Source organism: Monodelphis domestica, chromosome 1 (assembly GCF_027887165.1).
Source record: "Monodelphis domestica isolate mMonDom1 chromosome 1, mMonDom1.pri, whole genome shotgun sequence".
Taxonomy (NCBI): domain Eukaryota; kingdom Metazoa; phylum Chordata; class Mammalia; order Didelphimorphia; family Didelphidae; genus Monodelphis; species Monodelphis domestica.
The window spans coordinates 218603316-218675404 of NC_077227.1; the positions used below are offsets into that span (position 1 = coordinate 218603316).

A 72089-nucleotide genomic window follows, 5' to 3' on the forward strand; every position below is an offset into this window, starting at 1 on the left:
ATTATGAGTAATGATAAATGCAAAATAGCGAGTGAACCCTACATAGACTTGTTACTGCAAGAGGGGAAGAGAGAATATCCACAGATACAGCAAAATGCATTTGAATGCATTTGACCCACAAGACTAGATATTTAATTTTAGATTTATTTATAAAACATATCTCATAACCATACATAAATGGCAAAGGCTAATTTGTTCTGTTCCCTTTGACAGCAGTATCAATTTATATTAAGAAAATCAAGATAAAAAAAAAGGTTTCTTGAAAATAGCAGATTTCTTTTCTTTCTAGTCCTACCTTTTCTTCTGTCCTGTCCTATCCTGTGTACTTCTCTCCTCTCTTCTATTCTTCCTCTCCTCTCTTCTCCCATCCTCTTAACTCATCAGAGTGGGGTTTTACCTTATTCAATGAATAAAATTATGTAGATTGATGTTTCTAAATGACACGTTGGGCTGCAGAGGGACAAAGACTTCTCCAAAATGGTAAACTCAATCTGCATCAAGTATGGGCTAAGAAAGTAGCCATCTAAGTAAAATTTGGTCTATAGATGGGTACAGGATTAAAATATACAAGACAGTAATTCCCATCTGGACAAGTTGCAGGATAGAATACTTCTAATCACACAAACACTTCTATTTTTTTTTTCTATATTTTTCTTTGGCTTCCCTTTCTTTCCTATATCGTTTCCACTAATAGAGGAAACATTTTGTTGGAATCATTCCTTTTCAAGAATAAGTAGGTGGCTAAGTGGTTTGAGATCTAGGCTTAGAGATAGGAAGTCTTGGGTTCAAATTTGACCTCAGACACTTTTTAGTTGTTTGACCTTGGGCAAGTCACTTAACCCCCATAGCCTAGCTCTTACCATTCTTCTGCCTTGGAACCAATAGACAATATTGATTCTTAGATAGAAGGTAAGGGTTTAAAAAATGATTCCTTTTGCTAAGAGATAAATATACCATAAAAGGGACATTTAATTATTTTATCATAAATTAAGTTTATTGAAAGTTCCAAATAAGAATGAACCATATATGGTCCCAGGTATTTATCCTAAGGTTAACGTGTTAGGTAGTCTCACTTGGAATATTTATGTCATGATGTGCTAACTTTTATGACTTTTGTTAATGTATCATATTGATTAAAAACAGGCAATTAATAAAACAAAATAATTGACAAGAAAGTTTTCCCATGCAAACAGGGTTCTACCCTTACACATATTTACCATAATACTAGTGGGAATAAGAGATCATATTTAGAAAATATGAGCAGAAAACAACCATGTAGGGACACTTCTGTTTCCTGAAATTAACATTTCTGGTGATTTCTGTCTCTCTTATAAACAGATTCTTATTCTTCTCAATCATGCTTGATTGATTTATTTCTTTAGTGACACTCTCCATATTTTTTTTCAGGCCTTGTAGCTCTAGAGTTTGGAGATAACTTTTTTTGGAGTGTTATGCCTGTGACAACCTCCAGATTATCCATCTGGTTATTTGGTTCTAATATTCATGGGCAAATTGGAATATTTTACTCTGCCAAATACCCACTTGCTCTCTGTAAAGGCATTTAGGAATTGTTCCACCTAATGGAACTTCCAAATTCCCCTTCATTATGAAATAGATTCTAGACCATATAGAGCCTGCAGCATATGAAATAGAGTAAGGATAGGACAAAAGAACCCAAAAGTGCAACCCCTTACTTGTTTTTATATTAAATTAAATTTAGTACATAATATGTTAATATTTATTTAACATAGGAAATGTATTTTCTTTCTCTTTTTTAATTGACATTTTTTAATTGTTTAGAAATAGTTCCTTTTGTTTTTGAGAAGGAAGGGAGACCTGAATTTATATGGACTCTTACATTCCATCAATATGCCCAAAGATATTTTTAACCATTTTTAGACTTTAAAGAGAATTATAAATATTGCCTATAAATTTTGTAATATTCTTTCACCTTTGAATATTTCTTTAAAGATATGTGAAGTGCCTTTCTCACAATAACTTTTTGAGAGACAAAGGTTATTTTAATGCCCATTGTACAAAAGAGCAATCTGAGTGTCCTAAAGGCTAAGTTATTCATTTCTGGTACTATTTCTGTTGAACCAAATGTCTGATGTGGGATTCAAATCCAGAAGTCCACATTCCAAGCCAGTGATTCTTTCATTATGTCATTCTACCTTACCTTTGAGTAAAAATTTATTCCATTTTTGGAAAATAATATTTATTGAATGTCAATAAATGCTAATTAAGGATAATTGAATTTTTAAAATTGTGACCCTACATTTTCATTTACATACATTAGCAGAAACAAAGGTTCTGTTCTGGGAATTTTTCTTTCCCTCTCCAATTGTGATATCACCCACCATAAATATATCTTCATCCATTCTTTATATATTTCACATGAAATTATACGTATTCACTCTCCTTTTAGGATATACATTTCTAGAAGGCAAGGATTTGCCATTTTGTTTGCTTGTCTTTTCCTTCTTTGTATCCCCAGTGTTTAGCAGTGTCTGGTACAGAATAAACACTTAAAGAATACTTGTTAAATAATACTTTGGAAAAAATAATGACAAGAGAAAAGTTGTAAGGAGACTTGAACCTATGTTCCAGATTGTTTTTATTCAGTCATATTTCAGTCTTGTCTGACTCTTCATGACCTTGTTCAGGTTTTCTTGGAAAAGATTTTGGAGTGGTTTGCCATTTCCTTCTTCAACTCATTTTACAGATGAAGAAATTGAGATGAACAGGGTTAAGTGACTTGTCAGGCACATAGCACTCAGGAAGAGGAGTCTTCCTAACCCTTAGTCTGGTACTCTGTCCTCTGTTTCATTCAACTTCATTTAAGTACCCCATGATGATACTGGTATATTCATTTGCCATAATGAAGAGAAAGTTTAGTGGCAACATAATGCCTGTCTCTGGTAATATGATGGAATTTCATTTTAGAAAAAACATGGAAGATATTATTTTCAATGGCACAAGGGACAATATTTGGAATAATGGCTAAGAATTACAGACAGATTTCTTCCTTTTTTTAAAAAAAATATTTATTTGGAATATTTTCCATGGTTACATGATGCATGATTTTTCTATACCTCCTCCCTCCAATTTCCCAGAGCTGACAAGCAATTCAATTGGATTGTATATGTATCATTGTTCAAAACCTATTTTCATATAATTCATATTTTCAATAAGTGTTCTTCTAAAGTAAAACTCCCCCATCATATCCCCATCAAACTATGTGATCAAACATATATTTTTTCTTCTGCATTCCTACTGTCAAAGTTCTTTCTCTGGATGTGAATAGTGTTCCTTCTCATAACTTCCTCGGTATTATCCTGGGTCATTGCATTGCTGCTAGTAGAGGAGTCCATTACATTTGATTGTGCCACAGTGTAACAGTCTCTGTTTCTGCTGGTTCTGATTATTTTGCTTTGCATCAATTCCTGGAGGTCATTAGAGTTCACATGGAATTCCTCCAGTTCATTATTCCTTTCAGCACAATAATATTCCATCACCATCAGATACCACAATTTGTTGAGCCATTACCCAATTGATGAATACCCTGTCATTTTCCAATTTTTGCCTCCACAAAGAACACAGTTATAAATATTTTTGTACAAGTATTTTTCCTTATCTCTTTGGGGAAAACCACAGCAGTGGTATGGCTGGTTGAAAGGGTATGTATTCTTTTAAAGCCCTTTGGGCATAATTCTAAATTACCTTCCAGAATGGTTGGATCAATTCACAACTTCCCAGCAATGCATTAAAGTCCCAATTTTGCAACATCCTCTCCAACATTTATCATTTTCCTTTGCTGCCATATTGACCATTCTGCTAGGTGTGAGGTGGTACCTAAAAGTTGTTTTTATTTGCATTTCTCTTAACAGGAGGGATTTAGAACACCATTTCATGTGCTTATGGATAGTTTAAATTTCATTGTGTGAAAACTGCCTATTCATGTCCCTTGACCATTTGTCATTTGGGGAATGGCTTGATTTTTTTTTTTTGCAAAGTTGATTAGTTCTTTATATATTTGGGAAATTAAACCTTTATGAAAGAGAATGTTCTCCCAGTTTGTTGCTTTCCTTCTAATTTTTGTTGAATTGGTTTTGGCTTTACACAATCTTTTTAATTTGATATAATTAAAGTTGTTCATTTTATATTTTGCAATGTTCTCTATCCTTTGCTTGGAATGATTGAATTTCTTACATTGCCTTTTGATTCTCCTTTTTCTTCTGGTTCATTCTTCCTTTCAAATCATTCTTCTCTTCTGATTTTTTTTTTTGCATCATTTTCCCACAGGAGAATTCTGGCTTTCAATGTCTGTGTCTTGGTTCCCAGATGACTTTTTTTGCTTTTCAGGCTACTATTTTCCTTTTTCCATTTTTCTTCACCCTCTCTTACTTGATTTTTAAATTCCATTTTGAGATTCTCCATAGCCTATCCAGTTCCCTGTTTGTTTCTTTGAGGCTTTGTTTGATGTTTCCTGGATCATGTCCTCATCTACTGGTTCTGTTCTTTTGTCCTTACCCTCATACAAACTTCCATTTGTAGCTTTTTTTCTCTCTTGTTTACACATCTTATTTACATTTTTTTCTTCTACCCTAAGGGTTATATAGACTTGCCCCACAGTTGGTTTACTGAACCAGAGTGTTTAAACTGTTCTGCCCTAAGGTAAAATCCTCCCTTTTCTCTACACTTTGCTGATATACTGGATTCAAGCAGTTGAGCTAACCTATTGAGCTAGCCTGCTCTGGGGAAAATTTTTCACTGTAGCCAGTGGGCTGAGGGAGTCCAGTCAAGTTTCCCCCCTTGTAGTTCCTCCCTATTAGTTCTTGTTAAAGCCCTAGACCATGTTTGGTGGGGCAGGGACAAACCCCTGTGGCTTCAGTTTCTGCCTTGTGCTCCCAGGTCTTATTGCAGGACTCAAAGCTGAGTATGGGAGATGGCCTCTCCCTTTTTACCTTGAAAATAGACAGATTGTGCCTACATTTCAAGTTGTTTTCTGCAGGAGAGTTCCTTGATTTCTTCTTGTTGACTTTGGATTTTTTTCTTTGAAGTGTGAAATAAATATTGGTTTGTAAGGATTGTCAGAGAGATTATGATTTTAGGTGCTCCTGAGCAGTCATCTTAGCTCTTCCCCTAGATTTCTTCTTGACACATGGAAAAACAACAACATCTTCATAACTGGTGTACTTATCCAAAGATGGAATGAGTGGTATCAGAAAACAGATAATCCCCCTCCATTAGAGGTCTTTAACTGAAAACTATATAACTATTTGTCTGTTGTGACATAGGTGGTATTAGGCTTAGGTAACTGCTAACTAACAGATTGAACTAGATAACCAATTAGATCAACTTCAACCTCAAAATTCTATAATTCCTCCCAGACAGAATTTTTTTCAATATTCTTTCCCTTGATCCTTCCTTTCCTGTATTCCTTCCTTCCTTCCTTCCTTCTCTCCCCCTCCTTTCTTCCTTCTCTTTCTCCTTTCTCCTTTCCTTCCTTCTTATCTTCAGTTTGAGCCCTTTGAAAAGAAGATATAAAATAGATGGAAAAACTGATCACAGACTGCTTAACATAATTGTTTTCTTAATATTCCTACTTTACAATATATGTGCTTTTCTTTTGTGTGTACTATTTTCTTTCTCTGTATACTTTAAAGCAAAATGAATACTGTAGCTAGAATATAGAAGGTGCTATATTTTCAAAAATCTGAGTCAACTTTAACTAGTTTTTGTAGCATGGAAAGAATAAACAATAGAGTAAAATCAGAATTACTCTATCCCAATGAATTATTATTCTGTTCCCTAAAATATATGAGTGGCAATTGACAATTATTTTAATGAAAACCATAAACTTCTTTAATGGTTACAATAAAAAATACAAAACAATTGGTTTGTTTTATTCTCTTCACTTGGTGATCAGTTCATGCCATGAAGCTTATATCTTATAATTTTAATCTGGTAAGTATAACTGTAGAGCAGAATGAGAAGCAAGCCAATTGATGTCTAATCCTTATATAACTAACTTTCAGCACCACTCATATAAAGACCTATTTCTATCCTGCTCCAAATCCTACAGAGTCAATATCAGTGAGGAATTTCCAGTTCCTTCAAAGCCAAGTTCTAATTTAGATCAGTTCTATATATTTTAACTTGAGAAAGGGGGGCACTAAAATTGCACTCAGCTTTTATATGACTTTTTCTTTACCTGAAATCTTCATTCATCATTGCAATTATAGACATTTACTCCATTCTACTTTTGACAAATTTGTTTCCTATCAGTTATGTTGCATAATATATAATACCAATAACATTATTTACACTACCAATCCTGTCTCACTGATGGTCTGAATCAGAAACAAAAAGACAGATCAGTGTGGCAATCAATCAACATGAATAGAAACAAATAAGAGAAAAATATTCAGTAAGTGATGCATGTGAATTTTTTCAAAAGAATTGTCTGGGGTCTATTTTGCATTTGCAGCTTGTACCTCTTAGGTAATTGTCTAATGTAGTTAAGAAGATACCTAGCTGATAATACTAGTAAGATCATAGTGGTAACTGTCGTTGTTTTTCTTAAATGAGCAAGCTAGCATAAGGTCTGGGAGTCTGCAAAATAACAGCCCAGTATTCCCCACAGATTTAGCAGTTCATAAGTGAAGCAAATGGGAACTTTGTTTCCAAGCAAAGTTCTATTTGAGAAAAAGGAAGTATAGAAACCATGAGAGCCAGTCCAGTGATCAGCACTGTTTTCAGTTTATAGTTTTCAGTTTCAGTAGAAGTAGTTAAAATGCATGTGTGCATGTGTGTAGTTGTATGTAGTGACAGGGGTGCAAAATGTGAGCTATTTTTATTGCTTGAGAACTGGAAAGAGTTTGGGGATCTATCTCTCCATACTTTTACTAGAGAAAAGGAAGAATCCCTTGAAAGGACAGAACTCTTTCATGCAGAAAACAATGAAACAGACAGCTTATGTAAGCAATGAAGTTATTTGAAACCAGGGTCAAGAGAGTGATTATTAGGTTTTGACAAAAAGGATAAAGGATAAACTGTGAAGCACATGAACTAGAGGGAAAAGGTATGACACTTTCCCTATATATAATTTATCCAGAATTTCTGAAGAAGCAACTATGCAGCAAAGGGAAAAATTGAAGAACCACAGTTTATAATAAAGTTTATTAAAATTATAAAATGTCCAATGAAGTAGATGCATCTAAACCATAATTTGTGGGATTTAGAGATACATTGATCTCAGGTAACCATGTTTAAGGTAACTTCTCTTTCTAGATCTTGTATCTGAGATATAATTTTGAGGCTGTTAAAGTTATCAGATCTCTAGCTGTTATCCATCCTTGTTGAACTGAAATTGATAAAAAGCAATCTAAAATGATCTTAGAAATTCTGAACAGAAAATTAAAAGTTGTAGGGATAAAAACTAATCTTTTTAAGTTTGGATTCTTAAAAAGGAAGGATATCATGAAGAGTAAATAGAATATATAGATGAAATCAAAGAACAGGATCTATTTTTATGAATCATGACAACGTATTAGAAAAAAGTTTGAAAAATGATACTAGTTGTGGGTAGAAGATAACTCAAAATGCCTGAAAATGTATTTGGACCAAAGATTTTACAAAATGATCAAAGAACTATTGAGTAGAAAATAGAGGGAATAAGACCTCACCTCATTGGAGTGCTCATGCCACACAACCCAAGGCAGCTAAGCTTCAAATAGTTCAAGCTTAGGATAAACTACTCCTGACAGGAGTGGACTTGAGTTTCAACATAAAGAGAGAGCCATGAAAATAGCTCTTCTAAATTAACCAAAATATGTGTTCCTGGAAAACGTTTCAGTAATGGGGAGGACTAAGTTGTATGCTTAGAAGAGGACAGCAATATCAAAATGGAAATGTATGAAGGCTCAAAGGAAAACCTGAAAGGATTTCAAATTCAAAATAAGCTCCAAAAGGTGGTCAAAACCAAATAAGAGAGGTATAAGAAAGATTGTGAAAGAAAGTGAATGTTTAATGAAACAAGAGTACTTTAAAGTATTTCTAATGAAAAAAAGTTAAATAGAAAATTTGACTTTCAAAAATAAGACTAAAGAGAAACTTAAAAGGCTAAACATGAAAGAGAAATCATAAAGGATTCAATAATGTTAAACTATTTACCTTTCTATATGGGAAGATAATGGATTCTACAGGTGGATTTGATTATATTTGGATAATGTAAAATTGCATATTCAAGAAAAATGCTCTGGGAGAAGAGCAGAGGAAAAATGGGGGAAAATCCAGGAAAACTTTATAAATCTTGCTAGATGAGGTGAACAGAAAAAGGAAAATTTCATACACAAAAATAAGAAATTTATGAGATGATCAATGTGAAAGATTTAGTTACTCTGATGAAGAAAAGAGCTATGATGAAAAACATTATTCACCTCCAGAGAGAGAACTCTTGAACTATGAAATCTTCTTATAGCAATCTTAGTTTACTTTATTTTTCTTATATTATCCCTGTTTTCCTTCATAGGTCTTTCATATGACCTTATGTTTATAACTGATATCAAATTACCTTCTCAAGAGGGTTAAGAATGGTAAGGATGGAGAGAATATGAAACTCAAAATTTCAAAAAAGTAATGTCAATTTTCACATGTAATTGGGAAATGTTGAAGAAATTAATAAAAATAGTAAAGAATTACATTGGAGAGAAGACAAGGTAATTCAGATGGAACCTAAGATAAACAGAATAACTTCAAGAATATATGTAAAATTTATTATCTATCTAAAATGAATAAAGGTGTTAAATGGAAATGCATGGTTTCACACAGAATTTTATTAGTGTATGGAAATATATTTTTGGTTTTCAAATTCAGAATAAAACTATTTAAAAATTAAAAAAAAATTAAACCATTTAATTGGATACAGCATAGAACAAGCAGTAACATCAAAATAATGAAGAGTAGGTGCTTAGCAATTTGAAGGAAGAAATGACTAGTTAGAAAAAAATACCTGGGGGCTTTAGTGAGCTTTATGTCACTACACAGAATATTGATCCTTGAGTGAAATTGTATTTTTTATTCTAAGTGAATGCAACCCCGTGAGAATATTTATCATAGGGAGGCATAGATTTGTGTTATGCATTACTTGTTTATAGACATAGAAGAGTTCACCTTTTTCAAAAGAATCTAGGGATAGTATTTTCTGTGTGTACTGAAAATCTAGATATGTAAGTTAGATTAAAAAGTGATAGATGCATGGTCACTGTTTCATGATGTTTCCCTTGAAAATAAGCTGGAAAACATTTAGATAAAAGTAGGAGAGAAACAAAGGATAATGCTATGAAGAGTATTTTACTAATTGCCTGATCATTTCAAAGGCATGAGTGTTTTCAAAAGTATATGATTTAGCTGCCACAAAGGCAAAGCATAATAGTTCTAAGATACTTCTTAGCTTTCTAGAAAAAATGTTGAAAGATCCATTCTTCTAAAAGCAGAGCATCTGTTTTAAAAAAATTATTATTGATGATCCAATTTCTAAGAAGGTAGACTAAATGAAGAGGAGAGCCACTTCTCTCACCTTAGTTCTAAGTAACAAAAGAGAACTCATTTTTTAAATGAAAGCTCTGGATTCTTAGAGAGAATAAATATATTAACTGAAGTTTTGAGGAAGATAAAGAAAGAAACACTGTCTATTCAGGGATGCAGAGTAGAAATTAGGAAGATAAATTGAAAGTTCAGATAAAGAAACACAATATTATCATTTGGGATTCTAATAAAACCAGTATGTGTTAAGAGGAATGATAGCCTCTCCAAAATGCAATTCTGCTATTGTAATTGCAAATGATCACAAAATCATAGATGTAGAATAGTGATAAAGTTGATTGATTTGGAACTATTATCATTAATTAGGATTCATTATTTGTATATAAATAGAAATGTTAATTTGTAACTGTTGATTTAATGGTAGTTAGTTCTAGTCAGTTGATTAAACATATGAATATAAGACATCTTCAATCTATAATCTGTATTAATATAGTAGTAGTAGTAGTAGTAGTTAGTAGTGGTGATGGTGATGGTAAAGTAATATTTATAATCACACAGATCCCAATGATCACAAAGACCTTTAGAAGTAAGGATTTTCCTTTTTTTGTGCTCCCTAACTTTGTAGTTGACTTACCCAATATAGAAGCTTGGTTGTGAAATGACTATACCAAAAGACTATTGAGATTAAGATGACCACAGATCATTCTCAAATCCTTCCCTGAGGACACAGACATTTGACCAGTGTCACCCTCTGGAAACTCTCCCCCCCCATCTATCCTTGCTCCTTGAGCCCTCTCCAAAGGGATGAGTTGTTGCCTTTGTTGTTAACCCTAAATACAGGACCCTATTATTGGACCCTACAATAGATAAGCATGTAAGTTCCTTTTCCTGTCCCTAAAGAGCTGTCACATCTGATGCTCTGAGTCTCAGACTAAGCTGGTAAAATCTACGCTCTCTGTTGACTCTGTATGTCTTATCAACATATTAATGTCAGTGTAGTTGGCTTTGTGTGATATACTATCACTGTTAAAGTGAATTTGCTCAGAAGCCTTGCTCCTAGACATTTTTCTTTACAAGAAGGGTTCTTAATGGATCATCAAAAGATAGGATGATCTAAAAGACTCATAACAATGAGTTTAGCTTTAAAAGATAAATTCATCAAGAAAAATACATTTGAAGATAGCTATGAATGAAGAGTACATATGATAGAATTAGAAAGGCTAAACCTCAGTGAGCTGAGGCTAAGAAAAATAACGGCCATATAAAGGACTTTTAAAAATATTTTAATACAAAAGAAGAGTTGGCCTAAAGCTTAGTTGGTTCCTGTCAAATCTTAATTCACTGAGCATTCATTAAGTATTCACTATGTTTAAGGCACAATACTGGGGTATAAGAAAAGAACATTCCCTGCTTTCAAGAAGGTGACAGTCTATAACAAAGTATAAAAAGTCCACAAATACATAATGATAATGGAGGAGGGAAAAAGCAACAAGTACTGCACAATGTGGATCAGGGAGCTCACTGTGACAATGATCAATAGATTTAAAGTAGGGAGAGGAAGATGAATGATAAGTTGTTCTTTAGAAAGAAAATAAGAGCTAAAATAATTAAAATAAAATCTTTCTTTTTTAAATTGTAAAACTTTAATTGAAAGAAAACTGGAGCTCCAGCAGGTTGAAACTGACTTGACTAGCCTTTCTCAAACTTTGAATCTAACTAAACTAAATCTAACTAAACTAACTTCAAAGTCTGAATTTAGTTAGATTCAAAGTCCCCTCCTAGGCATGGGATTGGTCCTCATATTGAACAATCCTGTATCCAGAAGTAGGGGGTGGGGCATGGCCCTCCCTAGCATGGGATTGATCCAATTCAAGACCAATCCCATGTCAGAAAGTATGGGATGTGGTTCCTCCCCCAGCACAGGATTGGTTCATTCAAGACCAATCCCATCAAAGGAAGTAAGGGGGAGGGACCCCTAGAGCATGCTGAGGGATACAGTTCCCCAGGCCACAACATTTTAAAACCCACAGAGCTCTGAATCAAGGTACATAATTGGAAGTTTGTAGATAGCTGAGAAAATGATTTTGATTTGATGATAAATGCTAATGAAATGAACTTTAAAAGGAAAAGTTTTATTGGTTTGAACCCTATAAAATGGCCTTATTTTATGGATAATCAAAACCTAAAAAACAATAATGAAGGTAGGGAAAGGGAATGAACCTGTGATTTTATAGAATCAAAGAATTTGAGAGCTGGAAAGTACCATAGTAGCCATCTATTCCAGCTCATATGTGAAAGTAATACATACTATAACAAATCTAATAAGTTATTCATTCCATTCTTGAAGAGCTCCAGAGATGATGAAATAGATATATCTCAAGAAAGTCTTTTCCACATTGGACAGTCCCAATTGTCAGGAAGTTTGTTTTCTTTTTATGTTTATGTTCTTTTTTTTTCCTTTGCTGACATCAAAACTTACTCTTCCTTTCTGCAACTCTACACAAAGTATAAATTCTGCCATCTTGAGACCAAATGCTTCTTCTGTATGAGAGCCCTTAATATAATGAATAGCTATTAAATTCTCCATGAGTATTTCTTTCTTCAGGTTCAAAATGCCTAATTCCTTCAACGCATCATTATATATCATAGTGTCAAGGTTTCATTATTCTGGTTGTCCTCCTCTATATACTCTCCAGCCTATCAATATCCTTCATAAATCATGATGCCTGGAACTGAACAAACATAATGCTCCAGATAAAATCTGATGAGTGAAGAATGTAATGGGATTGTGACTTCTATATTTCTGGAAACTAAATTCCTTTTAATACAAATCAAAGTACATTAGTTTTTAAAGAAATTTTTGGTGACTGAATCAGACATTTAACTCACATTGAGCCTGTTGTCCACAATCTATTTTGGAATGAATGTTGTTTAATCATTTCTTCTCCATCTTATGCTTATGAAGTTGATATTTCTATATCCAAATGCAAGTATTTGTATTTTTCCTATTGATTTACATCATGTTAGACACAAACCAATTCTCTAGAATGTCAAGATCTTTTAGATCCTGTCATCCAGCATATAACTATCCCTCCTAGCTTTGTGCCATCTGCAAATTTGATGAACATATCATCTATTTCTTTTTCTAAGTCATTAATAAATTTTGTAATACTAAAATAGACTTCCAGCCATGTTGATATTGATTAATTTACAATTATAAATAACTCATACATTAAGAATTCCTTTCTACTAATGCAGGCCTTCATCTTCAATGCAACTTATGGTCTTAGAGAGTTGCATTTAGAAAGTGAACCTCCCAGGGTCAAAAATCCAACATGTATTTGAGGTAGGACTCAAACCTGGGTCTCTGAATTGAGAATGGATTTATATCCACTAAACCACACTATCTTAAAAATAAATATGATGATAGAGTTAAAACAATCTTATTAAAAATTCTTCTGGTAATAAGAATATTGTTAAAGAGAACAAGATTTATAGCATAATTTGGAATTATCCCATTGAGGAAAAAAACCAATAGGATGTGAAAAGTCAAACAAAAGAATGAAATGGGGAAGCAAGGACTATTCATTTTTTTCTTTTAGGATACTGATGTTTTCAGTATTTTACCTTGTGTCATGTGAAGGGAGATCTTATATAACAACAAACAAATATTTCTAGGAGATATATTTGTGAATGTTAAATGTTATAGAGTAAAACATAGTGATATACTCACCTATCCTCATTCCATTTTAGTGAAGGAAAATAAATGGAAATGAGGAACTTGCTTCATCATTTGTTATCTCCCAAATAACTCCCTGGATATATGACATTTTGCTACATATTATGATATATTCAACTTCTTACTTCATTATAGCAATCCCTAAAATTTGTCTTTCTATTACTACTTAAAAAACCTGCCTTATTATCAAAAGAACAAAAAATGAAATGAAATACTAAGAAACTAACAGATTTGAAATCATTTATTTGATGTTACAGCTGCCCTTTTAGAAATTCATTTTCCAAGTGAGAAAGTCATTCCCATTACATGCTGCTGTTCCTATAGTGCTAATTTCCACAAAACTTCTTGGCAGTTATTACCTCCTCAGCCTGATAGAAGAAATCTTTCATCATTATCAATTATGGTACATAGATTTGTATTTATTGTTGCAATGTATTTTTCATTGCAAAGTGAATCTATCAGTTTACTTTTAAAGTAAAATCTCATAGAATTAGATACTGACAAGGTAAAATAGCCCTTACTGTATAATGGTATAGTTTAGCTTTTTGAATAAGTACAAAAGCATTTATTACTGTACAGAGCTTCTTTTCCCTCAAACCAGTTCTTTCTCTTTCACAGATATAGCCTGCTAGTAAAATGAATAAAGTTAGCATATTTAAAACTACTTTTAGAATGTATCATTAAGAATATTGGTCAAATCTCTATTTTTAAGATTTAAATTTCTTCATATACCAGCTAGCTTAAGAGCCTATAAACCAAAGTTTCAAAAACAGATGGAGCGAATTAATTTAGTTTCTCTGTTTCAAGTCATGCTAGTTTTATTCTTAGTATTTTTTCTTAAATTTGCTGACTTACTCATTCTTTTTTTTTACCATAAGCAATCTTTCTTTCAAGAAGCCCTGAAAACAGTTCTGGTTGGCTTACTGACTGAAAGTAAATTCTAGGCTTATAACAGAAAAGAATTTTAGAGCTGGAAGGAAGTTTAGAGAGAACCTAGTAGAACCAGTTTATTTTTATGGATGAAGGAACTAAATTTCACAGTTATGACTTGTACAAGTCACAAGGATTGTTAGTAACTAAGCCAGAAGTAGAACTGAAGTTTTCTGCCTACTGTTTCAAGATATTGTTTATTAGCATGAGGAATCTTTTAACATTCATCCAAGGTGCACCTGCAACATCTTCTATGTGAGTTTTGAGTTTTGAGATATAAGCATTAACAATTCCACAGATCATTCTCCTTGATTTAACGTTATAATGACTTTCTAGACCTGAAATTGCAATATATATTATATATGTCAACTTAAAGGGGATACTGAGATAAGGTCTCCTCCAGGTTAAGAAGATAAAGGATCCATACTGTTCAGCAGAGTCATATGTATATGTATGTAAAAACACACACATATATTATATAGGAGACACTAGATAGTTTGTGTGACTTGGTTGTGATTTTGTGGGCTCAGCAACCTAGTAAAAGCACTCTTTAGTCTCCACACTTGGAGAGGTTTGAATCCCTTCAGCAGCTCATTGGCATAATTTATAGTGGTATTTATATTCTCCATGAAAACCCTGGGGAAGAACACAATTTGAAGGAGCTTGTCAGCAGAGTTTGAGACTCTGATGAATGCTTCACCATAGCTCCAAATAAAAAGGCAAAACGCTCCTATAATCTTTGCCAGATGACTGGTAATTATTTTATTTATTTAAATATTTCTTCTTCTTAAAGATTTATTTAGATCACAAATATTTTTACCAAGCTAAAAAAGAAAAGAAAGGGACAGTAGAAAGAAAGTGACAAATGAGTATTTAAACTCAACATTTCTTGGGATGGGAAAGCAAAATTTTAGATCAAAGAAATGATTATTCCAGGAGTAAAAAGGTCATAAAAAAGTACTCAATCAAAGTCAGAGCCAAAGGCATATACAAAGTGGCAGCTGCAGGATCTGGGGGGTAAAACATGCCAAAAAAACAAGTGAATATGAAAGCCTTCCTGGAAGAAAAGATGGTTTCCATAGCAACAGAGCATAACGATCTTTCAATGTAAAAGATCCTATTTTAAATGTGATATTGGCAATTCAGAGGAAAAGATGCACTATAAAGGTGGCATAGCAATCACTGAACCACTGACCTGATATTATACAAGCATGGAAATATAATTTAAGGACTTCAAGTGTAATTGTGTTCCTATTTATCTCCCTACATAATTACTTTTTGTTGAGTTTACATATAACATACCTAGTGAATCAAAATGTCTATAAAAGATAAAAGGTATATAATACTTTTTATAGAAACCAAATTTACAATGATATTCAGAAACAAAGAGTTGGATATTACCAGGCATTATATTTTCTAACCACTCTCAAAAGACAATCCAAATCAACCTTTATTAATATTTTTCTGTATGAAAAGCATTTTACTAGAAGCTGGGGATGCAGAGATATGAGGAGAAATTTGGCCTCAAGGAGCTTCCATTCCATTGAGAGAATTAGGCTAAGAATGAAACCTCTAATTTCACTAACACTTTCTCCCCAATTTAGTATTATTTATTTAAATACCTTTTATTGATGTCTTTTAGCTTTCCTTCATTCATTTCAACCTTCCTCCCATCTATGCCAAACCCTTTCTGGCAATATACATAAAAACTTAAGCAAAAAAAAAATCTTACCCAGTGTCTATATATAACAATAAAATATTCACTTCCAGTAATTCTATGCCTCTATAACCCAAAGATTAGATTATATTATAATTTGAGGAAAAGAGAGAGACTAATATTAATGGGTTTCATCAGGAAAAGCTTAAAGGAGACTTGAAAAAAGGGTGGGTAGAGTGATTTCCTTGGTGATTTAAAAATATATATATATATAATTGAAGATTAATCTCAGTAGATGTTTAATATGCTAAAACATCTTGTTTACTCCTAAAGTATATCTCTATTCTTTTTTAGAAATCATTTCAATTCTTTTACTCAGAATGTAGTTATTTTAGCTAACCATTTTAACATGGAATTTCTGAGTTCTTTTACATAATAGATATTAAAATATGAATTGCTAACATGCTGATATTATTTAAATATCATATGGTAAATAATATGTGATATTTATGTGGTAAATAATATATTATATTTACCAATGTGACATTGGTAAATATATGATTCACTAGGGTGTTCTTTAGGCAGAGTAATCTTACCATATAAAATGGAAGTACATTGTCCTATATTAGGCATTAGACGAAGCATAATTCTAAAACTCATTTATTCTTAATTTTTGAAGAAGACCATGGACAACAAAGCAGAAAATTTTGATTACAATCAAAATGGTTACACCTTTATAGTTTCATCTGTAACAGGTCAAGACAAATAGAGATATAGCCTGGACCCATGATTTCATAGAATAAGAAACAACTATGTAAAAGAAACTCCTTCCACTTAGGAGGACTATCATATTCTCTGAAACTTTTATATTTAAGAGAGTTCCTGGGGAACTGAAAGGTTAAGTGACTCAAAGTAGAATCACACAAGATAATATGTGTTATAGGCAGGACCTCACCCTACTTCTTCCTGGCTTTGAATTCATCTTTCTATCTGCTAATAGTAGCTTCATAATATTTTACTAATTGCCTGATGAGTCAATACCCTTAAAAATAAAAGTTTTGAAATTTTGTTTAATAATTGTTAATAATTAGAACAAAAACCTCTGACAAAGGTCTAATTTCTCAAATTTATAAGTTAATTCAATTGTACAAAAAAAAATCAAACCGTTCCTCAACTGACAAGTGGTCAAGGGACATGAATAGGCAGTTTTCATATAAAGAAACCAAAATTATCAATGAACACATGAAAAAGAGTTCTTAATCTTTCATAATTAGAGAAATGCAAATCAAAACAACTCTGAGGTACCACCTCACACCAAGAAGATTGGCCAATATGACAATAAAGGAAAATAATAAATTTTAGAGGTGATGGGCAAAATTAGGACACTAATACATTGCTGGTGGAATTGTGAATTGATCCAACCATTCTGGAAGGCAATTTGAAAATATGTCCAAAGGCCTTTAAAAGAATGCATGCCCCTTAATCCAGGAATATCATTATTAGATTTGTACCCTAAAGAGATAATAATGTTTGTACAAGAATATTCATAGCTGCACTCTTTGTGGTGACAAAAAATTGGAAAATGAGGGGGTGTCCCTTGATTGGGGAATTGCTGAACAAATTGTGGTATTAGATGGTGATGTAATACTATTGTGCTATAAGGAATGATGAATTGAAGTATTTCTATGTGAACTGGAAGAACTTCCAGGGCCTGATGCAGAGTGAAATGAGCAGAACCAAGAGAACATTATATACAGAAAGTAAAACATTGTGGAACAATACAATGTAAACATTGTGGAATAACAAATGTAAATGTTGCTAATACAAAACAATCCCAAGGCACTTTTGAGAAAGAATTCTATCCACATAGAGAGAAAGAACTGTGGGAGTAGAAACACAGAAGAAAAAGTAATAACTTATTTGTTTATATGGATATGTGATTTGGGGTTTTGATTTTAAGAGATTGATTTATTCCAAAAATGAGTACTATTGAAATAGGTATAAGTGATTACATTTGTATAAAAATATTTGTTAATGATTTACTAAAATGATATCTTTTAGTATCAATTAACTCTTGTTCTAAATATATTACATAATTTCTTGGCATATAAATTTTATGTAATTTTTTTTCTTTTAAAATATTAAAAACCAAAATGTTTATGTACAACAATTCACATTGGTATATGTTTTATACAGTCCTTTTAATTTAGATTCTATAATCTTTGTTTTCTCCATTTTTAAATGGGGAAATAGAAGCTCTAACACATTAAATGACTACTCCTGGATTTGAGTTTTAGCAGCTTGTGAATCCTTTCCTTCTGGATACCCTTTCCTCCATTAACTTTGTCACACCGCTATGCTGATTCTCCTATTCTCTGAATTAGGATCATAGTGATCTTAATTTTTAAAATATGTGCAATATCCACATGTGCAATAATGGGTGACCAATCAGAATCAAACTGACCAAGGACCCTGGGCAGTCCAAAGCTAAGTTTTAGCAGTAATTGGTAGATGTAAAAGGGGAGGAAGGCACAGGAAGTGATGCAAAAGAGTGTCTTTATTTAAAAAGGATTTACAACTTCCTGTGGGCACTTTGACTTCTGACTTCTTCCGGATCCGAGTTCCTGTGGGAGGCTGTTGAAGAATCTGCTGCCTGGACCTGAGACCTTGTACAAGGTCAGACTGCTCTTGAATCTCTCCCTTTGTACTGACATGTGGTGAGTGAAAAGAACCAATTCCTTTCCTAGATTTCTGAAGAGACTAGCCTCAGGAGAGACCTATCCTTTTGAGAGAGGTTCCTTGTATTTCCAGGTCCTTCACTCAAAAGCCAAGGCCTCTCTAGTTAAGGACTAAACTCCCCTGCCTGGGTTGAACCAGGGGTCAGAGCAAAATACTTAGTGGGTAGACCCTATCCTCTCTCTGATTTTCTGACTTCACTCTTTCTATGTTTTGTAAATAAATTGTAAATACATTTCTTTGGAATTAATTCAATTCCTGGTGACCCTATTCTTAAATAATCCATTTCAACCTTTTATTAAAAAAAAAAAAAAAAACCTTTCCCCCCTTACAGTATACTTTAGAATAGGAATTATCTTTGTTTTTGTATTCATGTCCATAGTGTCTGGCATATAGCAAACATTTAAGGTTTCTCCTTTTCTCCCCCATCTTTATTATTCATTTATTCAAAGTTATTTGTAGTAACTTAGGGCAATCTTCCATTTGGTTGTTAATAATTTACAATTAGTATTATAATCATCATTATCAAACATTAATTTATATACCTTAATTACTTATCTATAGGAAAATAGCTTTGTCATATTTATCCTTATCAATGACTCATGAATATATCTGATTATATATATATGTACATGTATATGTGTATATGTGCATATATTTTTCTGAATCAGCAACTTCCTTTCTTATACAATATACATTATTTTATTTTATGTGATTTAAACTATTTTATCATTTAAATTTCCATCTCTTGTTTTTTCAGGGATTCTCCCTCTAATCATACTTGTTTGATATGTATTTTTTGACTTTCCTTCATTATAGAAAAACAAAGATTTTATCATATCTTTGGAATTTATATTTCTATATAGCAAAAACTTTGTCAAAATGAAAACTCCATGAATAATTTATGTCATTCAGTTAATTGAACATAACTATTGAATTTCACTGTTTTTTATTCTTGCTTTTATAATTGGTTCCATTAATTGCCTTTTTTATTTAACTAGTAATAACATTTTTTGATAATTATTTTTGTAAGCTGATTTTAGATAGGTAAGCACTATCTCTTCCTTTCCTATTTTTCCATTTCCCTCAATATTTCAGAATTGCTTTTTTTTTTAAACCCTTACCTTCTGTCTTGGAGCCAATACTGTGTATTGGCTCCAAGGCAGAAGAGTGGTAAGGGCTAGGCAATGGGGGTCAAGTGACTTGCCCAGGGTCACACAGCTGGGCAGTGTCTGAGGCCAGATTTGAACCTAGGACCTCCCGTCTCTAGGCCTGGATCTCAATCCACTGAGCCACACAGCTGCCCCTAGAATTGCTTTTTTAACCAAACTAATTTTTAATATTTTTCTAATAATATAAAATAGCCTTTTGAAATCTTAATCCGTGTGGTACTAAATCTGCAAATTGATTTGAAAGTTCTCGTAATTTCTATTGTTTTGGTATCACCCAGTCCTGAGGAATGGCTGTCTTCCAATAACTGCAGCCTTTACTGATTTATTTAAGCAGTGCTTTACCATTAATCTTTAGTGAATCTTGGTATACTCACTCCCTAATATTGTATTCATTATTTTTGAATGTGGCTTCTATTCCTATTATTTTCTTCCTGGTTTTGTTATTGCTTTGTTGGAATGATATTGATTTCTCTTAGTTATTATATTCTCTGTGTTACTGAAATATATTGTGTTTAGTTCCCTTGTTGATTCTTTGAGGTTTTATAAAGAAACTATAAAGTTATCCAAAAATAGGAATAAGTGTGTTTTCTCTTTGCCTAGGCTAATACCTTCAAATTATTTCTTGTGTCATTGTTATTGCTGGAATTTATAATAAGGTATCAAATAATAGCAAAAAAGAGGGAAGGGGCATTTTAGAACTGCAATCTTTTGTAATGGGAAAGCTTCCAAAAGGTGGCCAATAAAAATCCAGATTTTGGTTTTGGATTAAAAAAAAAACTATTATTCTAAAATCTGTAATTTTAGAGAAGTCTCTATTGTGACAAAAAGGAGAGAGAAATCGAATTTTTCTTTGAAAAGGGTACCATCAAATGCTCAAATTAAGAGATTAAACTGAGAAAAAAGAAAGGATTTTATTCTGTATGCCTTTGGAGCAAAAAGGAGAGAAGATTTTGACAGAATTCATATTAGAATAGTATACAGAAAGTAAGAAACATTTGTTAATATCTTCTAAGTACATTCAAGGAACTTGGAATTTGAGCACACCTTTCATATGGAACCACTTTTTTCCTCCATTCTCATGATTGCCACCTTACTTTAAACTTTCATCACCTCATCTTGACTTTCAACATCCTGTTAATTGTGCTCCATGCCTCAGCTCTCTCACCACTACAGTCTCTACTATATACTCTTGTATATGTTGTCTTCAAATCTGTGACCATGATTTTTTAATTTTTAAAATTTTCAGTTCCAAATGTTTTTCATTTTCTTAACACTTCATTCAACCAATAAGAAGATAAAGAAATACCCATTCTGTAAGTGAAATCATGCAAAATCTCTTTCCATATTAATCCTGTTGCCAGAAAAATATGTTTCACACAGAAGAAAATCATATAATTGATCACATGATTCTATGGGGATATAATTGGGGATTTCTGACTTTAAATGACTACTCTTTTGCAAATAGCAATATTATGGAAATAAGTTTTGAATGATGATACATGTAAAACCCAGTGGAATTGCTTGTTGGCTCTGGGAGGAGGTAAGGGCAGGGAAGAATATGAATCATGTAACCATGGAAAAATATTTTAAATTAATGAATTAAATAATTTTTAAATTAAAAAAGAGAAATATGTTTCAATATGCATTTAAAGTTCTTCAGTTCTGGCTCTGAAGGAAGATAGCATTTTTCAAAATGTATCCTTTGATATTGTCATGGATCATAATATTGATCATAGTAACAGAGTCTTTCACAGTTTATTCTCATTACAATATTGCTGTTATTGTGTACAATATTCTTATTGTGCTCATTTAACTTGGCATTAGTTCATATCAATTCAGTCTTCCCATATTTTTTCTGAAAATTTCTCTTTAGCATTTCTTAGAGTACAATAGTATTCCATTAAAACCATATACTAAAACTTGTTCAACTATTCCCTAACTGATGGGCTTCTCCTCAAATTCTAAATCTTTACCAGTACAAAAGGAAGTATTATGAATATTTTTGTTCTTTTGGGGCCTTTTCCTTTTCTTTTCATTTCTTTGGGACACAGATGTAATAGCATTATGTACCCACAGCTATATTGGTCTTTGGCACAATTCCAAATTATTCTCCAGAATAATTGGACCAGTTCATAACTCAACCAACAGTACATTAGAGTACATAGTTTTCCATATTACTCCTGTTTTTGTTCCACATTACTGCTGTTCATGATAGTGATACTGATATTAATTAATTTGCTCTGTCCCAAATTAGCAAAATTAATTTGCTAATCTGATAGGTATGAGGTGGTATCTGAGATTTGTTTCAATTTACGTTTCTCTCATTAATAGTGATTTAGAACATTTTATATAACTTTTGATAACTGATTTCTTCTTCTGAAAATTATCTGTTATATTTTTTGACTTCTTATCAATAGATAAATTACCCTTATTTTAAAAAAGTCTCTCTATTTTTTACATATCTATATTTTATTATTTTAAATGTATATAGAGAGGAATTAGACATTTATCAAATAAACATACTGTAATTTCCTCTCCTCCAATTTCCTCTTTTCCTCCTACTTTCATCTCCATTGGTTTCATTTATTGAGAAATTATTTTTAATTTGATGTGATCAAAATTATCAATTTTGCCTGACATGATTCTCCCAGCAATCCATATCTATTGAATTGACAGGTAATTTTTTCTCCCATACCTTCCTGATTTGTTCAGCTTACCACTTTTATATCTAATTCATTTATACATTCTGGCCTTACGTTGGTATATTGTTTGAGATTTTGTTCTATACATAATTTATGACATGGTATTTTCTGTTTTTTCCATAGTTTGGTTGAATAGTGAGTTCTTACCTAAATAGCTTGGCTCTTTGGGTTTATCAAGCACTAGGTGACTTGTTTATTTCTATATGTTGTGTACCTAATCTCTGCTATTTTTTATCCGGTATAAAATTGTTTTGATGATTAACTCTTTGTTGTATAGTTTGAATTCTGTTACAGTTAGAGTTGTTTTTCATAGTTTCCTTTGATATTATTGATCTTTTGTTGCTCCTGATGAAGATTTTTTATTATTTTATCTAGTTTACAAAGTAATTCTCTTCACAATTTGATCGACATTGAATAAGTAAATTAATTTAGTATCATTGCCATTTCATTGTATTGCTTTGAGTTTATTAATAAGAAATTAATAAATCTTATTTCATACATTTTATACAATCTATTCAGTTATTTTTAATAGAATTTTTCTATCTCTTCCTCTTTATTTGCAGCATATAAAATGGTGATGATTTATGAGGACTTATTTTATAATCTGAACCTTTGCTAAAGTTGTTAATGGTTTCAACCAGTTTTTTAATTCTCCTAAATCCTCAAAATATGATATTATATCTTTAATGAATGATAATTTTCTTTCCCCATTATCTTTATTTTATTGTTTCAATTTTGGGTTTTTTGCCTTATTCTTGTTTCTAATAATTCCAGTAAAACTTTAAATAATAATGGTGATAATTTACATCCTTGCTTCATCTCTAATCTTTTTGGGAAGACTTTTTGTTTTATCTCTATTAATTAATATTAGTTATTTCTTTAACTAAGTTATAGAATGATAGTATCTTATCAATTTAATAAAGACTATTTATTCTTATGCTTTTTATATTTAAATAAGAATAGATATTAGATTTTGTAAAGTGTTTTTTCTTTATCTCACTATAATTATTATTTTTGTTTTTTGATTATTTCTATGGTTAATTATTTTTATACTCCTACTCAGGAAGCAGTTCTGCATTCCTAGGATAAATCCCATCTGGCCATAGTGTATAATCTTTGTGATATATTGCTATAGCAGCAAATATTTCCTAATATTTTATTTAATTTTTTTTTGCCTCAATCTTCATTAGGGAAATTTTTCTACAGCTTTCTTTCTGCATTTTTGTCCTCCCTCTTTTATATGCCAAAACCATATTTGTATCATGAAAGTAACTTGGTAGGATTCCTTCTTTACCTATTTTACATAAAGCTTATATAGTATTAGAATTGATTTTCCTTTAAATATTTGGTAGAATTGTTTGTAATTCCATCTAGTCCTAGAAAAATTTTCTTAGGACTATCAATTGTGGCTTGTTCAGTTTCTTTTTCTAAGATAGAGGTATTTGAGTATTTTATTTCCTATTCTTTTAATCTTTTAATGCAATTCATGGTTTTTGTGCATACTCACGAATTTCACTTAGATTGTCAGTGTTATTATCATTCAATTGGGAAAAATTGTTTCTAATAATACGGCCTTTCCCCCCTACAATTCCCATGCTTCTCTGTGTGATATATTTAACCTTATTTTACTTCTATTTTCCCATATCTCTTAGTAATATCCTCTTTTCACCCCTAGTTTTGAATATATATATATATATATATATATATATATTTATGTTTGACATATCATCCTAAAAAGTTTACTACCACATACCTCTATGTATGCATCTTTTAACTACTATGATAATGAAAACAATTTTAAGAATTATTATCTTTCCATATAGGAAAATAAGCCATTTATTGAAGCCATAATGTTTTTCTTTTTTTTTTTCTTTTTCTTCTTATGCTTCTCTTGAATTTTGTATCTGGGCATCACATTTTCCATTTATGTCTGTTTTTTTCTTTAGGAATTTTTGGAAATCTTCTATATCATTAAATGACTATACTTTCCCCTGAATGAATATAGCCAGTTTTGATTGGTAGTTGATTCTTGGTTGTAAATCCAGTTTTCCTACCTTGCAGAATATCATATTCTATGTTTTCTAGTCCTTCAATGTGGAGGCTGTCACATCCTGTGTAATCCTGACTGGGGCTCCATGACATCTGAATTCTTTCTTTATACTGCTTTCTAGTATTTTTCTCCTTAGCCTCAAGAGCCGAGAATCTCTTGAATGTGACTATAATATTCCTGGGAGTTGACATTTGGGAATTTAATGCAGAAAGTGATCTGTGGATTCTTTCAGTCTCTCTTTTATTCTCTTGTTCAAGAATATCAGAGCAGGTATTTTTGGATAATTTTCTGTAAGATGACATCTAGGGTATTATTTATTTTTTTTTGATCATGACTTTCAGATAGTCAAATATTTCTTAAATTGTCTCTTCTGGATCTATTTTCCAGGTCAACTTTTTTTCTATGAGGTATTTCATATTTTCTTCAATTTTTTCTTCGTATTATTTTGTATCATTATTTCTTGATGTCTCATGTAGTCATTAGTTTCTAATTGCCCAGTTCTAATTTTTAAAGACTGAATTTCTTCCATGATCTTTTGTCCTCCTTTTCAAATTGGTTCATTTTTGTTTCAAATCATTCTTTTCATCCTTTGAGATTTTTGCTTCCTTTTCCAATTGGTTAATTCTGGCTTTTAGAATACTATTTTCTTGTTTTAATTCATGTGCTTCTGTTTCCATATGATCAGTTTTGCTTTTTAAGCTGTTGTTTTCCTTTTCCCATTTCTCTTCAACCTGTCTGATTTGATAATTGAATTCCTTTCTGAGCACTTCTAGAACCTGAATCCAATTCCCTGGATTTTATGAGATTTTGATTGAAGTCCTTGGATCCCTTCAACCTCTGTTGGTTCTCTTCTTTGATCTTTATTCCCACTGAACCTCTCAATCATTGTCTCCTTCCTTTTTTTCTTTACTCATTTTCCCTCCTGGGTAATGTAAACTGTTGGTTTGTTGGAATAGGGTGTTTGAGTTGCTCTGCCCTGTTGGGAATCTTCAGTCTTCTATCTCCTCTGCTCATATACTGAATTAGGCTGGTTGAACTGACCTACTGTGCTTCTCTGCCCTGAGACCAAATATTCACCATAGCCTACTGCCATGAAGGTTGAGGATATCCAACTGGTCCACTTCCCCCCCCCCACCCCCCCCCACACACACAAGCTGCTGTCAGAGCCTTGGACATTGTGTGGTGGATGTGAGGTGCTGTATACAGTTAGCCTGCATCTGATTATCTGCTCACAGGTCACAACTCAATTGGTGGGAGAGGGTGTTGGGTTTATACCTTATTCCATGGAAATTGACTCTCTCTGCCTATCTTTCAAGTTGTATTCAGCAGGAGAGTGTTGTGGCTCCATCTTGTTGTTGGGTTTGGATTTCAGTCTTTTGTGAAATGCTTTTTAAAGATTGGTATGGAATGATAGAGAGGTTTAGATTTTTGCTGCTTCTAAGCCCCCATCTTAACTCTATCCGTTCAGAAAAATAATTTGTCAGACTTCCTTCTTGAGCTGTTTTTTCTGAATTCTATGTATAGAATTTGAATGAAATGTTTTTAAAATGTTTGGTAGAATTCACTTTTGAATTCATCTAGCCTTGGAGTTTTTTTTTTTTTTGTAGGGAATTCATTAATAGTTTGTTCAATTTCTTTTTCTGAAATGGAATTGTTTAAGTATCCTATTTCCTCTTTTGTTATTTTGAGCAATTTATATTTCTTTAAATATGTCAGCTATTTTACTTTGATTATCAGATTTACTGGCAAAGAATTAAACAAAATAACTCCTAATAATCACTTTAAATTCCATTTCATTGGTTGTAATCTTACCCTTTTCATTTTTTTTTGCTGGAAATTTGGTTTCATTTATTTTTATCAAAGTAATTATTTATTGATTAAAAAAACAACACTTTGTCTTATTCATTAGTTCAATGGTGTTTTTTTTTAACTTTCAATTTTATTGACCTCCCATTTGATTTTCAGTATTTTGAAAGGTGTTTAATTCATGATTTTCAGTATGTTCTTTTTCTAGTTTTTTAAAAAAAATTTGCATACCAAATTCATTGATCTGCTCTTTCCCTGTTTTCCTATTGTAAGCATTTAAAGACATAAAACTGCCGTGTAAATACTGTTTTGACTGCATACCAAAATTGTCATATATTGTCATCTTTTTTTTTCACTTTAATGAAATCATTGATTATTTGTATGATTTGTTCTTTGATTCACTCTTTCTTTAATATAAGTAAATTATTACATTTCCAATTGATTTTTAGTATTTTTTCTTAAGCCCTTTGTTCTATGTAATTTTATAGAATTATGATCTGGAAAGAATGCCTTTCTGCATTTATTCATGAGGCTTTTGCATTCTATTATATAATCAATTTTTGTGAATGTGCCTGATACTGCTGAGAAAAAAATGTATATTCCTTTTTATTCACATTTAATTTGCTCCAGAGCTCAATCAAGTCTAAATATTATAAAATTCTATTCACTCAGTTAATTTATTTCATGTATATATTTTTGGTTTGATTTATCTAATTCAAAGAGGGGAAGGTTAATATTTTTTATTAATAAGGTTTTATTGACTATTTATTTTTGTAATTCATATAGCTTATCATTCAAGAAATTCATGCTTATGCCATTTGATGTATATATATATATATATATAATATTGATAACACATAGATGATGATCTATGGTTCCTTTTATCAATATACAAAATATTCCTTATCTTTCTTTATGTCAAATTCATTTTTGCTTTGCCTGTAATCATAATTGCTCTCCTTGTATTTTTAAATTAGCTGAAGTATAGCAGATATTGCTCCAATCTTTATAGCATATGTATCTCCCTACTTTAAATAACTTTTTTTGAAAATAAAATATTGTGGGGTTTTGACTCTTAATTCAATCCAATTTGCTATCCTCTTCCATTTTATGGTGAGATCAACTCATTCACAATCAGACTTATGATTTCTAATTGTGTGTTTTCTTTCATATTATGTTTGTGTATATTATGTTATGGTAACCTTCTTAAGTTCCTCATAATTTCTCACTAATATTTAATGTATTATTCATTCATTTCTTAACTTTGAATATCATATTTTGTATTCAGTCCAAGTAATATCATCAGGAATGTCTGGTAGTCCTCTAATTTAATTCAATTACTTTTTTTCGCCCCTGAATATCTTAGCTCCATTTGATTGGGTTCTTGGTTGTAGTCTTAGGTTCTTTACTTCCATTATATCATTGCCCAAGATCTCTCTCCCTTCATCATATTACCTACTTATTCTTGTGTTTTCCTGACTCTGGTTCCACAGTATTTGAATGATTTTCTTCTGACTGCTGGCCTTGGAACTCTCTAATTTGGTTATAATTTTCCTGGGATTTTCATTTTGGAATCTCTTTCAGATGATCAGTATATTCTTTCCATACCTCTTTTTTCCCTCCAGTTCTATGCTATGTTGATAGTTTTCCCTTTTTATTTTTTGAAGTTCAGATTCTTGAAAAAAATATTTTTGAATCATTATATTAATATTGTCCAATACTTATTAAATTTTCTCTTCTCAAAGAACATGAATCATGTAACCATGGAAAAAATTTTTTTCCTTTTTTTTAAAATATATTTTATTTGATCATTTCCAAGCATTATTCGTTAAAGACATAGATCATTTTCTTTTCCTCCCCCCCACCCCCATAGCCGACGCGTAAGTCCACTGGGCATTAGATGTTTTCTTGATTTGAACCCATTGCTTTGTTGATAGTATTTGCATTAGAGTGTTCATTTAGAGTCTATCCTCTGTCATGTCCCCTCAACCTCTGTATTCAGGCAGTTGCTTTTTCTCGGTGTTTCCACTCCCATAGTTTATCCTTTGCTTATGAATGGTGTTTTTTTCTCCTGGATCCCTGCAAGTTGTTCAGGGACATTACACCGCCCCTAATGGAGAAGTCCATTACGTTCGATTATACCACAGTGTATTAGTCTCTGTGTACAATGTTCTCCTGGTTCTGCTCCTCTCGCTCTGCATCACTTCCTGGAGGTTGTTCCAGTCTCCATGGAACTTCTCCACTTTATTATTCCTTTTAGCACAATAGTATTCCATCACCAACATATACCACAATTTGTTCAGCCATTCCCCAATTGATGGGCATCCCCTCGTTTTCCAGTTTTTGGCCACCACAAAGAGCGCAGCTATGAATATTTTTGTACAAGTCTTTTTGTCCATTATCTCTTTGGGGTACAGACCCAGCAGTGCTATGGCTGGGTCAAAGGGTAGATATTCTTTTGTCGCCCTTTGGGCATAGTTCCAAATTGCCCTCCAGAATGGTTGGATCAATTCACAACTCCACCAGCAATGAATTAATGTCCCTACTTTGCCACATCCCCTCCAGCATTCATTACTTTCCTTTGCTGTAATGTTAGCCAATCTGCTAGGTGTGAGGTGATACCTCAGAGTTGTTTTGATTTGCATCTCTCTGATTATAAGAGATGTAGAGCACTTCTTCATGTGCTTGTTAATAGTTTTGATTTCTTTATCTGAGAACTGCCTATCCATGTCCCTTGCCCATTTATCAATTGGAGAATGGCTTGATTTTTTGTACAATTGATTTAGCTCATTATAAATATGAGTAATTAAACCTTTGTCAGAGGTTTCTATGAAGATTTTTTCCCAATTTGTTGTTTCCCTTCTGATTTTAGTTATATTGGTTTTGTTTGTACAAAAGCTTTTTAGTTTGATGTAGTCAAAATTATTTATTTTACATTTTGTGATTCTTTCTATATCTTGCTTGGTTTTAAAGCCTTTCCCCTCCCAAAGGTCTGACATGTATACTATTCTGTGTTTACCCAATTTACTTATGGTTTCCTTCTTTATGTTTAAGTCACTCACCCATTTTGAATTTATCTTGGTGTAGGGTGTGAGGTGTTGATCTATTCCTAGTCTCTCCCACACTGTCTTCCAATTTTCCCAGCAGTTTTTATCGAATAGTGGATTTTTGTCCAAAAGCTGGGATCTTTGGGTTTATCGTATACTGTCTTGCTGAGGTCGCTTTCCCCCAGTCTATTCCACTGATCTTCCTTTCTGTCTCTTAGCCAGTACCAAATTGTTTTGATGACTGCTGCTTTGTAATATAGTTTTAGGTCAGGGACTGCAAGGCCCCCATCGTATGTGTTTTTTTTCATTATTTCCCTGGATATCCTTGATCTTTTGTTCTTCCAAATGAACTTTGTTATGGTTTTTTCTAAATCAGTGAAGAAGTATTTTGGTAGTTCAATGGGTATGGCACTAAATAGATAAATACGTTTGGGTAGGATGGTCATTTTTATTATATTGGCTCGTCCTATCCATGAGCAGTTAATGTTTTTCCATTTGTTCAGGTCTAGTTTTAGTTGTGTGGCGAGTGTTTTGTAGTTGTGTTCATATAGTTCCTGTGTTTGTCTTGGGAGATAGATTCCTAGGTATTTTATTTTGTCTAAGGTGATTTTGAATGGGATTTCTCTTTCTAGTTCTTGCTGCTGAGCTGTGTTGGAGATATATAGAAAAGCTGATGATTTATGTGGGTTTATTTTGTATCCTGCAACTTTGCTAAAGTTGTTGATTATTTCAATTAGCTTTTTGGTTGAATCTCTAGGATTCTTTAAGTAGACCATCATGTCATCCGCAAAGAGTGATAACTTGGTCTCCTCTTTGCCTATTTTGATGCCTTCAATTCCTTTATCTTCTCTAATTGCTACTGCTAGTGTTTCTAGTACAATGTCAAATAGTAGAGGTGATAATGGGCATCCTTGTTTCACTCCTGATCTTATTGGGAATTCATCTAGTTTATCCCCATTGCAAATGATATTAGCTGTTGGTTTTAGATATATACTGTTTATTATTTTTAGGAATGACCCTTCTATTCCTATGCTTTCTAGTGTTTTTAATAGGAATGGGTGTTGTATTTTATCAAAGGCTTTTTCTGCATCTATTGAGATAATCATGTGGTTCTTGCTAGTTTGCTTGTTGATGAAAAATTTTCTTAATTAATCAATTAAATACAATTTAAAAAAAGAAAAAAAAGTTTTACTTGTGAAAAGGTTTGAAACCAATGTGTAAACTATGGGTCACTACTGAATTTCAGAAGATGATTAATTAAAAATATAGTTTTTTAAATGAATGCTGATAACTATAATAAATATCTGTACCACAACTGTCAATTTTTTCTCTCCTCATTCTTTTCACCAGATCTTTTGTTCTATGAGATATTTCATATTTTTTACATTTTCTATTTTTAAAATTTTTATTTTATTATTTGTTGGTATATTATGGAGTGATGCTTCTGAGTGCCAAGTTTCTAATTTTGAAGGAATTATTTTCTTTGATGATAAAATGTGTTTTAACCTCTTTTAACATTTAGCCTTTTAATAGTTATTTTCTTTCATTTTTCCTTTTCCTCATACCAAGATTTTAATTTTTATTTCATGATTTTCTCACATTGTTTTCATTTCTTTTTCTATTTTCTCCTTTAGCACTTATTTGACTTAAAATATTTTTGCTCGTTTCTCTCAGCTCTTCCAGGAATTGTCTTGTTTCTTTCAGATCTGCATTTTCCTTTTAGGTTTTTTATGTTTGTTGTTGTTTTTTATTTTGTTGTGTCCTTCTGAGTTTGAATCTTGAGCTGTATTGTTACCCTACTTGCTTCATATGGTTAGGTTCTCTTTTTCCAGTCTATTTCTTTAATTTGAACTTTATGTTAAAGTTGGCCTCTGCTCATCTCTCGGGTGAGTGGATAAGGATAAAATTATTTTGACTGTTGTTTTCACAGTTAGCTCTGGAAAGTATTAAGTTTATTCTGATGCTTCAAAGGTGGTATGATCCAAGGAGGAAGGTGATCACTGATCTTTTTGTCTGTCTTTTGTTTCTTACCCTTAAAAGACCCAATAATCTTACACCTCAAGTATTTTTCTCAGTCCTGGAACTCCAACCAAAACAGGAAAATGGAGTTGCCAGATGGCTCTCAGTCCTGCACCCTGTGCTAGTATAATCATCCCTTCAAATTTTTTAATGGTTATTTAATCTCCTTGCTGTCTCTGGGTGGCAAGACCTTCTATTACTGCTACTGCTGCTGGCTACTGTTCCCTTTGACACCTCCAAGATCCACAGGTAAAGTAGCTGAATTAGGTTACTGGCCAACCCCAGCACAGGGAAACTGACCTCTCTTTGTGTCTTGCTAAATTGTTCTGGGTTGGAAAAATTTCTCAATACAATCTTTTGTTTGCTATATCTCTTTAGAATTCAACTTGATGCTTAATTTTAATGTTATTTTGAGGGGAATAGTGGAAGTTAATAACTAAAATGCTCCATTTATTCCAAATGAATTCTTATTTTACATCTCTTCTACCAAAAAAGGCCATCCTTCTAATATATTCATTATATCAGAGTTACTAAATGGAATTGTGAGTCAGACATGGGAAGGATGGGGGAGGGGAGAGAGGGAAAGAATATGATTCTTGTAACCAAGGTATAATGTTCTAAATTGACTAAATAAAATTTTAACAATAGAACACTTTTTCATGTACTTATTAATAGCTTCGATTTCTTTATTTGAAAATTGCCTATTCATGTCCATTACCCATTTATCAATTGGAGAATGGCTTGATTTTTTTGTACAATTGATTTAGCTCTTTATAAATTTAAGTAATTAAACCTTTGTCAGAGGTTTTTTGTTATGAAGATTTTTCCCTTGATTTGTTGCTTCCCTTGTAATTTTGGTTGCATTGGTTTAGTTTGAACAAAAACATTTTAATTTAATGTAATCAAAATTATTTATTTTACATTTTTCAATTTTTTCTATCTCTTGCTTGGTCTTAAAATCCTTCCTTCCCCAAAGATCTGACATGTATACTATTCTGTGTTCACCTAATTTACTTAGTTTCCTTCTTTATATTCAAGTAATTCACCCCTTCTGAGTTCATCTTGCTGTAGGGTGTGAGATGTTGATCCAAACCCAATTTCTCCCAAACTGTCTTCCAATTTTCCCAGCAGTTTTTATCAAATAGTGTATTTTTCTCTCAAAAGCTAGGATCTTTGGGTTTATCAGAGACTGCCTTGCTGAGGTCACTTTTCCCAAGTCTATTCCACTGATCCTCCCTTCTGTCTCTTAGCCAGTACCATATTGTTTTGATAACCACTGAAGTATAGTATAGTTTTAGATTTACTGCCACCTTCCATCACATTTTTTTTTCATTATTTCCCTGGATATCCTTGATCTTTTATTCTTCCAAATGAACTTTGTTATGTTTTTTTCAGTAAAGAAGATTTTTGGTAGTTCTATGGGTATGGCTCTAAATAAGTAAATAAGTTTGGGTAGGATTGTCATTTTTATTATGTTAGCTCATCCAACCCATGAGCAATTAATGTTTTTCCAGTTATTTTGATCTAGTTTTAATTGTGTGGAGAGTGTTTTATAGTTGTGTTCATATAGTTTCTATGCTTGTCTTTGCAGATATATTCCTAAATATTTTAAATTGTCTAGGGTGATTTTAAATAAAACGTGTCTTTCTAACTCTTACTGCTGAGATATTTTGGAAATATATAGAAATGCTGATGACTTATGTGGGTTTGTTTTGTAACCTGCAATTTTGCTTAAGCTGTTGATTATTTCTACCAACTTTTTAGTTGACTCTAGGATTTTTTAGGTAGACCATTGTGTCATCTGCAAAGAGTGATAGCTTGGTCTCCTCATTTCCTATTTTAATAAATTCAATTTCTTTTTCTTCTCTAATTGCTACTGCTAGTGTTTCTAGAACAATGTTAAATAATAGAGGTGATAGTGGGCATCCTTGTTTCACTCCTGATTTCATTGGGAATGCTTCTAGTTTATCCCCATTATAGATGATGTTTGCTAATGGCTATAGATATATGCTGTTTATTATTTTTAAAAAATACCAATCTATTCCTGTAATTTTTAGTGTTTTCAATAAGAATGAGTTTTGTATTTTGTCAATGGCTTTTTCTGCATCAATTGAGATAATCATGTGATTTTTGTTGGTCTGCTTGATGATATGGTCAATTATGTGAATGTTTTTCCTAATATTGAACCATCCTTGCATTCCTGGTATAAATCCCACCTGACCATAATGAATAACCCTCATGATCACTTGCTGGAGTCTTTTTGCTAGTATTCTATTTAAGATTTTTGCATCTATGTTCATTAAGTAGATTGATCTATCATTTTTCCTTCTGGTTTTGACCTGCCTAATCAATACTCTATTTGGGTCATAAAGGTAATTTAGTAGAACTCCTTCTTTGAAAATTATGTTTTTATAGTTTTTATAGTATTGGGATTAGTTGTTCTTTGAATATTTGATAGAATTCACTTGTAAATCCATCAGGCCCTGGAGATTTTTCTTAGGGAGTTCTTTGATGGCTAATTGAATTTCTTTTTCTGAAATGGGATTATTTAAGTATTCTATTTCTTCTTTTGTTAATCTAGGCCATTTATATTTTTCTAAATATTTTTCATTATCACCTAGATTGCCATATTTGTTGCCATATAATTGGACAAAATATTTTTTAATGATTGTCTTAATTTCCTCTTCATTAGAGGTGAGGTTTCCCATTTCATCTTGGATACTGTCAATTTGTTTTTATTTCTTTTTTATTAGGTTGATCAGTACTTTGTCTATTTTATTTGTTTTTTTTTCAAAGTACCAGCTTCTAGTCTTATTTATTAATTCAATAATTCTTTCATTTTTGATTTTATTAATTTCTCCTTTAATTTTTAGGAACTCTAATTTAGTTTTCATCTGGGACTTTTAATTTAATCACTGGCAAATTTTTTTTTTGATTTGCATGTCAAATTTGTTGACCTCTGCCCTTCCTAGTTTTGCTTTTTCATACTTGTTTTCCATGTTTTTATGTCCTAGTTTATAGTCAATTTTTGTGAATGTACCATGTGCTGCTGAAAAGAAAGTGTATTCCTGTTGGTACCTATTTATTTTTCTCCATATAATTTTAACTCTATTTTCTCTAAAATTTCATTCACATCCCTTACCTCTTTCTTCTTTATTTTTTGGTTTGATTCATATAGATTTGATTGAGGAAGGTTCAGGTTTCCTACTAGTATAGTTTTACTATCTATTTCCTCCTTTAACTCCATTAGTTTCTCCTTTAGAAGTTTGGATGCTATACCATTTGGCAAATACATGTTGAGTACTATAATATTGGAATTTGATAAGGGAATGAACAAGAACAAAACATATAAAAATCAGGTTTACTTTTTTGGGAATGGAAGTAAGGAAAAGGGGTTAGGAGAATTATTACAATTAATCTTAAACCCTAATTTCTATAAATCTATCTTAACCTATCTTTTCTAAGCTAAAACAAGTAGTTTCCCCAATAACCAAATCTCACAAGTGGAGTCCAATCAAATGTGCCACAATCTTCAGTTGAAAACTGTCCAAAACATGTCCAGTGGAGAAGTGGGTCTTCAGTCTTCTGCTCAAGCTGCCAGCAGACAGTTCAAAAGATTCCTCTCTTCAGCTGGTATCACCAAAAGCCAGAAATCTGTTTCTAAACCTCCAAACCAAGGTTCTTCAGGAGAGAAGTGCCAAGACTGTTTGGACCTTAGAATCTTTAACCAGATTCTGACTCTTAGGCTCCCATGTGACTCTCTGTCACATGCTCCTGTCAATCACTCTAACATTTGCATTACAGTCTTTTTGTAAACCTCCTCTCCCTATCATATTCCCCCCTTTTGTACAACAAAAATCTTGTTGGAAACACTATTTTTGTATTTGTGCACAATCCAAAATACTTACCAATTACCTACACTAAGAAATCTACCCAAAATAACAAACAACCTACACTCAACTATCTTACTCTAATTAATACTAACCTATTCTGGGGAATTTAACAAGGAAAAAAGAAAAGGAAAATGAATTAAATAATGAACAAGTACAAATATCAAACAGAAACAAAAACAAAACAGCAAATAACATCAAATAAAAGATGAATATAACTTCCACATATTAAGGTAGGATTTGGGGTAAGGGAGAAACGAGGAAAAAATATAAATAAATGAGCTTTATTATTTGGGATGGGAAAGGAATAAGGGTTTAGGGATATACTTATTCTTATTTTAAAACTAACTAAACTATATTAAATATGTTACTAAACTAAAACCTTAACTTCCCAAATAACCCAATCTTACAATAGGAGTCCAAATGAAAAAGAGCCAAGATCTTTTGCTGTTAGATGTTCAAGTAAATACAGACTGATGCTGCCAGCAACCAGATCCAAGAAAAACTCCTTCCTCAGTTTGATCACAGGGAAAATGCTCTTCAAGCCTTCATCTCAGCCTCTTCAGGAGACAAGACATCAGTTGGGCATATGGAATGTTTACCTAGATCCTTTAGGCTCAGGCTCCCTTGTGACCCTTGGTCACATGCTACTGTCAATCATTCCTAAGATTTGCATTTCTCAGTTTTTTGCAAGAGTTTAGCAAATTGTAAACCTTTTCATCCTTTATCACACATGCAAAAAAAAAAAAAAAACACCTCAAAATACTCATATAATCAAATACAGAAAATTGTACTACTATTGCCATACATTAACATTAAACTTAGAGAAAATTTTTGACAATTACAATAAATGCAACATTGCATAAGTTTTACACTGAAAATCAAACCAAACATTAAACTCACTTATGCAAATACATGTAACAATAAATATAAGTGAGCTATGTATATAATTTACATATATAGTACATATATATAATATATACATGTATGCTATACATATGCACACATATACACTTATGTACACTTCATATTTACACATATTTTACATATATACATATACTATAATACATTAATTTCAAATCCTATTATACATCCTATTCACATGTATTTACATATTTATTTATAATTTTGTTTGATATGTGATATCATATGTTGTTTGTTTTTATGCATAGAGTATGATATAGTACAAGTCATTATCTAATTTTATCTTGTCTTTCTTAATCCTACCTAACTAATCCATAACTTTAAAATATTTCTAACTAGATTTCTATACTTAAACTAAATCTAAGTATCTAACTACATTTTGTTAGTAACTAACTTATCTATAACTAATTAAAACCCTGTTAGTATACTAACTAGAAATTGTTTTTCTCAATTAAGTAATGATTCAATGTAAGCTTGCCATGTTTGTTTTGTGTTTGTTTCTTATGTTGTTACTTTTCTTATATCATATTGTTTTGCTATTTTAATGTCAGTGTTATGTCAATTTTACATTACTGTTGTATGAAACATACTTCCCCTTACTTTGGATCATTCTTTCTCTTCTCTACTCCTTCATGCTTGAATAATTATTCTTCTGCAATTTCATAGTAGTAAATATATTTGATTTTGTATGTGAATAAATGCTATGTCATTTTGTACTATAATACATTACCCCAAAGTATCAATTCATTAGTTTATTTATTCTGTAATCTTCTTCAATGCAAATTTCTCAGTTTTTAAGTTTATAAATTTTCAGTCTTTTAACAATGTCCATTAATTCCTGAGTTTTCCTGTTCATCTGCATTGTCCTCTTCTACCCTCTTCTGCAGGAATGGTCCTCTCCTTACTGATTTTTTTGACTATAGACTCAATTTGACTGATGATCCTAACTTTCTGTTATCTCTTCTTCATTTTCTTCTTCAATGATTTGTACATTTTCATTATTAATACCATGTGATAATTTTATATGTGAACAATGATACCATGAAACTCAACCCAAAACTTTTACCAAAGATGGAGAGACTAACACAATAGTATAAAGACCTAATCAAATTTCTTGTGTTGCTGATGTTTTAGCAAAATTTTTTACATATACCATATCTCCTGGTTTGTAATTATGAAGAGAATAATCCAAAGGACCAGTTTGAATTAATACTCCCATATCTTGTAATTCTTTTGGTCTTTGTTGTAAAGCACTTAAGTAAGAAGCAAGTTGACAATCTCCTCCTAAGACAGATGTATAAACTGTATTACAAGTTTTTGCCTGTAGTAGAGCATGTCCAAAGAGCATTTCATAGGATGATATATGTAAATCTGCTCTTGGTCTTGTGCATAGGTAAAACAAAGCTTTGGGAAGAATCTATGGCCATCTGAGATGAATTTCAGCACAGATCTTCCCAACCATAGTCTTTAGTCCCTTATTTACTCACTCCACTTACCCTAAACTTTGTGGATGACAAGGAACATGATATTTTGATGTTATTTCTAGATTTTCATAGACTCTTTTCAAGATGTCTTGAGTAAAATGCAATCCTTTATCAGAGTCTATTGTTAGTGGTACTCTAAATCTAGGTATAATTTCCTTTATCAACACTTTCGCCACAAAGCTAGCTGTATTTGTATTTGATGGAAAAGCTTTAGGCCATTTGGTTAATCTATCAACAATTACCAAGCAAAACTTGTATCTTCCAGCTTTTGGCATGCTGATATAATCAATCTGCAGACTCTCAAATGGACAATATGCTAGAGGTCTACCACTTAAACCTTTCTGTCTGAACACCCTTTGATTGACTTTTTGGCAAACAGAAAAGCTTGAGCAGATCTTATTTGCTACAGTACTTATTCCAGGAATTACCCATTGTCTCTTTATGCTGTCAATTACAGCTTGAATAGCAAAATGACCTTTTATGTGAATGGCTTGACACAAATAAGTATTTAGGTTTTTTGGTAACAGCAGCTTTTCAGTATCTATTAATCATATACCGTGTTCTTTTCTTACTCCAAACTTCTTCCATTTTTGTATTTCTGAGTCTATATGAGTTTTTTCTAGATCATCAGATTCTATAGTTGATAAGTTCATAACATACACTGAAGCATTTCTGACTACAAATTTCACAGTTATATCAGCTCTATGATTTCCTTTAGCAACTGATTCTCTGCCATAAATATGACTTCTACAATGGATTACTGCCAGCTGTTTCAGCTTCTGGATAGCATCCAACTCAGTTATTATTTCTGAATGAGCAATTGGTTTTTCCATATGCAGTATTAAAGCCTCATTGTTTCCAGATCTTTCCTGTGGCATGACACAATGAAAAAGCATAATGGGAGTCTGTATACACATTTGCACTTTTGCATTTTTAAGTATGTCAGAAGACATACTTGCTTTAAAGCGAACAACTCTGCACATTGAGCACTAATGTTAGTTACTAAGTAATGATATATACCACAGTGTCTCAAATTCTGTTACAACTGCAACACCTGTACATCAAATTCCATTACACAAATATGAAGAACCATCTGTGAATAAAACCAAATCTGGATTTTTGATTGGAGTGTCTTTTAAATCCATCCTCGGCATATCCACTAGATCTACTACTTCTACACATTCATGCAATGGTTTACTGTTCTTTGGCAAATCGGGAAGAAGTGTAGCTGGAATACACTACACCTTTTTAACTCAATGTTTTCACTATCTAGAAGTATAATTTCATACTTAGATATCCGTTGATCTGAATACGCTTGAGTACGAAATTTCCTCATTAGTGCTTCTATTTGATGTGAACAAAATACCGTCAATGGATATCCCAAAACTAAATCTGATTACATCTGAACTAACACAGCTGTAGCAGCTACACTCCTTAAACAAGGAACTGTACCTGCAGCAATTGGATCTAGTTGACAACTATAGTATCCAATTGGACAATAACTTTGTCCTAAAGTCTTTGTCAGTACCAAAGATGCAATTCCTTTCATCTCATTCACAAATAATTGAAAAGGATTAGTATAGTCTGAGATTCCAAGATATTTGGTACAGATAAAATCACTTCCTTAAGTTTATGTAGGGCTTGCAGATGTTCAGGTTTGAGTTTCAGAGGTCTGGTTCAGTATTCCTAGTTAGATCTCTTAAACATTTAGTAATTTCACTATACTCAGGTATCCATTGTTTACAGAAACCAGTTGTTCCAAGAACAGCTCTGAGATGCTTCTTGGTTTTAGGTGCACTCAGTTTCTGGATATTAGCTATTCTTTTCTGAGTGATACCTCTGGAAGCCTCTGACAACACAAAACCAAGATATTCAACACGAGGCAATAACCACTGAAGTTTTGCCTTAGACATTTTATGTTCACTTTTATATAATTCAATCAAAAGAATCTTGCTGTCTCTTAAACACACTTTAACAGATGGAGATGCTAGGAGGGTATCATCTACAAAATGTTCTATTTTACTCTCTTTGAATATTATTGTTTTAGTGTCTCTTTTCAAAATTTGTGAGAATTGGCTCAGAGAATTGCAATACCCCTGTGGAAGACAAGTCCACATCCAGTGAGTTTTCTCCTATGTGAAAGTAAAGATTTCTTGAGGATCCTTGTGATTTGGAATCGAGAAAAACACTGGATGTAAATCTACCATGGTGAAATATCTTGCTTGACTTGGGATGGATGAGTTTATAGCATCTGGACTTGGTACTATAGGATGAGTCTTTATTACATGACCATTTACAGCTCTCGAATCTTGGATGAATCTGTAGATAATTCTGCCATCTTGATCTAGCTTGTGCTTTTTTATTGGAAGTATGGGTGTATTGTATTCTCAGAAGCATGTTATTATGATCCCTTGTTGAATTAGGGGCTTAGTGATAGGTCTTATCCCTTATATGGCTTCTTTACTTAAAGAGTATTGAGGGACACAAGGAACTGGACCTTCCTTGGTTCTCATGGTTATTGGAGTAGCTGATTTCAATAGGCCTACATCTGTGGAAGACTTTGACCATAAATCTTCTGGTATTTCCTCAGGAATTGGATAGATGAAATCCAACTCATTCTCTGCACTGACTGAATCTAAGAATAGTAATGGAAAAACATTCATACATTCTTCTGAGAATTGTAATAATATATCCCCAGTATCAGTACATTGAATCGTTGCTCATAACTTACAAAGCAAGTCCCTCCTGAGCAGGTTCTTTGGATATTCTAGCATACAAAGAAATCATGTTCCACAGATAAAGGACCTAAAATTATCATTTTAGGTTGTAATTTTGCTACTCTCTCTGGCTTTCCAGTAGTTCCAATCACTTCCATAGTACCAAACACCTTTATAGTCTTTAGGAAGACTTTGAAAAAATGATTTACTGGCTCTGGGATTCACCAAAAGATCCTATATCTCACCCAGACAGTTTGCATTTTTATTTGGGCCACCTTGGAGCCCCTCTTTCCATGAAAATGTTTCCAATCACTTCAACTGAAAGGACCTTTCCTGAACTCTTGTAACACTCATTGAGCCTCTAACAAAATCTGTCTTGTGTCATAATTATTTCTACTTCCCCAACCTGATTGTGTGCTTAGAGTGAGTAGCAATTGTATTTTACACCTTGGAATACATATAACTAGCACAATATCTTCCACAAACTTAACACAACAAGTAGTTGTTGCATGAAATTATAAAACGATATTAATTTATATCATGAGGCTAGCCTGTACATGGAATGGAGAACTTTGCTTCAGGAAGATCCGAGTTTGAATTCTATGACATACTATGACATACTATTGCCCCCTAAGAAATGACAAGCAGGTTAATCAAAAAACAAACCAACCTAGAAAGACGTATATGAAATGAAAAAGAGTGAAGCAAACAGAAACATTATATAGGGCAAAAGAAATATTGTTTCAAGAATGGCGTGTATATGCTCACCTCCAGAGAAATATATGTGTGTGTGTGTGTGTATACATACATGTATAAATAAATATATAATGTTTTTGTTTTGTCACATGATACCTTCTCTAGATTGAGGAGGAGAGGGAAGGAGATATCTGGAAACTTTAATGTAACAAATAAACAAAAAAAATTAAATTAAAAAAAAGATCATATATCTGATCCCCTATAGTTAAAGAAACATAGGATTCAGTGGTATTTGGAGGTTGGAAGGTTTCAAGAATTGGTGCAAACACAGTAACATCAGTACAAAGCTCAGTCATTTCCTGTCCATGCAAGTCTACATTTGCTTGAATGACATGACTTTTCCAGGATTTTGTATCATCAGCTTTTATATTACTCTCATTGGTCCTTAAATTCTTTATCTTAGTATCATTGTCCTCATTTACAATTTCATTATTATTATTTAGTTTATATTCTTCATTAATTTCTCATATTCTATATTAATTAGTATTTTCTATTAAATTTATATAACAATGTTCTTTCTCTGTACAATTATTTACACTAATTATATCCTTCTTTGATTAAATTAATTCATTTGTATCAACATCTATTTTATTTTCATTACTCTCAGTTTCATTTATACTGAACTCATTTTCATTTATGCCATAATCATTTCTTCATTTATTTTCATATGTTCCTATGGGAAACCTTCATATGGTACTTGTGACCTTGTTCTGATCACCTTTTAGTAGGTGGCTGTATTTTGGTCTAGCTCCAGAATTTACCCATGATTGCATAGTATCTAGATTTGGAGCATGTTGGCCCTGGCAACAGGCATTTTGGCACTGATTAACATATCTATTTTGATTATTATTATTATTGTTATTCCATCTGTTATTATTATAATTCTAATTATTACTCCAGTTATAGTATTGTCTATTAAAACCATTATTCCTACTTAGTTGCCTTCTGACTTGATTTCTGAATCTGTAGTCTTTGTACAGATGTTTGACCCAATCACAAAGGAAATAGCACTGAGGACCTGATCTCCTCTCACTAGGCCTATAGTTATACTTTGGCTGCATAGATCTCAAAGTAGACACAGCCTTTATTTCCTTAATTTCACTTTCCTTAGCTTTCATTTCAGCTTCCCTTAATTTTTTTTTCAAATTCTCAGCAATGGAATCCCTATCATCAGCTTTTTCTTCTGAATCATTTATTAAATAAGTAGCCTTTCTCTTCAATTCTTCCAGATCAAGTTCTTCCAAATCTAGGTAATTTGACATAAAGAACTATCTGACACTTGGAACTGCATTCGTCACAAAGATACGTTTGATATGGGCAATGGTGCCTTTTTCAAGTGCATCCATCCCCAATAGAGTTTCAGCTGCCTTGGTTATCCTTTCCAGGAAAACCACAGGTACTTCTGATACCTTTTGCTTTATGGCCTCAAACTTTGACCAAACATTGGGCCTTTTTGTATCTCTTCCCATACCATGTAGGAGTGCATCTCTCTCTTCAATTAGCATATCATATACCCATTCTCTGCAGTATCCAGCTTCAAATTCTCTGACCATGATTGTAACAGAGGGTCTGATCTTGTCTCCTCTATGAACTTATTTCTCCCTCTCTTAGTTAGGACCTCTTTCATTAAAAGAGCAAAATCATTAAAATCAGGAATATATTATTCAATTGCCCTACATATCTCCTTAATCACTTTCTTGGGCTCATCACTAAAATTTGGGGTTCTCCTTTTAATGGATTCAAAGTCCTCCAGGGAAAATCTTTTGTGAGTTCTAACCTTATGCACCTCATTCTTTGTAACCACTGGCAAATATCTAAGTGGACATAAGTTCACTATTCCTAGTGCTTCTTCCTGTTTCAACCTTTTTAAACTGTTTCCCTTATTGTTTATATTGTGGTTATCATTTCCACATGCCAGGTTCATATTAATGTGATTCATAAAGTGCTCCAGTGTATCCATTTGCTGTTTCATGTGCATGACCATAATTTTCAAGTCAGAATCCCTTTTAAACCAAACAGCTAGATCTTTTAGTTGATTTCCACAAATACACAAAGAGGCATGAGACTTGTACACAACACACTCACAGATAACAGTAAGGGGAACATAGACCATTACATCACATAACTTCATGTCCATTACAGACTTCATACAATCCATTGGAAATATATAATGACAATAATTAAGGAAAGCCTCAAATACAAAGTGAGGAATGCACATTACATATTCACATAACAAAATTAACATAGTATTTAACATGCCTTCTGACATGTTAGCATCCATAGGTACAGTAGAATTTAAAATAATATTGTTACTATGTTCTTTATACATACAACAAATGAGATATTACAATTTTTCATATAAATATTTTGATTTTATTGAAACAAGGAAGGGGAAAGTAAAAAGGAAAGAAGGGAAGGGAATGATCTTAATTATTTTACCCTCTAAATTATAAGCTATCAGACTACAACCTACATTATTTATTAGTACATTAAAGGCAAAGTCTCTAGGGATTAGTAATTCTTACAACAGAGTATTTGGTGGACAAAGTCCAAAAATCCCAAGAGAAATACCCAAAGGTAGTCTGTTCTATCTATCCAGCAGAAGAATGAAGACTGTCTTCTTCTCTACTGCCAAAGATATTCCCAGGCTTATAATTTGAATGATGGATTCTCAAGCTGCTCCAGGGAAATATTCTTCCTCCTTCGCCCAGGTACAAAAAGATTGTCAGTTTCTTAACTGATTTCTGGGATTCTATTCCACCAGCTCCAGGGAAAAATTTTAATCCCATGCCCTGTCAATCACTCATGTCCTAAGTCTTATTTCCTATTTTAACACTACTAAGAGTAATCTTTGAGAATTACAGAAATCTTCTTTCAATGCAGACATATAAACATGTTGACCTTGATGAGTCCCTTAAAATTTCTCCTTATTTACCTATTTGGGCTTTTCTTTTGTCTTGTACTTGGACTTCAATTTTTTTGTTTGTTTGTTTAGGTCTGGCTTGTTCCTCAGGAATGCTTGGGAATCTTTTGTCTTATTGAATGTTCATTTTCCCCCCTGAAAGAATATATTCAGTTTTGCTGGGTTGTAAACCAAACCTCTTGCCTTCCTGAATATCCTATTCCACGTCTTTTGATCCTTTAACGTAAAAACTGCCAGATCCCGTGTGATCCTGATTATAAATCCCTGGTATTTGAATGATTTCTTTCTGGCTGTTTGAGGAATTTTCTCCTTAACTTGGTGGCTCTTGAATTTAGCTGTTACATTCCTGGAGGTTGTCATTTGAGGATTTCTTTCTGGAAGTGATCTAGAAATTCTTTCAATTTCAATTTTATTTTCTTATTTGAGGATCTCTGGGCAGTTTTCTTTGATACTTTCTTGTCCAGGTCTAAGATTTTTTCTTGATCGTGGCTTTCAGGTAGTCCATAATTCTCCCTTCTACATCTAATTTATAGGTCAATTGTTTTGTTTCAATATGATATTTCAGTGTTTCCTTTGTTTTTTCATTCCTTTGATTCTGCTTTATTGCTTCTTGGTTTCTGATGAAATCATTAGTTTCTAGATGGCCAATTCTAATTTTTAAAAGACCGATTTTTTTTTTTCTGTCAGTTTTTGGTTCTCCTTTTTCAATTGGCCCATTTTGTCTTGTATCACTTCCATTTCTCTTTCCTTCCCTTTCATTTCTCTTTCTCACTTTTTGTTTGCCTCTCTTAATTGTTTTTTTAAGTCCTTTTTGAGTTCTTCCAGAATTTGTGTCCAATCCAAATTTTTCTTTTGGACTTTGGGTGTGTTTCTTTTGCTCTCAGTGCCTTGATCTTTGTCTATATAAAAATTCTTTAAAGTTAGGGTTAGATGCTGTTACAGACAAAAGAGTGGTTACCATAAACTACGATTGCGAAAATATGATTTCAAGACTTAAATTTCCAAAACTGTAAAGATAATTTTAGTTTCTTGGTTTTATATCCAAAATAAGTGGTCACCATGGGAAAAATTCCCAAATATGAAATACTCAAGTCAGCTGGGTTTTATGGAGATTTTTAATTAATATAAATGAAGGAATTAAGGAAAAGGAGAGAGACAGAGTAAGAGGAATAATAGGAAAGGGCCTAGGCCATTGACCTAGGCCTGAGCTTTAAGAGAGACTAGTCAGTCCTTAATCACTCACCACAAGATTTTGTCCCAGGCAAAATTCTAATTTTCAGAGAGATCCTCCAGTTCAGATCCTCAGCTCAACTCTGTTCAGGCACTGAGAGACCTCCAATTCAGCTTCCTAAGCTGAACTAATTCCAGAGCCCTCCAGCTCCTTTCTTTTAAAGAAAATTTTCTCTTGTGTCACCTCCCCTAAATTTTTACATCTATCAATCACAGTAGATGCTTTTTCTAGGAGAGCCCATTCTTAGATTTTAGTTCTCACCTTCTCTGGGTAAATTATATCTTCTGAGTACTTCTCACCTCTTTTGTTAAGTTTGCCTTTTGTAAGTTGATTGACCTTTTAGTGATGAATTTGACTTTCATAGGTACTTAGCACCCTTTTGTATTAGATCTAAAAATAGACCTAGCTTAAGGTTTTGGCCTAACTATAAGTATGAGTTAAGTGCCTTCATTGGTCACTAAGGAGTTTTACAACTTTATCTTCCCCTAAAGTATACCTAACTATGGGTGGAGTAATTTTAAAGTCCCCAATACATTCTTGATCAAATACCTCCATTGTTTAAATGGGAATAGCCTTAACCAAATGTTTTAAGGTAGAGTTTGAGCAGTTTTAAGATTCACAGTGCTTTTTTTGTTGTTTGCTGATTTTCCCTATCTAATTATAGGTAAACTTGGGGAATGACATGATGGTCTGAGGGCTGGGAGCTCTGAGAGCCCTCCCCTTCTTGATTCAATTGAATCTTGAGATGCTGATTGCTTAAAAACTTGTCTCAGGCTTAGGTATAAACCTTTGATTTCATTCTGATCTTGATCAGGCATAACCCAAGTTTTTGATATCACTTGTATGCTAGATCAAATCAGGCATTACCTTGATTGTCCTGTCTTGGAGCTTTTTCCCTGAGCTTTAAGCAAAAACAATCAGCTTAGTACTTAGTACTATCAGTCTCCCCAAAGTGTGAACTAAGTCCTTATCCCAAACCCAGACAAGAATTCCCCAGGCTGGAGCTCAGGGCTTCTCCATAGGTTTGAAATTTAAAGGGGTATGGGTTGACTTGTACTACTATTTTCCCAGGCAGGATCTCAGGGTCTGGATGTTTGGGTTGGACTTTGAACTTCAGAGAGCAGATGTGGGGTGGGAATTTTTTTCAAATTAAAAAAAAACATTTTTCTAAAATGGCCACTCCAAGATGACTGCTGGGAGTATATGATGCAGTCAATAATAACTCCCCTTGTACAAGCAAAGCCCTCAGAATTCTATTTGGCTTTTCCCCTGAACTTCTATTAGATCAGAGAGGATTTAGAATGTTGGTTCAAACTGAACCATGGCTACTTTATGGCTACTTTACTATACTTAAGAAATACTATACACATACTATACATACAATAAACTTATCTGGCTCTGCCAAACTGTAATAGTGGGATTTGTTAGGGGAGTGAACAAGAAGGAAACATAAAAATGAGGTTTATTTTTGGGGAAAGTGAGGAGGAAAAGGGGTTAGGAGAATTATTACCATTAATCTTAAACCATAATTTCTATAAATCTATCTTAACCTATCTTATCTAAGCTAAAACAAGAAGTTTCCCCAATAACCAAATCTCACAAGTGGAGTCCAATCAAATGTGCCACGATCTTTAGTTGAAAACTGTCCAAAACATGTCCAGTGGAGAAGTGGGTCTTCAGTCTTCTGCTCAAGCTGCCAGCAGACAGTTCAAAAGATTCCTCTCTTCAGCTGGTATCACCAAAAGCCAGAAACCTGTTTCCAAACTTCCAACCCAAGGTCCTTCAGGAGAGAAGTCCCAAGACTGTTTGGACCTTAGAATCGTTAACCAGATTCTGACTCTTAGTCTCTCATGTGACTCTCTGTCACGCGTTCCTGTCAATTAGTCTAACGTTTATATTACACAGTCTTTTGCAAACATCCTCTCCCTATCACAGTACTGATATTTTCTCATTGTCTATACTGCCTTTTATCAGGATGTAATTACCTTCCCTATTTTTTAAAATCAGATCTCTTTTTACTTTGGCTTTGTCAGATATCATGATTGCAACTCCTGACTTCTTTTTCTCAGTTGAGGCCCAATAGATTTTGCTCCAACATTTAATCCTTACCCTTTGAGTATCTACCTGCCTCATGAGTGTTTCTTGTAGACAACATATGGTAGGATTTTTTTTCTAATGCACTCTGCTATTTGATTCCATTTATGGGTGATCACTCCATTCACATTCAGCATTTTGATTACCAGCTTTGTATTACCAAACATTTTAATTTCCACTCCTAATCCTGCTCTTTCTTCTTTCACTATTTCCTTCTGCACCAAGGTTTGGTTTGTCAGTCCCTGTATTTTCCCCCACCCCCAATAATTTGCTTCCCTTCCCCCCCCTTTTATTTTTAGTTTAGGGCCTTTTTAATCTACCCCCCATGCTCTCCCTCCCTTGCATTTCTTCCCTCCCTACCAGTCCATTTGTTACCCTTCTACTTCTCTATGGGAAGAGAATCAATTTTCTGCCCAAATGGATCTTATTGTCCTTCCCTTTTTGAGTCAATTTCAATGCAAGTAAGAATTAAGTATTTCCTGTCTCTAAACTCTTTACCCTTCCAGTGTATTGGTGTTCTCACCAGTCCTTCCATGTATTTCTTTACTACATGTCTTGGCATTTCTAAACATTTTGTCACTGTTTCCTCCAAGCATAATTCTTCTAGTTACCCAGGTGATAATAAAAATTTTTAAGAGTCACCAATATCCTCTTTTCTTATAGAGATACAAATCATTTTAACTAATTGTGTCCCTTAAAAATGTTTTTTTGTATTTTTGTATTTTTTTTCTCTTGCTTAAATACCCTTTGGTGATTCTCTTGAGTGCTGTGTTTGGATATCAAATTTTCTGTTCAGGTTTGGTCTTTTCTTTATGAATGCTTGAAAGTCTTCTATTTTGTTAAATTGCCATACTTTCCCCTGCAAGAATATATTCATTTTTGCTGGGTAATTGACTCTTGGTTATAGACCTAGTTCCCTTGCTTTCTGGAATATCATATTCCATGCCTTTTGGTCCTTCAGTGTAGATGCAGTCATATCTTCTGTTATCCTACATGTGGTTCCATGGTATCTGAACAATTTCTTCATAGCAACTTGTAATCTTTTTTCCTTCATCTACTAGTTCTTGAATTTGACTATAAGATTCCTGGGTGTTGTCAATTGAGGATTAAGTACAGTAAGTTATCTGTGGATTCTTTCAATCTCCACTTTTCCCTCTTGCTCCAGAATGTCAGCACCGTTTCTTGGATAATTTCCTGTAAAATAATGTTCAGGCTTTTTCTTTTGTCATGATCTTCTGGGAGTCCAATGACTCTTAAATTGTCTCTCCTGAACCTGTTTTCTAGATCTTCTGTTTTGTGGATGAGGTGTTTCCTTTTTTCCTCAATTTTTTTCATTCTTTTGATTTTGTTTTAGTTTCCTGCTGCCTTGTGAAGTCATTTGCTTCTAGTTGTTATATTCTAGTTTTTAAAGACTGGATTTTTGGTCATCCTTCTCCTTCTGGTCTGATTTTCTTTGGAGGTCATCTTTCATCTTCACCTCATCATTCATCTCCTTTGCCTCATTTTTGATCTGATTAATTTTGGCTTTCAAGACACTATTTTGTGTTTCCAGATGATTTATTTTGCTTTTTAAGTTCTTTTCCCAGTTGTCTTCAGCCTCTCTTAATTGTTTTTTTTTTTTTAGTTGTATATTTAGTTTTTCCAAAACCTCTGTCCAAAACACTGGAATTTCTGTGTTTTTGCTTTGTGTTCCTTGATTCACCTCTGTTCCATTTGTTCTTTGTTCATTGTCTGGATAGAAGCTGTCGATTGTAATTTCTTTTTTCTTTTTCTGTTGTTCACTCATATTTTCCCGTTCTTTCCTCCTTGTAGTTGTCTGTAGTCTTACTCATCTCATTATGGGCTGGATCTGTGGGTTTGGGCTGTTTTGTCCTATAGAGGCTTATTATCTGTTCTGCTGACTGAATGGGTTAGTCAGATCTTCCCTGGCTGACAATGGAAGTTGAAAATGAGGTGGGCTATCCACCCTGTTGTCAAGGTTGTTTCCTGGAGTTTGTTGCAGTCTTAGCCCTTGGAGCTTAGTCAGCAAGGCTCTCAGATCAGCCTGTGGGGTATGGGTATTGGATCTTGAGCTTTCCTGCCCTCTGAAGGCTTCTTATCTTCCCAATTAATAAGATTGAGACAGGGTGGAGTTGGTCTGAAAAGATGGATGTGCCCCAAGGCCAAAACTTTGGGAAGGGGGGCAATAAGAGGGAGCGTCTTGGCTATGACTGGGTTGCCTTCTCTCTGCTTCTCCTCCAGCTGCCTCTACACTGCCTGTGTTCAACACTCTGATCCTGGCACAGCTTTACCAGCAAGGTACTTCCTCCAGAATAGCACCCTTGCCTGACCAGAGATTCTAGCCACAGCTGGAAGCTAGGTACTGTAGGTGGGGGAGGAGTTCTGGCACCTTCCTTCTTTTCCCTTAAACCCATGTGTTCTAGAAGTCAGGCTTTTAGGGGGCTGTACCTTTGAAGTTGGGTTCAGGAGGAGGGTTCACTAGCTCTGTCCTATTTTTAGATTTGTTTTTCAGTCTCCTGGAAGTATTGTGTTTTTGATAGGTGAGGAAGAGTTTATAGATGTCTGGACTGTTGCTGTCTCTAAGCTGCCACCTTAACTACCTCACTTGGAGATTGTGAGATTCTGTCCTAAGTTTCAAACTTTTTTATGCTATTGTTTTCAGGGCAAGTTTTTGGAGTATGCAAGTTTTTGATGCCTCCAATTTTGGTGTGATCCAAGGAGAGGTGTGGTCAATATTCTCCTGATCCGTACTCTAGTCTTTACCCAGGAAGGACCCCTGATTATCTGTAACCACAAACATTAGCATTCATTTTAGTACTGAAATGAGACTAACTCCATTGGTCTCTTGCATTTGGGAGCACTCATGTACCTCTCTGCCTTGGAACAGTGACCAGGACACCTGCTCCCTCATGCATGACCACAAGCACTTCTCTCCACTGTACAGCTGCAAACCAGAATTATATATGGGCAATAGGGTTATCAAGATGCACCAGTTGCACCTACTACTGGTAAAGGGTCCCTTGTAATCTATATTTTAGAAATAAATTTTAATTAATTCATTTAGAATATTTATCCACAGTTACATGATTCATGTTCTTTCCTTCTCCTCCTTGCTCCACCTCCTGGAGACATTGAGCAATTCCAATGGGTTTTACATGTACCATTGTTCAGAATCTATTTCCATATTATTCATATTTGCAATAGAGTAGTCATTTAAAGTCAACATCTACAATCATATCCCTATTGTACCATATGATCAATCATATATTTTTTCTTCTGTGTTTCTGCTCCCACAGTTCTTTTTCTGTATGTGGAAAGTGTTCTTACTCCTAAATCCCTCAGAATTGTCCTCGGTCATTGCATTGCTACCTGTAGAGAAGTCCATTAAATCTGATTGTGCCATAGTGTATCAGTCTTTGTGTACAATGTTCTCCTCATTTTGCTCCTTTCATTCTGCATCAATTCCTGGAGGTTGTTCCAGTTCCCATGGAATTCCTCCACTTTATTATTCCTTTGAGCACAATAGTATTCCATCTCCATCACATACACAAATTGTTGAGACATTCCTCAGTTGACAGACACTCTCTCATTTTTGAGTTCTTGCCAACATACAGAACACAGCTATGAATATTTTGGTATAAACATTTTTCATTATTATCTCTTGAGGGTACAAACCTAATAATGGTATTTCTGGATCAATAGGTTGGGGATCTTTGGGTGTATCATACACTATCTTTCTGAGGTCATTTATTCTCTTTCTGACCAGTTGACTTTCTTTCTCTGGCCTGCAAATTCTGAAAGTTGCCCATCTCCTGGGCACTCTGGGCCAAAACCTACACTGGTGTCTCAGATCTCTCTTCCTACCCTATGAATTTTACTTAGGTTTCAAAAATCACTGACATTTTCAAAATTTGATTTGAGTTTGATTGAGCAAATGTTGGAAGAATTAATCTGGCCTGTTGCATTTACTCTGCCATCATGGCTTGGCCTCTTGTAGAAGGCAGCATTTTATGTGAATGTAGCATACAAGTCACCAACAAAGATTCATATGACTAGTATAGGAAATGGAAAAGTCACATAGAAAGAGAAAGAGATAGAAATCTAAGTACTGCAATGGTACCTAGGAAATAATATAAGAAAAAGAAGAAAGCCTTGGTGAATTGAAAGTATTGTTTATGTGGAACTTAAGGGAAAAAATTATTTAAGGGTCTCAGGATAAGAAGAGATGGAGGTCTTTAGATCTTTACTGGAATAGGAAATATTGGAATAGGAAATAGGAAATAGGAAAAAATAAGATCAAAGATGTATCAAAGTAAGTATATTGAAACCACATTCAAAAAGATCTCAATAATTTACCATAACCTGCTTATTAAATGTTTCCTCTGAGACTGTCTCTAAAGCTTTCCAGGAGACTAGGATACTATTCTTCTCTTTCGTGCCAATCTGGAACATTCTTGAGTCACCATTAATTAAAGGCTTTTGTGTATTTGCTAGTAGACTATAGATTAAAAAGAGGTCATAAAACCTGAGCACACACGAAAAAACATCTTATCTTTTGATGTAGGAATGATTTAGAATAATATAACTGTTTAGATTTAATACTTATTTTAAAAAATAAGTCTTAATTTTTTTCTTCTGTTTTTATTTTACTTACTCCCAGTGAATAACTGCCTTCTCCCTCCCAGAGAGCCCAGGTTAAATATACCTTATAAAAAAAAGAAAAAAAAAAGAAATAGTATATCAAGATTAATTAGCACTGAAAAATCTCTTATCTGTAGTATTCTAAGCTCACAGTTCCCCACCTCCAAAGAGAAAGGATTGAGTTACATTTTACTTCTTATATAGTACTAGATTTCTTTTCTTCTGATACATTCCTGCAAAGCCTCCTAGAGTTGTTGTATTAACAAATTGTCATTATTTTGTAATTTCTTTAATAAAGAACAGGAATTGTGACTCTGATTATGAATGGGGGAAGAGAAGCCAAGATTTGCTGTTGAGGAGAGACTAGGGAAAAGAAAGTTGGAACTTGTAGAGTCGGAAGCATAGCTGGATCAAACTGGAAAGGTAATATTTTACTGAACTCTATTTTTGCTTTTTGAAATGTTAAGGTTCTCCAGGTCAGTGGAAACTGTAATAGTTGTTTAGAAACCTACTGTGCCTGAGAATGAGGTGGTGATCCAAGACTAGTTTCTAGTGGTCTTTCACATACCTATATCTCACTGACACTAATTAGCTCCCATGGTGTCAGATTCAGTGGAGCGGCCAAGGATTGAGTGGATTTGGTTACTGAACAATCCTACCAACTATAGAGGCAGTCTCTACAACCCAGTGTAAACAGTTGCACTGTAATTTTTTTAGTTACACCCAAAAGAGCTATCTAGATTTAAGGCTGTCTTGCTGATAGCTATCTTTATTAGGAAAGATTTTTTACTTCAAAAGCCCTTTATTTAAAACAGCCAAAATTATAAAGAAACTTAAAATACAGTTGATTGAGTCTTTTATTTTAATTTCCATATCCAAATGCTGCCTCTAAAAACTTTCTAAACTTATCATCTTAGATGCTTTCACTTCTTTCTCTGCTCTATTTTATAATGTTAATAATATATTGCATCCATTAAATCAATGTGAGGCTTTTTGCCCCCAGTTGGTTTGTTCCCTGCTAACAAGAAAAGATGTTTTTCTTTTTTCCAATGATTCTCAAGACATGAAGGGAAAGGTATTGTGCCTAATTAGATGAAATGATGAGGTCTACCAGTGTTTTCATTCTTCCACTCCTCCTGTGCCCCTCAGGTTACTTCTGTAACTCCTAGATCTGTAATTGTGATTGGGACATTTATGTCCTCTTAGTTGAAGGTCGATCAGTGTTTCTCTCTGAAACCCCTTAGGGGTTATAACTGAACAAAAACCTACTTCAGGCAGAATGTAGCAAACAATATCTTAAAACCAGAAATGCCTTCATTTTTTTTTCTCTCTCTCTCCCTCTCTCTCTCTCTCTCTCTCTCTCTCTCTCTCTCTCTCTCTCTCTCTCTCTTTCTCTCTCTCTCTCTCTCTCTCTCTCTCTCTCTCTCTCTCTCTCTCTCTCTCTCTCTCTCTCTCTCTCCCTCTCTTTCTGCCTCCACCTCTGCCTCTTTCTATGTCTCCTTCCTTCCTTCCTTCCTTCCTTCCTTCCTTCCTTCCTTCCTTCCTTCCTTCCTTCCTTCCTTCCTTCCTTCCTCACCCTCCCTCCCTTTCTCCTCCCTTTTTTCTTTCCTTCCTTCCTTTCTTCTTTTTGTTCTCTGTCCTCTATCAAAATATTGCCACTTTAAAAACTACATGAAAATATGCAAGAGAAACCCAAATTTCCAATTACTTGCTTATTTGACAAGAGTTATTCAGTGAAATATCATTAGAAAAAATATGCTAGCATATATCAAGTCAGGTGAAGCAGAACTATTAAGGTTTTTAGGAAAGAAATACAGCATTGGCCCTGCTATTAGGCTTAGAATTATAATTTCGTGGTTATCTATTTGTATATGTATTTCTTTTGAAATGAAATTTTTATAAGGATTTCTTTTAATTCCATTGAATAGGAGATAATTTAAGTCTCAAAGAACAGTGATTCAGTCATAAATTCTGCCAGCAGGTATGTGATATGCAATTCAATTCTGTTTCACAGGTATTTATATTTATTATATGAATTCAAGATTTGATGGGAATAAGCATCCAGAGATTATATATTGTATATCAAAGATACAATACTGCAGCTACTTGGAAGGAGGCTACAGTGAAATGCACTAATTATAAATATACCAATTTAATTTCCATAAATGTGAGAGAATTGTAAAGGATGTCAAAACAGATGAAATACCCTGTTTGATTGCTGTGTCTGATGAATCATAAAAAATTTAAAAAATGAAAAAATAAAGCAACTATATAAAAGTGGAATGGGTCATTTTGGGAATTTATGTGGTCAGCCTCTGTATGGGTCTTCAGGCAATGTCTGGATGTTCACTGATCAGATTTATTTCAGAACAATTATTGAACTAGAAAGTTTGAATTAAGGGTCGAGGCAATTCTCTGACTATATTAATCATCCAAAAGATTTTCTTTTTTTTCTTTTCATTGTATTTGAGTAAAGATGGCATCTAAACCACTCCATTTTGTTCTGGTGCCTTGTCTAGGTACAAACAATTTTGATTGAATTAGTCATTCAGAACAAATTATGAATAGTGTCTCCATACCTCCTTCAGTTAATCAAAGACATTGTGAGTCACAGCTTTGTGTAAAAGACAGAAGCTATCTCACAATGGGTTGAGGAAAGAGCTGATTCTGAATGTCTGGATTCTAGAAGTTGGAACAAGAAATGAACAAAGTGGGGATAGTGATGTGGCAGAAATAGGAGACAGCAAAGAGAGCCATTGACTCTAAAAAGAGATAATATATCTATTCTCTACTCCAAAATATGGACTACAGAAACCGGGGGATCCCCAAGATCCTTTCTTGAAGTATATATGATCAAAATGCAATGTACTAAGATATTTACATTTTTAAATACAGTATATATAAATAGATAGAACTCACACCAACTGAAGATCTATGGGGTCCTTAACAAATTTTAAGAATTCAAACTGCTACTAAAATAAAAAAAAAATTGAGACCTGCTGCTTTATAGGCATCTTGAAATTTAAAAAAATTCAGGATGAAAGAAGTTTTAAGAAAAGTTTGAAGAAGAAAACATTCATTGTCTCCTATGTGCCAAGTATTGTGCTAATAGCTTTTTTAGATTTTATTTCATTTGATCCCACAAATTTGTGGGATAAGCACTTTAATTTTTCTCATTTTACATATGAAGGAGCTGGTTAATCAGAGGTTAAGTGACTTACCCAGAGCAACACATCTAGTAAATGCCTGAAACCAGATTTGAACTAACAGGATTTTCTTGAATTCAGACCCTGCTTTTTATCTATTGAGTCACTTACCTATCTCTTTCAACTCCTTCCCCAGCTTCTTCTCACATTTCCTATCTATAGAAAATAGTTTATTTGCCATTCCCTAACCTGAATTTTCCCCCAACTACAAAGTGAAGTTCATTAGAGTCAGATATCAAATGATGGACAGTCTATCCTCTGCACAAGTGTATTGGGACTTTTCCTAAGCAGTGACTTTAATTAATCTTGATTTTTTAAAAACTTTTTTATCCAAAAAATATCCTTAAAGGCAAAGAAGAGAAAATTAGTAGGTTGAAATCTATTTTATTTATCATAATATTTAAAATATTTAATATTATTGTAGTAGGGGACTATGCTTGGATACAACTGCCATCTACCTATATATATATATATACATATATATATATACACACACATACACATATGTGTATGTGTATGTATATTTGTATAAATGCATATATGCCTATGGATATTTGTGACCAAAATTCTTTTTCTTAAATTTTAAACATTTAATCTCCTAAAAGCCAAGAATTTATGTAAAAATTAACTTTTGTTAATTGTTCAGTGCATTACCACTGAATAGCAGCTGTAATGAGTCAAATGTTTCTAGTTTTTAACCTCTGCTCAATAAGTAAGGTAAGGAACTTGCATACACATATAAATGTGTTATAGCACATATATAGAATATTTTTTAAAATTTCTTAAAATGTATATATATGGGGATGTATATATATGCAAATATATATATATAATACACTCTATGTATGTCTCTATCTTTCTATCTCTATTTCAATGTCATACTTATTCTCTGTCTCTCTCTATCTATATAGCTTCCTGTGTTTCATCCTTTTGATACAAGATTCCTTCTCTTATTGACTTGGATATTTGATTCACAAATGCAACAAAAAACTATATATGTAGGATCATGATTGGAGAATGAACTGTTTCAATTTTGAGTTCATTTTTTGGAGTTGACATTTAAGTGCTCATTTCCAAGTAGACAGCTAGTGATAAGTTTAGTTTTCTAGGCCTTTCAGGTCATATCTTCTCTAGACTTGATTTTGAAAATGACCTGGAGTGTAATAAAGTGTTTGCATCATATAGTCAGGTTAAAATCAATATAGATGATATTTTTGAAGAAAATTCCTTCAAGGAGAAAACTGGTGGAAGCAGTGTTAAATGTTTTGCTTTCTACTTACATGAAAGATCAGTTGACTATCTTAGATCACTAAGTTGGCTTCCAAAAAGATACATACTGTAGCCTAGAAAAACTTTGGTGTCATAGCTGAGTTTATGTTTCAGTTCTGAACATCTATTAACTGTGTGACCTTAGACACATTTCCTTTTTAGATCTCAGTTTCCTTGTCTGTAAACTGGAGAGGATTAGAAAAGACAATCTTTAAGAATCTGTTCAATTATATGTATATTTTCTGTTTAAGATGCCAATTGGACATACACTGATATGAAGGGAAAAATACCTATGTGAAAATGTTTACACATAATTGCCTGACTAGATGCCTGGTGCTTAGCAAAACTTGTCATCACTTAACTTATCTTTTTTTTTTATTACTTAAACCACCTTATGTAAACCTATAGTTATCTATGCATAATGAAAAGAGGAGAAATTCTTAGAAGAGAGGTGAGCCACTTATAATAATTTCCATTAATGTTATTTTTTCATGTAGAGTGTTTTCATGTAAAGAGATTTTTCATGTAGAGGTTAACAGAATAACCAAAAGAAATCCAACATTTTCTTAAATAAGAAAATGAATCAAAAAATTATTGCTTATCAGTTAATCACCAAACATGTATTTAGCACTTACCATTTGCCAGGCATTAGAGTAAGTACAGAAAAACAAAGAATGGCAAAATAACACAAAAGTAAAAAAACCATAAACATTCCTTGATTTCAGAAAACTCACAGTTTAATGGAAGAGACAACAAACAAACAATTATGTAGAAGCAAGATATATTTAAAAAGACATTAGAAGAAATCTCAGGGAATGTATTAAGATTAAGAGAAGGTATTAAGATTAAGAAGGACTAGGAAAGACTTCTTGAAAAAGATTAGACTATAACTAAGATTTGGAGGAAGCCAGGAAATCCAGAAGAAGATATAAGGAATAAGAGCATTCCAGGAATAAGGGATAGTCCAAGAAAATTTCTCAGGTTGAGGTACAGAGTCGCATATATGAAGAACAGCAAGAAATCCAGTATCACTGTATTGAAGAGTTGTAGGGAGTAATGTCTAAGACAGGACAAGTAGAAATGTGCCTGAAAATGAAAGTCTTTGAAATCCCAAAAGAAAATTTTATATTTGAACCTGGAAGTAATAGAGGGCTACTATAGTCTTTTTTTGTATTTAAGTGTGACACTGTCAGATCTTTGTTTTAGGAGGAGCAATTTGATAGCTGCATAGAGGATGGATTGTAGTAGGAAGAGACTTGAGTCAGGGAGAACACTTAGGTTGATATTACAATAGGCCAGATGTGAGCTGGTGAAGGCTACACAAGGGTAGTAACAGCATCAGAAAAGAAGATGGAAAATATAGGACTTGACAAGATTGGATATGGATGGAGTGATTAAAAATGGCACCTAAATTATGATCTTGGGTAACTGGGAAGATTGTCTTTCACCCATGACAGTAACTGAGCAGTCAAACAGAAGGAAGAATGTGAGGGAAAGAAAACAAATTCAATTTTACTTATGTTTTGTTTAAGACACCTTCTGGTTGTCTAATTCAAGGTGTCTATTAATAGTCAGAGATATGAAAATGGAGTCAGAAAGAAATATTACTAGAAAGGAGATTTGAGAATTATTTGCTGGAAGGTGATAATTGAAACTATTGGATCTAATGAGATTGTCAAGTGAAACAACATAAAGAAAAAAAAAGAAGCCAGTTCAGGACATAGACTTGATAGACTTGAAGGACCACCAGTGTCAGCAGGCATGTTGCAGATGAATATTTAGCAAAAGAGATGAAAGAAGAGGGATCAGATAGGTAGGAGAAGAATTAGGAAAGGGCACTGTCTTGAAAACCTAGAAAGAAGAGAAAATAGAATGTGATTGCTAGTTTTAAAGAATGAAGGGAGGCTTCCGGGTAAGCATGGTGGCAGGCTAGACATGGGACATTCCCTCTCCCCAGCACTCACCGAAATAGACTACCTCAAAAAAGCATAAAAACCATTTTTAGAAGAATGGAGGAACTTTACAGTAGGGCTCAGCATTGAAGGTACTTGGGATTTGGGCATTTCCTCTCTATAAGAGGGTGAAAAAGCTCCCACCCAAATGTGAGCTAATCTACCCTCTTCTACCCCACCTAAGGAGCCAGAGTCAGAGCCAGTGCTTGCCAGAATCAGCAAGTAAGTGAGGGGCACATTAAGAGTGAGCAAGGGGCATCTCTAGGTCCTTGGGAGCTGATTAGGACCACCTGGGACCTACTCCTGAGAGCAGTAATACCAGAAACCCTGGCTCACTGGGGAGCGAAGACCATGGGCATTCTTGCAAACAGTGGAGACTGTGGAGCTTCGAGAGCTTGCCTCAGGCAAAATCCTTGCTCCTTAACTCCATAAACAGAGAAACTGCCCATCATTCAGATTTCTGACTTAAAAATGGAAGGAAAAACCATGATAGGGATGACTAATTATGTCTAGGACCAACAAACACCCTCCAAGAAAAACAGTAAGAAGGCATTGACCCTGGAAAATTTTTTTTATGGAGGGGAAAACCCAAGCTACAGAAGAAATACAGGAAGAAATTCAAACAAAAGAAAATATTTCAAAAAAAATGGAAATTGTCCACAAGCTCTGAAAGAATTCAAATTGGAGCTTATCAAAAAGATGGAAGCCTTCTGTCAAGAAAAGTGGGAAATAATTCAAAGAAAAAACAACAGTCTAAAGGACAAGAATTCCCAAACAGAAACAGTTGGAAGCCACAAAAAGCTGGATAGACCAAACTGAAAAGGAAAACCAGTCTTTAAAGACCAGAATTAGACAACTGGAAGACAATAATCTTGCAAAACAGCAAGAATTAATGAAGCAAAGTCAAAAGATTGACAAAATAGAAGAACACATAAAATAACTCACTGACAAGGTGAAAGATCAAAAAAACAAAGCAAGGAGAGACAATTTGGGAATCATTGATCTATCTGAAAAGCCAGAAATAAACAGAAATCTTGACACCAAGATACAAGAAATCATCCAAGAAAACTGTCCTGATGTTCTTGGAAAAGGGGGAAAAATAGACATTGAAAGAGTTCATAGAACACTCTCTACACCAAATCCCCAAAAGACAACTCCAAGGAATGTAATTGCCAAATTCCAGAGCTTTCGAGCTAAGGATAAAATTCTACAAGAAGCCAAAAAGAGACAATTCAGACACCAAAAAGCACCAATCAGGATCACACAAGACCTGGCAACTTCCACACAAAAGGACCACAAGGCCTGGAACACAATATTCAGAAAGGCAAGAAAACTGGGTCTTCAACTAAGAATCACCTATCCATCAAAACTGATTATATACTTCCAGGGGAAAGTATGATAATTCAACAAAATAGAAGATTTCCAAGTATTTACAAAGAAAATATCAGAACTAAGTGGAAAGTTGGATATCCAAACACAAAGATCAAGAGAAAAATGAAAAGGTAAATATGAAAGAGAGGGCAAAGGAGAAAAATGTTTCTTTTTAAAATTCAAACTTTCTTCTTTAAAGGCTACAAGTATATCAAAATATATATATATATATTAAAATATGGGGAAATATTATTTGTAACTCTCAAAAATTCTATTCATTATTATAGTAATTTGAAGTATCAAACATAGGAAAAGATTGGGGCATTAATGACTATAAGATGATAGGCAAAAAAAGAAAAAAGGGTGGGGGGATCAATGATGGTACCAAGAGATACTTGAAGAAATAAAAGAAATAGAATAATCTTTTTTGCACAAAGATACACATGGGTAGGGGAGGGGAAGAATACTCTTATAAGAAGGAGAGGAAGAGAGTGCTAATAGGTAATACTTAAAACTTACTCTCATTGAAATCAACTCTAAGAGGGAGGAGCATCTAGATCCTTTGGGATCTTGAATTCTATCTTATCCTACAAGATAAGTGAGAAGGGGAAACTAAGGGGGTAGGGGGAGGGAGTACAAAAATGGAGAGAATGGGGGGGAGGAAATTTAACAGACCCTAAAAAAAAACAAGAAGGGAACAAAAAGGAAGGGACCAGAAAGCGAAGCAAGGGAAGGGATTAGGAGGACTGATTAAAAGTAAACCAATTTATTTATTTAAAAGGATATAGCAAAAGAAGAAAGGACAGAACTAGGAGAGGATATCAAAATGATAGGGAATTCACAAGTTACAATCATAACTTTGAATGTGAATGGGATGAACCCATACATAAAAAGTAGACGAATAGGAGAGTGGATTAGAATCCAAGATCCTACCATATTCTGTCTATGAGAAACACACCTGAGGTGGGTAGATACTTACAAGGTCATAATTAAGGTTGGAGCAAGACCTGCTGGTCCTCAACTGATAGAAAGAAGGCAGGAGTTGCAATTATGATATCTGACAAAGCCAAAGTAAAAATAGCCCTGATTAAAAGGGATAGGGAAGGTAAATACATCCTGATAAAGGGAGTATAGACAAAGTGGAAATATCACTAATGAACATGTATGCACCAAATGGTATAGCACCCAAATTTCTAATGGAGAAACTAATAGAATTGAAGGAGGAAATAGATAGTAAAACTATACTAGTGGGAGACCTGAACCTACCACCATCAAATTTAGATAAATCAAATAAATAAGAAAGAGGTAAAAGATGTGAATTAAATCTTAGAAAAATTAGAGTTAATAGATATATGGAGAAAAATAAATAGGGACAAAAAGGAATACAAATAAAAATAAATAGGAATTTATTCATAAATTAATAAAATAAGGAATTCTTTTCAGCAGCACAAGGTACATTCACAAAGATTGACCATAAAAACATGGCATAGAAACTCAGAAAAGCAGAAATGATAAATGTAACCTTTTCAGATCATAAGGCAATAAAAATAATGATCAGTAAGGGTACATGGAGAGCCAAATCAAAAATTAATTGGAAATTAAATAATAGGGTTCTCCAAAATCTGTTAGTCAGAGAACAAATCATAGAAACAGTTAATAATTTCTTTGAAGAAAAATGACAATGATGAGACATCCTTTCAAACTCTATGGGATGCAGCCAAAGCAGTACTCAGGGGAAAATTTATATCCTTGAGGTCATATACTAACAAATTAGGGAGGGAAAAGATCAATGAATTAGACATGTAAATCAAAAACATTTGAAATTTAACAAATTAAAAACCCCAGAAGAAAACAAAATTAGAAATCTGAAAAATTAAGGGAGAAATTAATAAAATCAAAAGTGATAGAACTATTGAACTAATAAATGAGACTAGAAGCTGGTGTTTTGAAAAAAAAGACATAACAAAGTTCATTTGGAAGAACAAAAGATCAAGGATACCCAGGGAAATCATGAAAAAAAAATACAAAGGAACGTGGCCTAGCAGTCCCAGATCTCAAATTATATTATAAAACAGTTGTCATCAAAACAATTTGGTACTGGCTAAGAGACAGAAAGGAGGATCAGTGGAATAGACTTGGGATAAGTGACCTCAGCAAAACTCTTTATAACAAGCCCAAAGATCCTAGCTTTTGGGACAAAAATCCAGTATCCGACAAATACTGCTGGGAAAATTGGGAGACAGGGAAAGATTAGTCTTAGATCAACACCTCACACCATACACCAAGATAAACTCAGAATGGATGAATGACTTGAACATAAAGAAGGAAACTACAAGTAAATTATGTGAACACAGAATAGTATACATGTCAGACCTTTGGGAAGGGAAAGATTTTAAAACCAAGCAAGACTTAGAAAGAATTACAATATATAAAATAAATAATTTTGACCACATCAAATTAAAAAGTTTTTGTACAAACAAAACCAATTTAACCAAAATTAGAAGGGAAATTACAAACTGGGATACAATCTTCATAACAAAAACCTCTGACAAAGTCTAATTACTCAAATTTACAAAGAGCTAAATCAATTGTACAAAAAATCAAGCCATTCTCCAATTGATAAATGGGCAAGGGACATGAATAGGCAATTTTCAGATAAAGAAATCAAAACGATTAATAATCACATGAAAAAGTGTTCTAAATCTCTGATAATCACAGACATGCAAATCAAAACAACTCTGAGGTATCACTTCACACCTAGCATATTGGTGACATGACAGCTATGGAAAATAATGAATGCTGGAGGGGATGTGGCAAAATTGGGACATTAATTCATTGCTGGTGGAGTTGTGAATTGATCCAACCATTCTGGAGGGCAATTTGGAACTATGTCCAATGGATGATAAAAGACTATCTGCCCTTTGATACAGCCATAGCACTACTGGGCTTGTACCCCAAAGAGATAATAAGGAAAAATACATGTACTAGAATATTCATAGCTACATTCTTTGTCATAGCAAAAAAAAATTGGAAAATGAGGCGATGTCCTTCAACTGGGGAATGGCTAAACAAATTGTGGTATCTGTTGGTGATGGAATGCTATTGTGCTCAAAGGAGTAATAAAGTGGAGGAATTCTTTGGAAACTGGAAGAAACTCCATGAATTGATGTAGAACGAAAGGAACAGAACCAGGAGAACAGTGTATAGAGACTGATACACTGTGGCACAATGAAATGTAATGGACTCCTCCATTAGTGGTAATGCATTGAGCCTGAACAACCTGGAGGGATATAGGAGAAAAAACACTATCCATATTCAGATGAAAAACCGTGGGAGTGAAAACACCAAAGAAAAACAACTACTTAATGACATGAATCGAAGGGGATATGATTGGGGATGTAGATTCTAAATGAACACCCTAGTGCAAAAACCAACAACTTGGAAATGGGTTCTGATCAAGGACACATGCAATACTGAGTGGAATTGTGGGCCTGCTACAGGAAGTGCAGGGGGAAGGGAGGGAGGAATAGAAAATGATTTTTGTAACCAAGGAATAATGTTTGGAATTGAACAAAGAAAAAAAAGAATGTCAATAAAAAAAAGAATGACAGGAGTTCAAGAATGAAAATTCAGAAAACGATCTTTAGATTTGACAATTATGAGATCATTAGTATCTTTGGAGAAAGTAGTTTCTGTTTACTAATGAGATTGAAAGCCAGATGGAAAAGATTTAAGAGGAGAGGAAAGAATGCATAGATATCTATTGTAGATGGACTTTTAAAGCCATCAGTCTAAATGAATACCATTTAGGCTACTGATTTCTATAATGTACTTAATGTACCCATAGGATACAAAATAAAAATTAATAACGATGACAAATTATACCAGGTCTTACTTTATCTTATCAACACCATAAACTGACAGTAATATGACAGAAGAAAGATTAGGATTATAAAGAAGAAATCTAATACAATTCTATACATGCGAATGGATACCATGACTGCACATCAGCCCAACCAGGTGACCCAGAGGGAGTGACCAACTTGTTTTAGTGGGCATTTTACAAAAGGGGGCTGGTATATTGTCAGAGAACCTCAATGTGATATGGTAAAAATGTTTTTACCATAGGGCTTTTATTCAATCCTATTTTCATATAAAAGATATGAGACTCATAAAAAATTAATTCATTAATAATTTTAAAATGGAATACCTGATGGTTCTGACAACCACATGTGGTAGCTTAGTGCTGTATTCCTTTGCCAGCTAAAATATTAATAGAACATTGACTAAATATCTCTTGCAAGGCCTATAAGGCCCAGAAGTTATTAAGAAACCCTCGGTTTGCCTTTAGGGGATTCAGTTTAGTTTCTATGCCAGCAGGTAGTTTTCTCTGTATTTGCTTTTTGAAGGATGGATAATTTCCAAAGCAAAGACAGAGAAGTCCTAATAAATCATATCTTTATGAAAAATTCATTGCATCTCTCCTCACAAGGCTTTTAAAAAAAGATTTAAAATACTTAGTAACAGGTCAAAAAGATAGTTTGTATACATACAATAATTTTTGAATCTTCCTTTACTGAAAAAGTTTACAGAAGTTATATTAAAAATTTTGATACAGGTAAGTCAAAAATTAAATCTAGTGAAAAAATAACACTGAAATGCAGCTGCAAGTTTTTGCTTCCACAACTAGTTTTCTACTTGCACTTCATGAAAAATGGCAGTTTAACATGGGTCTATATTCATGTTTTTGAATATTTAGATAAAATATTAGGATGAGCATTTTTTTGGTAAAGGAAGTCCAAGAAACAACAATAACAATTACATGGGACTCTGACTCTCTCTTACTTTAGAAAAGCACATACAGTCACCTGCAGGGATCTCTGTTATATGTATCATCAGATATTAGGATACAGCCACCAAACTTGGTGAATGTTCTTATATAAGGAGTCAAACTGAATCTCTTCCCTGATTGCCTCTTTCATCTCTCTGGATCCCTCCAAGCCACCCTGGGGATCCAAGAGCTCTGAAATCAGTTTGGCCATACTTCATCTTGTCCACAATTGCCCTATAACACAAGCAATGTCATGATATAGGAGAGAGCTCCTAGAAAATCATTCAAAGGGTACATCTTTCATTACCAGGCATGTATCTCTGGAATGGCTCAGTAAAAGCACAATGACATTGATTTACAATGACTGAAGGCAAGGTTACAGAGAGTAGCCAGCACCATTAGAATATAACTGAACACTTTCCCTCAAGGGTAGGGCATAGAATGTGTAAGAATTATCTGCCAACCAATCTTTCTTTAATTATAGTACAGTACTTGTGGAGGATTTACTTAGAATTACAAATCTAATGAAACTTGGAGACTGAAGTGATGCTTTACAATAGGCTATTATGTTAGAGGTAATTGGTGGGAAAAGACCATACTATTGAGATGAGCCCATAACTTACCTAGAACAATGGCTGCTTAGTGTTTCCACTTTTGCTTTTATTTTTACTCACTTGAATTAATGATTTTAGTGTAATCTTTACTCCCCCTCCCCCCATGCTTTTCATGGTTTAACAATTGAATCTGAGAAATGTCTTGGCCATCAGTATGCCTTAAGCTTTGCTTTGACTCATGTCTTGCCTGAGGTAGCAAATAAGAGAAATGCCATGAAAAACACATCATTCAGTACTGCCAGTCTTTCATGTTATTTATACTTTATTCAATTTATTTTTTTTCAAGAACTATTTATCAGGGGTTCTTAACCTGGGGTCTATGACATACTTTCCCCTATAATTATATTATTAGTTTCCTTTTGATATAATTATATATATACATAATTATAATTCTCATGAATTTTATTTTATTCATTGGAAAATTGAGAATGAGAAGTCCATAAATTTCACCAGCATATCAAAGGGGTTTGTGACACAAATAAAGGTTAAGAATTACTGCTGTCAATGGACTTAAGAAAGTACTCTTTAAATTTGAGGATAATACCAACTTAAAAGGTTAGTTAGATCCTGAGAGAATTGGGGCTAAAACATTAAAAAGGAAAACAAATCATCAAACCACACAGGGTTTGAGGTAGAGAAGGATTTAGAACCAAATTTAAAAATTAAATGAAGAAGGGAATCTGCTTAATCAGCCCTAGATACTCCTTGGTTTTCATTTTCAGAATGATGTTCTGTTAAGAACAGACTATAGTGGAAGTTTTGAAACACTGATTTGGCCAGAATGACACTATATTAGGCAGCTCATTCGGTGGCAAGTAAATATGAAATGGTTAAATAAGCAAAGACTTGATCTCATGAGTATGTTGATTTACTAAGTAATGTATGCCAATTTCCCTCCAAATTGGGACCAGGTACCTTCCTCAACTTAGGACTGGACTCTGAATAAAGGGAGAGACAGACTTTTATATATTAAAAACAATCAAATAGGGCCAATTAATTAAAAATACAATCTTAGGTAGTTTGATTTCTAATTAAATGAAAGATTAGAGGCTTCCAAATTGGGAGGGGGAGAGTACAAAGGTATAATTTCCTGAATTCAGAAAAAAATATTCCCCACTGTTTATATGTCCAAAATATGGACATCATCCAAGTATCCATAAACAATCAAATAAACATTAAGATAACTGATTGATCAGTAAAAGAACAGTTTTAAATAAGAAAAAAACATTTGTTTTCTTTGAGATGTATAATTGTAAGAAAACTCCTTCTATTGGTCTTAGGGTTGGACTATGTTTCTGGTCAAGATAACTTAGATCCTTAATTAGTTATCTAAACAGTAGGCACAGGTGGTTCAGTTTCTCAGCCACACAAAAAACACTCAATAAAGTGTTTTCCCAATTCCCACAATTGAATAAACTTTTTTGCAAGACAGTAACTCATCTAGTATGATAATTTTGAGACCTTCAAAGGGTAGATATTGATGTGGGATTCTGTAGGCCTCCCAAGTATGTGTCTAGATTTGGAAGATGGCCCAACACTTTTTCAGATTGAGATGATATTCTAGGAATTGCAAAGATGCTTGCCCTGATTCCCCATTTTCTTTAGGAAAAGTTATATCTCTGAAGTGGGAAGATAGTCTTTCCTTTGAGTATTTATAGGAGAGTGGTTTGTGGGGAACAACTTCTTACATGTTACCTTCACTTACAAATCTACACTTTAGAATTTTTGAGTGAAATAATTGGCTCAGGGGATAAGAAAATAGGCTGATTTATTTAAGGCTAGCTAATACAGGGTATGTTGAGGGTAATTTTTATGGTGCTAGATGCCACGGAACCATCTGGACCCACCAGAAAAGGTCTGGGGGATTTTCTCACTTTGTTTTAGGGGTGAAAATGAAAGAACAAAGAACTAGGACATTAGGGCAGCTAGGTAACTCCTGCAAACTTTTCTATATTTTCCAAAGTAAGACAAATTCTCCTACAAAATGCCACTTCAATAAATGTAGGGTACACTTTCCCAAAAAAACTAGTAAAAATCTTGAAAAATGAGGGGGTGTCCATTGATTGGGAAATGGCTGAATCAATTGTGGCATCTGATGGTGATGGAATACTATTGTGATGAAAGGAATAATGAACTGGAGGAATTCCATGTGACCTGGAAAAACCTTCAGGAATTGATACAGAGTGAAAGGAACAGAACCAGGAGAACATTATATGTGAAGATGAACACTCTTTGGTACACTCAAAAGTAATGGGTTCCTCTACTAGCAGCAATGAAATGATCAAGGACAATTCAGAGGAAATTATGAGAAAGAATGCTATCCACATCCACAGAAAGGACTGTGGGAGCAGAAACTCAGAAGAAAAACATGATTGATCGTGTAGTTCAACAGAGATAAGACTGGGGCTTTAATGTTAAAAGATTGCTCTACTCTAAATATGAATACTGTGGAAATGGGTTTTGAACAATGGTACATGTGTAATCCAGTAGAATTGCTGTCAGCTTTGGGAGGGGGAAAAGAAGAGATGTGTGTGTGCGTGTGTGTATGTGTGTGAATCACGAATTATGTAACCATGGAAAAATATTCTAAATTAAAAAAAAGAAAAAAATGAAAGTAAATTGCCCAGCATCAATGAGAAGAATCGGCACAACCAGGGAATATAATGAAAGTGAAGAACACATGTTCAGAGCAGCTATGGCCAAGTCTATTCATACCTCTATGTAATATTATAGAACTTTGATGTCCTTTCCCTCTTTATGGAGTTCACTTGACTCTATTGTTCACATTGTCTTTTTTAAGCTGCCACAGGTCATACTTCTTGAAACTTCTACTTTTTTTCAGGTGACTAATTCCTGTTTTTGTATGTGAGAAAAATGCCTTTACTCATCTGCTGGCTCATGTATGTACTCTCCTGAATGGATAAACTCTTGAACTGCAGGATGCAGTATATTCTGATAGATGAATATCAATATAAATAGTTATTACATTTAAAGAACAATGGAGAAAGAAATGTCCTTCCCCTGTTACTCTCATAAAGGCATAAGATTCTTATTCTACAAAATTATTCTAAACCTGGAATCATTCTCAGACTGTTAAATAGTCTTTTAGAGGTCACCCAGACATGTCCAAATTTTCCCCAGACAACACCTGAGCTCCTTTTCTAATTCAATCAAGGACCTGTTCAAACATGATAAAGGGATTGTCAGGTGCCACAATTTTCAGGTAGTTTAACACATTTTATTTTCTTTTAATTAAGTTCTGGGTTTTCTGACTTATAATATTGGTCTAAAAACAGCTGAAAATTATGAAAAGCTTTGCAAGAGCTAACTTTTTGCTGGCTTTGCCACAGGCACAGAGACCAAGTGTTTGATGAGTGATTCAGTAAAAAAGGTTTCAGTGTGTAAATTGTAGGAGTTACAGATCTTGTGACCATGCATTGGTGTTTGGGAACTGATGCTTTTGAATGTATGCTATAAGTATTATTTACTTGTTAACCTTTAAGTTACTTATCGAGACTATGCCATAGGGTCAGGTAAATGGCTCAGGAGATAGAAAGCCAATCCCAGAGATGTGAGATTCTGGCTTAAAATGTGGCCTCAGGAGACCAAGCTATCACTCTTTGCAGATCATATGATGGTCTACTTAAAGAATCCTAGAGAATCCTTCAAAAAGCTAGTTGAAATAATCAACAACTTTAGCAAAGTTGCAGGATACAAAATAAACCAACATAAATCATCAGCATTTCTATATATCTCCAACACATCTCAGCAGCAAGAGTTAGAAAGAAAAATTCCATTTACAATCACCCTAGACAATATAAAATACTTGCGAATCTATCTGCCAAGACAAACACAGGAACTATTTGAACACAACTACAGAACACTATCCACACAGTTAAAACTAGATCTAAACAATTGGAAAAACATTAATTGCTCATGGGTAGGATGAGCTAATGTAATAAGAATGACAATCCTACCCAAACTTATTTACTTATTTAGTGCCATACCTATTAAACTACCAAGAAACTTTTTTTTAAACCCTTACCTTCCATCTTGGAGTCAATACTGTGTATTGGCTCCAAGGCAGAAGAGTGGTAAGGGCTAGGCAACAGGGGTCAAGTGACTTGCCCAGGGTCACACAGCTGGGAAGTGTCTGAGGCCAGATTTGAACCTAGGACCTCCCATCTCTAGGCCTGGTTCTCAATCCACTGAGCTACCCAACTGCCCCCTCCAAGAAACTTTTTTTACTGAATTGGAAAAAAAAAAACTATAACAAAGTTCATTTGGAGAAACAAAAGATCAAGAATATTAAGGGAAATATTGAGAAAAAAATGTGAAGGAAGGTGGCTTAGCAGTACCAGACCTCAAACTATACTATAAAGCAGTGTTCATCAAAACAATATAGTACTGGCTAAGAGACAAAAGGGAGGATCAGTGGAATAGACTTGGGGTAAGTGACCTCAGCAAGACAGTCTATAATAAACCCAAAGATCCAAGCTTTTGGGATAAAAATAAACTATTTGATAAAAATTGCTGGGAAAATTGGAAGACAGTAAGGGAGAGATTAGGTTTGGATCAACATCTCACATCCTTCACCAAGATAAAATCAGAATGGGTGAATGACTTGAATATAAAGAATGAAACTATAAGAAAACTAGGGGAACACAACATAGTATACTTGTCAGATCTTTGGGAAAGGAAAGATTTTAAGACCAAGAAAGATTTAGAAAGAGTCACAAAATGTAAAATCAATAATTTTGATTACATTAAATTAAAAATGTTTGTACAAACAAAACCAATGCAACTAAAATTAGAAGGAAATCAACAAATTGGGGAAAAATCTTCATAACAAAAAACTCTGACAGAGGTCTAATTACTCAAATTTATAAAGAGCTAAATCAGTGTACAAAAAATCAAGCCATTCTCCAATTGATAAATGGGCAAGGGACATTAACAGGCAGTTCTCAGCCAAAGAAATCAAAACTATTAATAAGCACATGAAAAAGTGTTCTAAATCTCTTGTAATCAGAGAAATGCAAATCAAAACAACTCTGAGGTACCATCTCACACCTAGCAGATTGGTTAACATGACAGCAAAGGAAAGTAATAAATGTTGGAGAGGATGTGGCAAAATTGGGACATTAACTCATTGCTGGTGGAGTTGTGAATTGATACCACCATTCTGGAAGCAGTTTGGAACTATGCCAAAAGAGTGCTAAAACACTGCCTGCCCTTTTATCCAACCATAGCACTGCTGGATTTGTACCCCAAAGAGATAATAAGAAAAAAGACTTGTACAAGAATATTCATAGCTGCACTCTTTGTGGTGGCAAAAAAATTGGAAAATGTGTGGATGCCCTTCAATTGGGGAATGGCTAAACAAATTGAGGTATCTGTTGTTGATGGAATACTATTGTCTTCAAAGAAACAATGAACTGGAGGAATTCCATGTGAACTGAAATGACCTCCAGGAATTGATGCAGAGTGAAAGGAGCAGAACCAGGGGAACATTGTACACAGAGACTGATACACTGTGGTACAATCGAACAAAATGGACTTCTCTACTAGCAGCAATGCATTGATCCAGATCATTTCTGAAGGACTTATGAGAAAGTACACTATCCACATTCAGAGGAAAATCTGTGGGAGTAGAAACACCTAAGAAAAACAATGACCACCCTAGTGCAAATATCAATAATATGGAAATAGGTCTTGACCAAAGACACATGTAAAGGCCAGTGGAATTGTGCCTTAGATATGGAAGGGGGTTGGGGGAAGAGGAGGGAAAGAAAATGATTTTTTTAATCCTGGGAAATTGCTCTAAATTAATCAATTAAATAAAATTTAAAAAATAAATAAAAAATATAATGTGGCCTTAGATGCTTTCTATTGTGTAACTCTGGCCAAGTCACTTAACTCCAATTCCCTAGCACTTACTATTTTTCTCTCTTGGAACTGAGAGTATCAATTCTAAGATGGAAGGTAAGGGTTAGTAAAAAAATAAAAGATTATGTAAAAGCCGATTTACCTATTGTAGATATTATTGACTGCTACCTCTATGGGAATGACTACTCAGTAACAAAGAAGGTGGCTTTTAGATATAGACTTCATAGAATCACAGGATTATTGGATCATAGAATTTGAGCTAGAAGAGACTCCTTCATTTTAGAAATGAGAATGGATCTAATGTTAAGTGACTTACTTTATTTAAGTGACTTACTTTAAATCATGTAAGTAGTACATAAAAAGGCAGCCTTTGAACCCAGGACTTGTAATTCCAAATACTAGTTTTCTTTTCTCCTTTTTCTCATAGATACATATTAGGACCAAGAGAAACTTTTCCCCAAGTTTCAAGAAAAAAATCTAGAAAAAATCTGTAGTGAGTATTAGTGACAGAGGAAATCAACTGATTGTAATAAATGAATATAAGATAATAAATGTGTAAGCATTATAAGAACATATTCATGATTCATAGAAAATTATATTTAATTCAACATTTATTAAGTGCCTAATATGTGTCTAAGGCTATTTTAAGCATTGGATAGTAGGACATGAAAGAAATATTCGGCATTAGAGATGTAAATTCAATAATTAATTATTTGAAGAATTATTATTACTAAGGAGGTATATATGATATTCAGATAAGTAAGCAAGAGGAAAAGGTCTCTGAAGCAATTACAAGATTTATCCTTTTTGTATGTTTCCTTGGGAAAAGTCCTAGTCAGAAAGAACTAGAAAATAATTGGGAAGACCAGAATATAATGTACCCTTACTTTCTC

At 33.5% G+C, this 72089-nt stretch overlaps 1 long non-coding RNA gene across 1 annotated transcript; it reads left to right on the forward strand.

Moving 5' to 3' along the window:
* Window positions 1–18351: 18351 nt before the first annotated feature.
* On the forward strand, window positions 18352–56015 carry LOC103092098 (uncharacterized). The gene is made up of 3 exons (XR_008914916.1): window positions 18352–18592; window positions 52366–52490; window positions 54082–56015. It is a non-coding gene; the product is annotated as an uncharacterized LOC103092098 (long non-coding RNA).
* Window positions 56016–72089: the final 16074 nt, after the last annotated feature.